We start from the raw sequence: 62,142 nt of genomic DNA on the forward strand, positions 1-62,142 counted from the left end.
CCCTCTAGGATAACATTTTTCTAATTATCAAGTGACTTTATTAAGTCCTTACTGAAAAAGTCACTAATTCCACATAAAACTTTCTGTTTATATAGTTTTCTAGAAACTTATTCTCTTGGAAACATCCTGGAGAACCTGAGTAGGGACTGGATCCGTGATTTTATTGGCATAGAAAACTTTCAGGTAAGGAATCTCCTTTACCAACACAATTCAGCAACTTCTCTGCAACCCATAGTCTTAGAGAGCTTCCTGGGCCACTGAAAGCTTAATTTATTTACCCAGGGACATATAGCCAATAAGCAGAAATTGAATCAAAGTCTTCCTGACACCAAGGACAGCTTTCTATCCACTATACCACATTACTTCTCATCATTGAGAAAGTACATTATAACAATAGTCTAAAGTTCCCATTGTAGTACAAACCAAAAAAAAAAAAAAAAGAAATATGTAGGAAAAAGCCTATACTTCTCAGCACACCTAGGCCTAGAACATTACTAATTTTTTTTTTAAAAATTCTCAAGTCATTAATTTTTTTTTTTAGTGTATCTAGGTACAGCAAGATTTTGTCATGGAGAGTGCCACAGTTAGTGATGAGAAAGCATGGTAACTATTGCTAGGTTCCATCACTACAAGGGAAAATAACTGATCTGGGTAGACCTATGATGACTGTGAGCAGACTAAGAAATGCTTGGAAGCATCTAAGCTAAAAGCTTTGTGGAAATGTGGAACTTGAGAATAGGAAAAGACACTGATGAGTTGCCTCAATGGCAAAATGTCTATATTGAAGGACAAAACTCTTCTCACTTTACTGGAGCATGATTCCTGGAAAATAGTTTCCCCAAATAGTTTCACTTTAGAGAGAAAAGGAGGAGAAAAAAAATCAATGAAAAATATGCATGTTAGTTCCCTATTATTTTGCTATATGTTTCAATTTCAGTTAAATGTATTGGGGCAGCTAGGTGGCGCAGTGGATAGATCAGGGGCCCTGGAGTCAGGAGGACCTGAGTTCAAATCCGGCCTCAGACACTTGACACTTACTAGCTGTGTGACCTTGGGCAAGTCACTTAACCCTCATTGCCCAACCCCGCCCCCCCCCCCAAAAAAGATAGACTTTGGAGGCAGCTAGGTGTTGCAGTGGATAAAGCACCAGCCTTGGATTCAGGAGACCCTGAGTTCAAATCTGACCTCAGACACTTGACACTTACTAGTTGTGTGACCCTGGGCAAGTCATTTAACCCTCATTGCCCTGGAAAAAAAAAAGCCTTCAGTTAAATGTATTATTATTCCAATGCATGTTCTTTTCCTGGTCTATTAGCATGGAGAAAAGTTCACTTAGTTAATTTTAGAATTTTCCAAGAGAACTGGGTAGGTACAGTGTAAGTCATGATATGTCAACTGAGGTAAATTATATAAATGAAAATATCTCCAAAAACTGAATCCTAAGCCAGGTGAATTTCAGAGTGAGCAAAAAACAGTTTATATTTTACCAAAGGAAAAATCAATAGAGGAAAAAGAGCAAATGTATTATCAATTAATCATATTTTTTCTCTTGTTTAACATTAAGCTTAGATGCCAATTCATGCATGAAACTTACTCTGATACTTCCAACTAGAAGTTATTTCTCCCTACCCTATCTCTGAACCCACTTTATCTAATCTCTCTTATGCACTTATTACAGCCTGATTTATGATAACCCACTAAAGAAAGCAGGCTGCCAAAAAGCTTAGGTATTTGGAAATCAACTCATTTCTCTCAATGCATAGGTGAAGAAGGCATCTGTCTCTTTCAACTCCAGCTTGCAAAGCCAAAAATCTTTCAGAAAAGAATGCCCAAATTTGATACTTATCTGGCATAGATATGATTCAAATTAAGACAATTTATGAAGAACAAGCCAAGAAGCTGCTAGAATTAATGGAAAACATTGTGTATATGTGTTATATCCTCACTGCATTATAAGCTAATCAAAAGGTAAGAACTCTATCTTCTTGTATCTTTTATCTCTAGCATCTAACACAAGTGATTCCCATGCTGATGAATTGAATTGAATATGTCAGGTGTTATAAAGGATAAAATCCTCAAGAAGTTTATAGTTCAGTTAGGGAGACAAGGCATACAAATATAATAATATAATTGATAATGCCAGGCAATAAATTATGGCACAAAAATGATTGGTATAGATAATAACCTTGACAATTCAAAGGAAGGAGAAATCATTGTAAATGTGGTTGGTCTGGAAAGGTTTCATGGATAAGATGAGACTTAAGCTGGGCTTTGGAGGACAAATACGTAGGCAGGGAGGGGGAACCTTGAGAAGTCTTGTATAGGGGAGTAAAGGGAAATGTGGTTAGAAAATTAGATTGTGGGGGCAGCTAGGTGGCGCAGTGGATAAAGCACTGGCCCTGGATTCAGGAGGATCTGAGTTCAAAGCCAGCCTCAGAAACTTGACACTTACTAGCTGTGTGACCCTGGGCAAGTCATTTAATCCTCATTGCCCTGCAAAAAAAAAAAAAAAAGAAGAAGAAGAAAATTAGGTTGTGAACTGCTAGATTGTAGGAGATGATGAATATCATATTGAGGCGTTTTTATTGTTCCCACTTACAGTTGGCCTGGCTGTCTCACTGGGAAGGCTCTTCCGTGAACTCAACGTACCATCTTCTGTATCCTTGCTTTGCACAAGTATGGAATGCTCCATCTCATTGTTAATAGGCCTGGGATACTTCCAAAGTTTTCTGGGGGAAATCAGGGAATCGCCTCCTTGAGAAGCTAAACCAAAGACCAGACACACTTAAAGAGATAATCGGGACAGCTAGATGGCGCAGTGGATAGAGCACCAGCCCTGGAGTCAGGAGTACCTGAGTTCAAATCCGGCCTCAGACACTTAACACTTACTAGCTGTGTGACCCTGGGCAAGTCACTTAACCCCAATTGCCTCACTTAAAAAAAAAAAAAAAGAGAGAATCGACACCCTGAGTTAACTCCAGGACCAACACCTTTCATTCCAGTATCCACCACCCCTGGGGAGATAATCCCATTAGCCTTAGCTTCCTTAAAGGCTACCACTACCTCCTCTGCATTTAAAAAAATTTTTTTTTGTTCCTCCTCTGCATTCATACTTCATCCTTCTAGATTCAAGTGTTCTTTTCCTCAAATTATTTTATATTTATTTACCCAAGGACATGGTGTTTCCCCTAAATAGAAAATCCATCATAAAGCTTTATTTTATTTTTTTACATTTTATCTTTCTATCCCCAGTGCCAAGAACAGATGTTTAATGAATGCTTGTTAAATTAAGTGAATTGAACATTGTGAAAGCAGTAGTAGATTGATACTGCTGATGTCGGGTTTTTATGTCAGCATATTATCAAATCTGTCCAGTTAGCTTATAGAAGGCTCACACTGTAACCCCAATTGGAATGTTCCCTGCAGTTACCCAATTGCAATTATCCAATATGAACAGTGATAAAATGGTGCAATGAGGATGTTTAGTCAAGACTAGAACAAGATGTAATGAATAATGAGCTCTGATCACTAGAAGTGTTCAGAGACAGTATAATCTTTTCAGGAATGTTGTAGAAGGCATTCCTGCAACAAGTTGGAATTGGAAGTAGATGATCTCTTAAGAGATTGAAAAACTGAAACAGTCTTTGATGTTCAATTGAATTCAATAAATATCAAGTGCCTACCATGTACTAGGTGCTGGAAATATAAAGGCAAAACAATCCCTAACCTGCATTTTCCTGGGGGGGGGGGGGGTGTTACAGTATATATACAGATAAGTGTAAAAGAATATTCTGTACTGTAATATTGCTATCTGTAAGGGGCTAAAATTCTAGCTAGACTGTCTAAAAATCTAATGAGTGGTTGCCATAAATTATAAGCTTTAGCAGGAGTTTAGACTTTTAAGCATTTATTAAGGTGTATTAGGATCTATCAGTGAGAAAAAGGCCAAGATTCCTTCATCCATCTATCTCAGGGAGCCAGCATCTCAGCTCCACTCAAACCAGGGTCCTGGGAGAAAGAGAGCCCTCTCGCCCCTTCCTCCTCACAGAAGCCTCCTCTCCAACAGGAAGAAGGGCCATCCATCCACACATAGCCCCAAGCTAATTGGTTGGCAGCCCTGACTGACAGAACTAACAGGCAGCTCTACAGTTGCAAGCCTGCCAGCTTCCAGACGATAACTCGGCATGGCTTATCCTCACGTGGCTTCTCCTCATAGTGGAGCTTCCCTACAGTATCTCTTCAGCAGGGGTGTCATTCCAATTCTTACAGTACTCTGCTTTTTAGGCATAAGCCTACCAGAAACATTTTTAAATTAAATTAGGTTAAATTAATTCTAAACATTTTTGCTTGGTAAGATAGAGAGGACCAAAGATAGTGTGATTTTCAGTCATATGGTAATTCTTTCTAAGAGATTTTGGAGTTACAAGTTATAATATTTTCAAACAATAGTCAAAAGTCCACAGTTAAAACTAAGAAAAGGTTCAGCCTTTAGATAATAGACTCAGATTAAAAGGTCAGCACACCCTGTTAAATCATTTCCCTAAAAACATTCAACCCTCTTTGGCCACACCTGTAAGGATATTCCTTTATACCAGGTCAAAGGAAAACTCAAAAGATACTTCCATTAAATGAATTTATCAAAGACTGCCTTCTCTTTCAATTACCATTAACCTAATTACTTCAAGGAGAAGTCCTCACTGGAATGATCAGGAGAGTGGCGCCTAGGGTGACTTAGAGATTGGTTAGTCTTTTGAAAAGAATGAGGCAAATATATCACATCACAGAGGACATTGTTTCAGAATTGGTAAAGACTGATAAAGTTTTTTAACCACAGTAGTCCAAAGGCTTTAGACTAAAATTTTGAGCAAAAAATTCTTTCTTATTATTTCTAAAAGAGGTACTGGGCGGGGAGATTTGGGTAGAGTGCCTTTCCTTGCTCCCACATAGGAACTGTACAAGGGAAATTTGATGAGGGAAAGATAACAATCAACAGCATAGATTAGGGAAGATTTTGTGGAAGAAATGGCACCTGATCTGGATTTTGAAAGAAGACAAAGATTCTAAGAAGTAGCATTATGATGAAAGAACATTCTAGGCATAAGGTTGAATTCATGGAACCAAGATACAGTGTCTGTCAAATTTGGGTGGTAAAGTTTGGCCATTCTTGAGAGAGGATAGTATAAAATAAGGTTAGCAAGGTTAGATTGGAGTCTGATCGTGAAGGACCTTAAATACTAGGCTAAAGAATTTATATTTTATCCTATACATAATAAGAAGAACCTGAGGGGGAAGCTAGGTGGCACAGTGGATAAAGCACCGGCCCTGGATTCAGGAGGACCTGAGTTCAAACCTGAACCTTTGACACTTACTAGCTGTGTGACCCTGGGCAAGTCACTTAACCCTCATTGCCCTGCCAAAAAAGAAGAAGAAGAAGAACCTGAAGGTTTGTGAGAAGAGGGTGTCATGGGGAGGCCTGTGCCTTAGAAAAATTCTCTTGACAGCTATGGCCAGTATAGATTAGAGAAGGGAGTGAGAAGAAATAGGAAGGCAAATAAGGAGGCTAGTATCATAATTACCATAATAGCATAACAAATAGGCAAAAGAGCCTTGAGAGTAGTGACATCCCTCATACCATCAGTCTTGCTTCTAGCAAGACTGAGCCCAGACCTCAAAAACATCATCTGAAAAGCAACTCCTGTGGAGAAAAGACTAGCTATCCCCACCAGTTGTCAACCAACTGTCACAGGAAGGACAGGCAAACCAGCCAGACTGAAGCAGCAAGTCACCCTGAAGGGGTGACAGGAGGCAGCAAATGCCAGTCAAATTAAACCACAACCACCACCTTGGCCCCATCTCTCCTTAAACCCGGATGGAGATAATCCAGGTTTCTGAGCCCAAGAGCCATGGGAATAACAGTACCTTCAAAATACCAGACCTGTTTCCAGTACAGCCCTCAGAATCATCATCAGGGGAAGCAAGTTGTAAGGAGAGGATCATCTTCCCCATCTGCTAAACACAGAGCAGACAAGCCAGTCTAGCTGAAGCTACAAGGCACCCTGATGTACTATAATGGTGACCAGCCACGAGTGGAGACTAGAAAGAAAAAGATAAAGATGAAAGACATATTGGAGATATAGTCAAGTTTTGGCAACTTGTTGCACATGGTAAGGGAAAGAGAAAGAAGAGTAAAAAATGACTACTTCTAGGTTACAAAGCCTGGTCAAATAGAAATGTTTGAAGGGGGGCAATATTAGGAGAGGATTTTATTTTGAATACATTGAGTTTAAGATGTCTCTGGGACAACCAGAAGAAATGATCACCAATCAGTTAATAATGTAGTACTAGAGTTCAGGAACAAGATTAAGGCTGGATGTATTGATTTGTGAGATATCTGAGTAAAGATGATGATTGAACTCATGGGAAAAGATTAGATAACTAACGGAATGTTAAAAAAAATATCCAATTTGGGTGCCACCTAACAGAACTCTGGGGCACACATATTCTAAAGGATCATAGAATCATAGATTTAAAGTTGGAAGGAACCTTAAAGGTCAGCTAGCCAAACTTTTCATTTTATAGATGAGGAAATTAAGGCACAGAAAGGTTGTGACTTGTGCAAAGTCGCACTGATAGTAAGTGGCAGAACTGCCACAGTACAGTATTCTTCCCACTGTACCACACAAAATAGAAAAAGATTAAAACAGGAAGGAAGTAATACAACTACAAGACTCTCTTTTCAAAAAGAAAAACAAAAAAGTGGATGAATAACTGGTTGAGCTATACCAATATAATAAAAAAATTATACTCCCCAAATTAGTTTATAGATTTAATGCTATACCAATAAAACTACCAAGATATTACTTTGTAGAACTAGAAAGAATAACAAAATTATTTTGAAAGTACAAAAGAGTCAAGAATCTCAAGGGAAGTAATTTTTTTAAATGAGAAACTAAGGGGGTCACATAATACCAAATGTCAAAACTATAAAGCAATAATTTTTAAAAACTATTTGGTACTAATTAAAGAAAAGTTAATCAGTAAAACAGATTAGGTAAACAAGACAGAGAGAAAATTAGTGTTCAAAAAACACCAAAATCACCAACTAACAGGGTAAGTAAGTATTCCCATTTGACAAAAACTTATAATAACTGGAAAGCAGCATGGCAGAAATTAGGTTTATACTTTAATTAATTGCAAGTAGATACATGCCCTAAGTAAAAGGTCATGTCACAAATAGGAGGAGTAGGAAAGAGATATGTTTCACAACCATAGATAAGGGAAGAATTCTTAACTAAACAAGTAAAAGCAATAATCATAAAAGACAAAGTGGACAATTTCAATTACACAAAGTAAAAAACCTTTTGCTTAAGCAAAATCAATACAGTTAGAATTAGAAGGAAATAGGTAATTGGGGAAAATTTTTGCAATGAATTTCCCTCATGAAAGTCTGATATCTAATAAATAGATAATTGATACAGGGGCAGGTAGGTGGCACAGTGGATAAAGCACTGGTCCTGGATTCAGGAGGACCTGAGTTCAAATCCATCCTCAGACACTTGATACTTACTAGCTGGGTGACCCTGGGCAAGTAACTTAACCCCCATTGCCCCAAAAAAGAAAGAAAGAAAGATAATTGATACAAATAAATAAAAACAAGAGCCATCTCCCAACAGATCAAATGGTCAAAGAATATGAAAAGATAATTTTCCAAAGAAAGGCAAAGTATGAGCAAGTATAAAAAAGCTGCAAATCACTAATAATAGAAATGCAACTAAATAACTCAGTTTCCACCATACCCAATAGATTGGCAAAGATGAAAAATTCATGTCCAAATAGACTGATAGGAAAATCCCAATTTCAAAAAAAAATTACAAAACACATAAAATATTTGAAAATCAATCTATCAAAGCACACAAAATATTTGTGTAGATTCAATTACAAACTGTTCCTTAAAGAAATAAAGAACAACTAATTGGATATTCACTGCTAATGCTTTAATCATGGCAATATGATAAAAATAACAATATGACAGTAGTTAATTTACAGCTTTAATGCTATACCAATTAAACTATTGTAAGGAATTAATTGTGATTTGGGGTTTCCATGACCACATCTTTGCTTCATTATGGTCAGACTGAAAAGATATAATCTTGAAAAGCCTAAGAGAAGATGACTGTGTACTTGAAGGGATTATAGAAAAGAACATTTATTGAGTCAAAGTATCAAACTAAGTATCTAAGCCTCCCTTAGTAGTTCCCCTACGCCCACATGGGCCTGGCCAAATTATAATGGGGACAGCCCAGGGGGTATGTTGAACCAACTGGAAACTCAGCATGGCTAAGAACTCCCCTTCCTGTGGGAGAGGCAGGTAGGAGGAAGAGAGAACTCTGGGAGGGAGGAGATGAAAAAGAAGAGGAGCTGGGTGGTGGTTGACCTTTGGACCCAACCAGGAGAGACTGCACAGCTGACTATCATTGTAACTATGGATTCCAGGTGGTGGTGAGTTTGTGTTGTGGAAGCAAGGTCAGCTCTTTGGGATAGCTGAACTGGAATCAAGGTTGGGGTTTGAGTCAGTCTTTGCTAGAGCCAGGGAGATTATTCAAAGTACCTGGGGTCTTTTACGCCATAGATTTAGATTCTAATCATCTGGAAAGCAGATCATATTTTCGCTTCCCCCCTACTTAACCCTTGTGACCTAAAACCATCTTTTTTGTTGAGAGGCATTAAAAAGGCCTGGAATTCACCACATACTTAAGTTTCCTCATGAACACAAAAGAGTACTTAGCAAACCTCTTGATTTGTTGTTGTTATTTTTTACTTTTGTTTCTTTTGTTTTCTTTTTAACTCAATTTTGTGAACTGATTGAATTAAGTGAGAGTGACTCAAAGACTCACCTGGAGATTAATCTAAACTGATTGAATTAAGTGAGAATGATTGACTTTGCTGATTAGCCTACTTCAAGTTAATTAGATTGTAACCACACCTGACTGGTACTTAAGGAGGTATTGTTCTCAGAAGCTAAGGACTTTGAACTCAATTTGAGACCACCTTCAAGTCCAGTGAACCAATGGATTTGGATGATGCCTACCAATCAGCTTGAAGCACTGTGTAAGGACCGCCTCTGCTCCAGACCTATAAAAAGCTTCCACACTCAGTTTGAGAGCAGTTCGTGGTTGAAGTTGGCTTATGGCTGAGGACTTGAGGAAGAACCAGACCAGACCAGACCAGACCAGACCAGACCAGACCAGACCAGACCAGACCAGACCAGGCTCTGAACTCCATGTGTTCTCTTTTTACTAATGCTTTAATAAATGCTTCATTCCCAAAGACTGGTGCTAAAGCTTCTAATTTAAGGTGACCACTCATTTAGATTTTAAACATTACACTATCAAACACAGATACTTTATGTGACTCAATAACATAATAAAATTCACTAAGAGAAACAAATGATCTAGAATATTAGGGGGAATAATGAAAAATGGAGGAATGATGAAGTAATGACACTTCTAGACCTCAAACTACATTAGTCATCTGAAGGAATTAATAGATTGACATGGCTCTATTAGTAACTATTATTTATTGATAGATAATTTAGAGTATACATATATCTTTCTAGGAAAAAATAATCATGTAATTCGTAAGAACTTTATCATTTGTAGGGAAGTTAGAAGGAGTGTACATAGAAAGAGGGCATGAGTGTGAGTTGATTATGTTGGGATGATCTCGAAAAAAAAAAGTGAAGATGTGACAAAGAGGGATTGCTGGGAGAAGGAAAAAGGAGAGGAAGAATGGGATAATTATCTTACATAAAAGAAGCCAGCAAGGAAGAGCTTTTAGAGTGAAGGGGGAAATGTGGGGGGCAATATTTTAACCTCACTTTCATCTGAATAGGTTCAAAGAGAGAATATATATATTCACACTCAGTTGACTATTAAAATCTATCTTACCCAACAGTGAATCAGGAGGGGAAAGGACATAAAAGAAAGGGAAGTAGTAATAAAAAGGAATGTGGATTAAGAGAGACAATGGTCAGAAGCAAAACAGACTATTGAGGAGGGACAGGGTAAAAAGAGAGAAGAAAAAACAAAAGAAAATAGGATAGAGAGACACAATTTGTAATCTTAACTGTTAATATCAATGGGATTAACTCATCCATAATGGAAGTGGATAGCTGAATGGATTAGAAACCAGAATCTAACTATATGTTGTTTATAAGAAATGCACTTGAAACAGAGAGAGACCAAGAGAGTTAAAATAAGGCCCTGGAACAGAATCTATTATGCTTTGGCTAAGGTAAAAAAAAAAAAAGTAGCTCTCAAAGCAAAGGCAAAAATAGACCTAATTAAAAGCAATCATCAGAGAAACTATATTTTGCTAAAAGACACCCTAGAAAACTAATATTAATACTAAACATATATGCCTCAAATGGAAAAGCATCCAAATCCTTAAAGGAAATATTAAATGAGTTACAGGAGGAATAAATAGATAGTAAAACTATACTAGTGGAGGGCCTCAACTTTTCCCTCTCAGAACTAGATAATTCTAATCACAAAATAAATAAGAATGTAAGAAAATGAATAGAATCTTAGAAAAGTTAGAGATGATAGGTCTCTGGAGGAAATTGAATGGGAACAGAAAGGAATGTACCTTTTTCTTGGCTGTCCATGACACCTTCACAAAAATTGACTGTGAATTAGGACATAAAAAACTCACAAATGCAGAAAAGCAGAAATATAAAATGCATCTTCTCCAGACCATAATGCAATAAAAATAACATTGAATAAAGGGCCATGGAAGAGTAGATTAAAAATTAATTGGAAACTAAATAATCTAATCCTAAAGAATAAGTGGGTCAAAGAACAAATCATGGGGGCAGCTAGGTGGTATAGTTGGATAGAGCACCAACCCTGGAGTCAGGAGGACCTGAGTTCAAATCCGGTCCCAGACACTTGATACTTACTAGCTGTGTGACCCTGGGCAACTCACTTAACCTCAATTGCCTCACCAAAAAAAAAAAAAAAAAAGAACAAATCTTGGAAACAATCAATCATTTCATCAAATATAATGACCACAATGCAACAAAATACTGAAACATGTGGGATACAGATGAAGCAGTACTTAGGGGAAATTTTATATCTCTAAATGCTTACATCAATAAAATAGAGAAAAAGTAGATCAATAAATTGGGCATGCAGTTAAAAAAAACTAGAAAAAGAATGTATTTGAAGTCTTCAATTAACCAAAACAAAAACCCTGAAAATTAAAGGAGAGATTAATAAAATTTAAAGTAGAAAAACTATTGAACTAATAATTAAAACTAGGAGTTTGTTTTATTTAAAAAATAGATAAATCATTGGTTAATTTGGTCTAAAAAAGAAAGAAAACCAAATTACCAATATCAAAAATGAAAAGAATGAATGCCCCACCAATGAAGATGAAGTTAAAACAATTATTAGGAGCTATCTTGCTCAATTATATGCCACTGTAACTGAAATACATGAATAATTATAAAAATATAAATTGCCAAGATTAACAGAAGAAATAGGATATTTAAATAGCCCTATCTTAGAAAAAGAAATTTAAAAAGCCACAAATGAACTCCCTAGGAAAAAAATCCCAAGGACCAGATGGACTAACAAGTCAATTCTACCAAAATTTAAAGAGCAATTAATTCCAATACTACACAAACTCTTTTAAAGAATAGATAAAACTGAGTCCTACCAAATTCCTTCTATGACACAAATATGGTTTTGGTGGTTTTTTTGGGGGGGGAGTGGTTTGGCAGGGCAATGAAGGTTAAGTGACTTGCCCAGGGTCACACAGCTAGTAATTGTCAAGTGTCTGAGGCTGGATTTGAACTCAGGTCCTCCTGAATCCAGGGCCAATGCTTTATCCACTACACCACCTAGCTGCCCCACAAATATGGTTTTGATACCTTAATCAGGAAGAGCAACAGCAGAGAAAGAAAACTATAAACAAAATTTTCTATTGAATATTGATGCAAATTTTTTCAATAAATTACTATCAGAAGGGGGCAGCTAGGTGGGTAAAGTGGGTAAAGCACCGGCCCTGGATTCAGGAGTACCTGAGTTCAAATCCAGCCTCAGACACTTGACACTTACTAGCTGTGTGACCCTGAGCAAGTCACTTAACCCCCATTGCCCCCACAAAAACAAAACACAACAAAAAACCAAAAATTACTATCAGAGATTACAATAAGATACCATAATGATCATACACTATAACCAGGACAAATTTAAACCAGGAATTCAGGACTAGTTCAATATTAGAAAAATTATTGGGATAATTGACAAATAATAATAAAATAAATAATAATAATAAAATAACAAAACCAACACAAATCATATGATTGTCACAATAGATGAAGAAAAACCATTTGATAAAATACAACACCCATTCCCATTAAAAGCATTAGAGAGCATAGGAATAAATGGAGCTTTTCTTAAAATGATAAGTAATGTCTATGTAAAACAAAAAAACAAGCATTATCTGTGAAGAAAGGTAAAGCAAGGATATCCATTATCAGCATTATTATTAAATATTTTACTAGAAATGCAAATTATAGCAAAATGACAAGAAAAAATTGAAGGGATAGGCATAGGCAATGAGGAAATAAAGCTATTACCCTTTGTAGATGATGTGATGGTATACTTGAAGAACCATAGGGAACCAATTAAAAAATTAGTCGAAACAATGAACAACTTTAGCAAAATTCCAGGATATAAAATAAACCTGCATAAATCACCAGCATTTCTATATGTTATCAACAAAACATAGTAGGAAGAGGTAGAAAGAAAAGGTCCATTTAAAATTACTGCAGACAATATAAAATACTTTGGAGTTTAATTGCCAAGACAAATCCAGAAACTATATTAACATAATTATAAAATACTTTTCACGCAAATACAGATCTAAATAACTAAATAAATATTAATTGTTTATGGTAATGTGATAAAAATGACAATTCAACCTAAATTAATTTACTCATTTAGTGCCATACCAATTAAATTTCCAAAGAATTATTTTATAGAGCTGGAAAAAATAATAACAAAATTCAACTGGAAGAACAAAAGATCAAGAATATTAAGGGAATCAATGAAAAAATGTGAAGGCAGTGTAGCAGTACCAGAATTCAAACTAAATTACAAAGCAGTAATCATCATAACAATATTTAATTGTATAAGAAATAGAATGGCGGATCACTGGAATAGATTAAGCACACAGTTGCTGTTCAGTCATTTAGTTGTATTCGATTCTTCATGACCCTGTATGGGATTTTCTTGGCCAGCTGGGTGGCCCAGGGGATTGAGTGCTGTGCCTGAAGTCAGGAAGACCTGAGTTCAAATCCAACCTCAGATACTTACTAGCTGTGTGACCCTGGGCAAGTCACTTAACCCTTTTTGCCTCAGTTTCCTCATCTATAAAAGTTCTGGAGAAGGAAATGGCAAACTACTCCATTATCTTTGCCAAGAAAACCCCAAAAGGATCCACAAAGAGTTGGACATGACTGAAAAATTACTAAGCAAGTACACAGTGCTTAGTAGTCAATTACCTTAGTAATATAGTATTTGATAAACCCAAAGGTTCAAGCTTTGGGGGCAAGAACTCATTTGACAAAATTTGTTGAGAAAGTTGGACAGTAGTTTGGCAGAAACTAAGCATAGTCCAAGATCTCACACTGTATACCAAGATAAGGTCAAAATGGGTACATGATTTATACATAAAGGGTGATATCATGAGCAAATTAGAGAATCATGGAAATTTTTACCTTTCAAATCTATGTATAAGGGAAGATTCTATGACCAAACAAGAGATAGGGAGAATCACTACAAGCATAATTTCTATTACATGAATTTTAAAAAGGTTTTGCACAAACAAAACCAAGTTAGCCAAAATTAGAAGGAAAGCAGGAAATTGGAACAACCTTTTAACAGCAATTTTTTCTGATAAAGGCCTCATTTCTCAAGTATATAGAGAACTGAGTCAAAATTTAAAAAAATAAGAGCCACTCCACAATTGATAAGTGGTCAAAGTATATGAACAGATAGTTTTCAGAAGAAATCAAAGCTATCTATAGTCATATGAAAAAATGCTCTAAATCATTATTAATTAGAAAAATGCAAATTAAAACAACTTTGAGCTACCATCTCACACCTATCAGATTGACTAATATGACAGAAAAAGAAAAATTTTAAAATACTGGGTGGAATGTGGAAAAAATTGGGACACTAATGCACTATTTGGTGGAGCTGTAAAATGGTCCAACCACTCTGGAGAATAATTTGCAACTATGCCCAAACAGCAATAAAACTGGCTATATTAGTGGGTCAAAAGACCCAGTAATACCAGTACTAGGTCTGTATTTCAAAGAGATCAAAGGAAAAGGAACTATATGTACCCCCAAAAAACCCAAAAAACCTTATAGCAGCTCTTTTTGTGGTGGCAAAAAAAAATGGAAATTGAGGGGATGCCCATTAATTAGGGAATGGCTGAACAAGTTGTGGTATATGATTGTGATGGAATACTATTATGCTATATGAAATGATGAGGGAAATGGTTTCAGATAAACTTGGAAAGACCTATATGAATTGATGCAGATGCAGAGTGAGCAGAACCAGGAGACCATTGTGCACTGTTACAGCAAAATTTTAACAATAATCAACTGTCAAAGACTTAGTTACTCTCAAGACAATTCCAAAGGACTCACAATGAAAAATGCTATCTACCTTCAGAAGAAGAGTTGATGAATCCTGAGTGCAAATTGAAAATAATTCTTTCACTTTATTTTTCTTGCTTTTGTTTGCAACAGGGTTAATATGGACATATGTTCTGCATGATTCCACATGTAGAATATCATATTGCTTGCCTTCCTGCATAGGGGAGGGGTTGCAGGAAAGGAGAGAATCTGGAGCTCAAAAATTTAAAAATGAAGAATATTTAAAATAAAAGAAAAATGAATTGTTTTAAAATATAAATTGTTTGAAGTAAGAGATGTGAGAAGGCATATGTTATTTGAGGTGAGAAGGCACAGGGTCCATCCCGGGGTTTCTTAAATCAAATCATAGATGATTAACTGAGTCGAAAAGTATGGTCTGAATGATGTTTCACCAATTAGTGCATTAGGATAGGTGATGCTTTTTATAAATAGAGGTAGATTTAATATCATTTCACTAAGTTTCTCTTGGGGGTGTAGGGCAGCATAAGAACACTGCAAAAAGATTCATGTCCATCAATTTTGAAGAAGAAACTGTTTCATACATCATATATTGTTGGATACATGGACTTGCCATTCCCTTCAGTCCAGTGTTTTCTACCATACAAAACCCTCATATAGGTGTGCACATGAGCAGAGAAGATATAGCCTTGAGCTAGTTTTATCATGTGCTTGAGACAAGTTGTTCAAGTTCTCATTATCTAAAAAAGAGGTAAAACACTCCCTCTAGTGTTTTCAACTGAGAAGGGAAAAAACTGCCACAATTTTTTTGTATAACAGTCTGCTATCTAAAATATAAAAGAATATCAGTAGGCAATTCTCAGTGGAAGAAATTTGTTTTCATTAATCATGTAAAAATGTTCTAAACCACTAAAAATAAGATAAGTAGAAATTGAAATAATTCTGGTATTGCACATCATTCATAAGATTAGCAAAGATGACTTCTTCCCCCAAAAAGGAAAATTTATTAATCAATGAGTATTTATTAAGTGTCAAGCATTGTGCTAGGTGCAAGGTATAAAGAATGAAACAATACATATTCTTGAGGAATTTACATTCTAATGGGGAAGACAAGTACATATATACATACATACAAAAATATAAAATGAACAAATAAAAATATGTACAAAACAGTCAAATATAAGACAGTTTAGGAGGGACAGCACTAATAGTTTGGGGAATTGAGAAAGGCTTCAAGTGGAAGATTGTGCTCAAGCTGAGTCTTAAAAGAAAAGACAGACCCTACAAGACAGGTAAGGGGAAAGTGTATTCCAGGTCTAAAATCCACTCCCAAAAAGGCTAGGTGGGGAAGGAACAGGAACAGTCTTGTGCTGTGAGTACTTATGTGAAGGGAGATATGACTCCTGTCTAGCTGAGAGAATATTGACCTTAACTCTTCATACCCCAGAAAGTGGTTGAGAGGGAGAGAAAAACAGATGTGTGACCTTTTGAATAGTCTACTGAAGCCTAGAGCTGCAATTACATATGGGAAGCTGGCTTTTTATCATGTTCCTCATCCTCTAGCACTGTGGACTGCTGAGAGAGAATTGCCCTATTGTGAGATAGTTCTCTGTCCTAGTTTGAACTGAAATCTTATCTTGCTGTTGGCCAAAGAATTCCTTGACTATTGTACAACAATGAAATGGAAATACTAATATCCACAAAAGAATCAAAACAATGTTGCAAAATTATAGAAACCCAGGTTGGCTCCAAAGAAGAGCTATGTAAAAACACCTCCCTTCACTTGACTGCTTATATTCTCCAAATGCAGAGTCACCACCTTTTACCCCACCCAGATTCTCATATCAGTTGTTCATCACTCAAAAGCTGCCATGGAAGAAACACAAAAAGAGATGTATCTATCCCTTTATATTCAAACTCATTTCCAGCTCAGTTATCAGTCCTTCTGGTTCCAATGAGAAAACACCTCATCATTATGCAGCACCAGCCCCTCAATTACTGCTAGCCAGAAGGATGCTTACCAATCCTACACGTGCTGGATTGGTGACAGGTAAAGAGTATGCTATATTCTATAAAACCCAGCAGGACGGGCAATTCCATGACTGCTTTAAGACCTAGGCTTGTCTCCCAATATATATGAATGGATTATGAACCCACTTGTCAAGGAAAAATTGGATACATTTAGTATTACTATACCTGGACAAGAATGGTTATTAGACTTATAAGAAGACATTGAAAAAAGTATTCAAACTGTAAAATCTTACTGAATTTTGCCTACTGGTACATAAAGAATTTTCTGGTTTATCAAAGTGATACAAATTTTACTATCATTTTGCTATCATTTGTAACATCTTATTTGTGTGAAATGGTGTTTTCTGCTGCAAACTCTTATAAAGGAGTAACATAAGTCTTAAAAGGTTGGCTGGATTAAGGCTCTGAAGCTTATGTTAGAGTAGTTTGTGTTTCTTGTTGCTGTTCAGTCATTTCAGTCATGTCTGACTCTTAATGACCCCATTTGGGGTTTTCTTGGCAAAAATACTGGAGTGGTTTGCCATTTCCTTCTCCAGGTCATTTTACTGAGGCAAACAGGGTCAAGTTATTCGCTCAGGATCCCACAACTAGTAAATATCTGAGATCAGATTTGAACTTAGATCTTCCTGACTCCAGGTCCAATATTCTATACACATGCCCATTTGAGGTGGTATTTGGGGGCCGCTAGAGTTTATCGAGCAGGGAAGTGACAGGTATGAAGTGATGAGGGGCCTATACCATGATAGTAGCTTTGTGAGTGGAGGGAAGGGACTGTATGAGAAATGTTATGAACACAGAGTAACGATTGGAATGATGCCACCTGCTGGAGACTTATTGTAGAAAAGCTCCGCCATGAAAGGAAGGTCTTTGAGGGCAAGACCATGTGTCTTTTCTTTGGTGTCAGGAAATGACATTTGCTGGTGGGAGGAGGAAGGGGGAGCTGGGCGCTCTGCCTCTCTCTTTTTTTCCTGAGGACGCTGGTGGAGAAGGGAGCGAGAAATGTGCTCTCCCTTTAATAGATGAATGTAGGCCTTTCTCTCTCTCTTTACCAAATTAATAAATGCTTAAAAGTCTAACTCTTGCTAAGGCTTATAATTTATTGGTGACCACTCATTAGATATTTTAGACAGACTAGCTAGAATTTTAGCCTTAACAACAGAAACAACAAGACAACAATAGATTGAATATATGATTAGCACAAAAGGGAAGTTGAGGATGATACTGAGGCTATAAACTTCTATGATTGGGAAAATGGTGGTGCATTAAGTAATAGGGAAATTTGTGTGGCATTGGGGGAGCTAATTTAATATTTTAATGTTCCCAAATTACATGTAAAAACAATTTTTAACATTTGTTATTTAAAATTTTTGAGTTCCAAATTCTCTCTCATCCTCCCTTGCCAACACCACCCTCAACTGAGAATTAAGGAGCTTGATATACTTTATACATGTACAGTCATGCAAAACATATTTCCCTGTAAGTCATGTTGTGAACAGACACCCCCCAAAAAAAACACACACAAGAAAAATAAAGAAAGTTTTTTTAAAAAGTATGCTTTGATCTGCATTCAGACTCTATCAGTTATTTCTTTGGGGATGGATAGCACTTTTCATCAAAAGTCCTTTAGGATTGTCTTGGAAGTCATATTTCTATTCAGCTCTGGTCTTTTTATCAGAAATGTTTAAGGGGCAGCTAAGTGGCACAGTAGATAGCGCACTGACCCTGGAGTCAGGAGGACCTGAGTTCAAATCTGGCCTCAGACACTTGACACTTACTAGCTGTGTGACCCTGGGCAAGTCACTTGACCCCAATTGCCTCTACAAAAAAACAACACGGAAATGTTTGAAAGTCCTCTATTTCACTTAATATCTATTTCCCCCTATTTTTCTACCCAGTTTTGATGGGTAGGTGATTCTTGGTTATCCTAGCTCTTTTGTCCTCTAGAATATCATATTCCAAGTCCTCTGATCCTTTAATGTAGAAACATGACTGTGGCTCCCTATGTGAATTGTTTCTTTTTGGGTGCTTACACTATTTTCTCCTTGACCTGAGAGTTCTGGAATTTGGATATACTATTCCTGGGAGTTCTCATTTGAGGATCTCTTTGTGGTGATTAAAAGTATATGAGGTTGCCCTATTTCTGTCCAAAGTTTTAGGGAAAATTAGCTGGGGTTTCTAATATATATATATGCATATATATATATATATAGTTACTTAGAAATTAGAGGCTACTGCACCAGTTTGGGGCATTAAGCATTTATTAAAGCATATTAAATATTAGTAAAGAGAGAGAGCACATGGCTCAGAAAGTTCAGAAACCCTACATACCTGGGATAGAAGAGAGAGAGAGAGAGAGCAAGGTGCCATAGCCTCCTCTGAGTCTCAGGCCAAGAGAGCACATGACTCTGTAAGCTTCCTGCAGGCCAGAGGAGAGCCCACCCTTCCACATTGCTCAAAACTAATTGGCTAGCATCATTCAAATCTATTGGTTTACTGGAGTCGAGGGTGGTTCGGTGCCGTGAGCACTGATATCAGAGTATGGAGCCCTCTGAGGGGAAAAACCCTTCAGGTAGGTGTGATTTTAATGCCTATTCACAGTCCAAGGTCCAACCACATTTCCTTTGAAATTCTCCTGACTCTGGGTTGGCCTTAAGAAAGGTCTGGCCAGGCTCTCTGGGTCTCATAGAATCCCATTATTTTCTCAAATCTTTCAGGACATAATTAGTAGGTTCTTTTAATTTCTATTTTACCCTCTGGTTCTAGAATATCAGGGCAATTTTCCTCGATGATTTCTTGAAAGATGATATCTAAGCCCTTTTCTTGATCGTGGTTTTCAGGTAGTCCCAATAATTCTTAAATTATCTTTCTTGTATCTATTTTCCAGGTGAGTTGTTTTCCCAATGAGATACTTTACATTTTCTTCTATTTTTTCATTGTTTTGATTTCATTTTATTGTTCCTTGATGTCTCATAAAGTCATTAGTTTCCATTTGCCCAATTCTAACTTTTGAGGTTTTTTCTTCAGTTAATTTTTGTATATATTTTTCCATTTGGCCAATTATGCTTTTCAAGGAGTTCTTCTCTTCATTGGATTTTTGTGCCTGTTTTATCATTTGGCCTATTTTGTTTTCTTAAGGTTTTTTTTCAGTATTTTTTGTGCTTCCTTTACCAAACTGTTGACTCTTTTTTCATGATTTTCTTGAATCACTTTCATTTTCATTCCCAATTTTTCCTCTATCTCTCTTACTTGTTTTTTTAAATCCTTTTTGAGCTCTTCCATGACTTGAGGCTAATTCATATTTTTCTCTGAGGTTTTGCATATAGCAGTTTTGACTTTATTGTCTTCTTCTGAGTTTGTGTTTTGATCTTTCCTGTCACCTGTGATGTTTAAGATCTATATTGTGTAATCACCTTAAATTAGAAGCTTCAGCACCAATCTTTGGGCATTAAACATTTATTAAAGCATACAGGTATTAACATGGAATTCAGAAAGTTAAGAATAGATCTATCTAGCCTAGAGTTCCAGCCTGGTTGGGTTCTTCCTCTAGTCCTCCTCCATGAGCAGTTAATCACTCTCACTTGATTCAATCAGTCTAGATTAATCTCCAGGTGGGTCTTTGAGTATCTGCTATATCTCATTATTTCATCACACACCTTAATAACTTTCTATAGTCAGGATCTTTTTCTACTGTTTGCTCATTTTTTTCCTACCTATTTCTTGACGTTTGACTCTATACTTAAGTGGGGCTCTGCTTCCAAAGTGGAAGGGGCACTGTTCCAAGCTTCAGGGTTTTTTTGTGCAGCTGTTTTCAAAGATAATTCTGGAGACATGTAAGTTTTCAGTTCCTCCACTGTGATATGATATAAAGAGAGGTGTGGTCATTGCTCTCCTGGCCTGTGCTCTGTTTTGTGAGTGACCACAAGCACTCTTTTTTACCTTGAAACTGTGACCAGGGCCCCAGATCCCTTCAGGCTGCAAGCTCTGGTGTTCTAGTGATCCTCTTTGCCCTGGGACTAAGACCCAGGACTGCAACCCAGATGCAAGTATGGACAATGCAATAGAGTTCTACCCTTAGTAAAGGGACCCCTGTAATCTCTTTTTTTTTTAGTGAGGCAATTGGGGTTAAGTGACTTGCCCAGGGTCACACAGCTAGTAAGTGTTAAGTGTCTGAGGCCGGATTTGAACTCAGGTACTCCTGACTCCAGGGCTGGTGCTCTATCCACTGCGCCACCTAGCTGCCCCTCCCCTGTAATCTCCTAACCAATTGTCTGAATCCCTTATTACCTGTGGGATGGGCGATCCAGAAACCACCACTGCCACCACTGATTTAGTTGACCCCAAGGCCTACTGGTCCACTCACTCTCATCCAGGTGCAGCAGACCTTTTCTACTGATGTTTCAGCAGGAAAATTGTTTCATCCCATCCTTTTGTGGGTTCTGCTACTCCAGAATGTTTTGAGGCATTATTTAAAGTTGTTTAAAGGTGTTTGGGGGAGAATTGAGGCAAGTCCCTGCTTTTTCTCCACCATCTTGGCTCTGCCCTCTAGTAATAGGGAAATTTGAAAGTGCACAGTGTTTTGGACATGTTGAGTTCATATTTTCATGCATAAAACATCTACCAAGCTAAATGGTTAAAGTGAAAAATGTGTTTATGACTCCTTGTTGATTATTTTTGTTTAATTGAATTAAATCTTTAAGTTTCATTATGGGGCAGCTAGGTGGTACAGTGGCTAAATTGCTGGCCCTGGATTCAGGAGGACCTGAGTTCAAATCTGACCTCAGGCACTTGACACTTACTAGCTGTGTGACCCTGGACAAGTCACTTAACCCCCATTTCCCCACAAGAAAAAAAAAACCCGAAACCATAGTTTACCTAAAAAGTTTCATTATACTATAAGAAATTTTAAGTGTGCACTTGAACTGACTTTGTGTTCTGGGTTGAAGTGGAGAATTTTGGGGGAAAAACTCTATAGCAGAAATGGGAAAATAGGAAGAAATAAAAAACACAAGCCCTAGTCTTTGTAGGAAAAAGCAGCAACAAGTTAAATGACATCCAACAAAAACATGGACAAATTGGTTAAAGGAGGCTTCTATTTATCAGGTCCCATTGGAGTAGAGAGAATAAACTAGGGGCAGCTAGGTGGCACAGTGGATAGAGCACTGGCCCTGGATTCAGGAGGACCTGAGTTCAAATCTGACCTCAGACACTTAACACTTACTAGCTGTGTGACCCTAGGCAAGTCACTTAACCCCAATTGCCTCACCAAAAAAAAAAGAAAAAGAAAAGACATTTGACACTTGACTGCATTTTACCATATCCCAAGGCATTCTGGAGGCACCTGACATTTTCTTAAAACTGATTAAGAGGGGGCAACTAGGTGGCGCATTGGATAGAGCACCAGCCCTGGAGTCAGGAGGACCTGAGTTCAAATCTAGCCTCAGACACTTGACACTTACTAGCTGTGTGACCTTAGGCAAGTCACTTAATCCCAATTGCCTCAGCAAAAAAAAAAAAAAAACAACTGATTAAGAGAGAGATGTAGGAAACATGCACTATCTGCAAGTTTTGGAACATATTCTTTTTTTTTTTTTTTTTAGTGAGGCAATTGAGGTTAAGTGACTTGCCCAGGGTCACACAGCTAGTAAGTGTTAAGTGTCTGAGGTCGGATTTGAACTCAGATACTCCTGATTCCAGGGCCGGTGCTCCATCCACTGCGCCATCTAGCTGCCCCCTTGGAGCATATTCTGATGACATTATTGTCTTTAGGAAGAACACAAAGAAAGTATTGATGAAAGTTCTGGATCAACTAGAAGGAAATGGTCTGAAATTTTCAATTGACAATTTCAGTCTCCAAGGACTCCAGCACCTACCTGAAATAGACACAGGATATCTTTGCCTTCCATCTGAGGCCTTTCAACTCTACTACTCTTTTAACAGCTTCCTAATATTCTCCTAACCTCTACTCCCTCACCTTTCCAGCCTATCCTCCACCCTAGTACCAAAGTGATATCCCCAAAATATGGGTGTGATCATGTAGCCCCCTACTCTGTAAGTTCCAGTGGCTCCTCTTTTGACCTCTAAACTAAAAGATTCCAAATGATACCCACAGTGAATGACCTTTCCTAGTGGAAGCTGGATATCTTAGGTAAGCTGAGAGAAAGAGATAGAGTACCTTATCTAACCCAAGGAAAAATTCCCTGCAATCTCTACCAGCACAAGCAAGAAACTGCTTCTTCCCAAAGTTTTGCTTTGTTTTGTTTTCCCCTCCAAAATCCTTTAAAGAGAACTTAGAACTTCTTGCTGGAAGCCAGAAGAAAATTCTTAAGCTTAAAGAGAATCTTACATTTTGATTATTAATTTTTAGGGTCCTAAGAAAATAGAGAGAGAACCCAAGTAGACTGAGAACAATTGAATCCTAGGTTTGAAAATAGTCATTATCGTTAAACCAGAGCCAGGTATAACTTAAAATCAAGGTGCCTCAGGAGAAAACTCTGTCTTCTAAGGTAGAGGGGAGTAGGGCAAGGGAAGGTCATACTTCCTATAAAAACTAGTTGTGGAGGGACAGCTAGATGGCACAGTGGATAGGGCACTGGCCCTGGAGTCAGGAGTACCTGAGTTCAAATCCGGCCTCAGAAACTTAACACTTACTAGCTGTGTGACCCTGGGCAAGTCACTTAACCACAATTGCCTCACTAAAAAAAACAAAACAAAACTAGTTGTGGGCAGCTAGGTGGCACAGTGGATAGAGCACCGGCCCTGGAGTCAGGAGGACCTGAGTTCAAATCTGACCTCAGACACTTAACACTAGCTGTGTGACCTTAGGCAAGTCACTTAACCCCAATTGCCTCATCAAAAAAACCCCCAAAAAACTAGTTGGGACTTCCAGGGTAGAGCCAAGATGGCGGAGAAAAGGCAGTGAACTCTCAAACTCATGACACAATCGCTCCAAAAAACATCCAAATAATGCCATAGGAAAATGCCTGGAGCAGCAAAACTCACAGAAGAATGTGCTGAAATCATCTTCTAACCAAGAATGGCTTGGAAGGTCAGAAGGAGGGAGCTGCTGTGCTGAGACAGGAGTGGAGCCCAACCCCACAGTCACCCTGACACAGATCCAGTGCCAGGAAGGCCTCACCAGAGAAGGAGACCCCCAGAGCCTCTGAATCAGCTGAAGCGCAAATATTGTCTGGAACTAAGCTCACAGTCTGGTGAGAGGGCTGAGCCCTGGGCAGGAGGGAGACTATAGGGGTCTATGCTGGTGCTGAGGCAGAACTTGGATTTTTCACCCCTGCTGGGAACCAGGAAGTAGGCTTGAGAAGCAGTGGCCCAGGTGGGAGAGGGGCACAGGCTCGTTGGAGCTGACAACCACAACACACAAATCTGGTTGATTAGCAAGTTGGTCTGGAGTCGTCTACAAACCAGGGAACAGGCCAGGTCAGTGAAGATTCTCCTTAAATCATACCACCTGGGACTTCTGAAGCTTGGGATGCTGCAGCCTGGAAAGAGTGCCCCACTTTAAGGAGCTAAAAGTCAAGTAAAAGAAAGGCAAGATGAGCAGATAGAGAAAAGTGAGGACCATAGAAAGTTTCTTCAGTAACAAGGAAGACCAAGGTGCACCCTCAGAGGAAGATGTCAACATCAGGACCCCTATCTCTAAAGCTCCCAAGAAAAATATGAATTGGTCTCAGGCCATAGAGGTGCTCAAAAAGGACTTTGAAGATAAAGTTAAAAAGGTAGAGGAAAAAATGGAAAGAGAAATGAGGGTGATGCAGGAAAGACATGAGAAAAAAGTCAACAGCTTGAAAAGCCAAATGGAAAAGCTCTCTGAAGAAAATAATTGCCTAAGAATGAGGATTGAACAAATGGAAGCCAGTGACTTTATGAGAAACCAAGACACAATAAAGCAAATCCAAATGAATAATAAAATAGAGGGCAATGTGACATATCTTCTGGGAAAAACTGCTGACCTGGAAAATAGGTCCAGGAGAGATCATTTAAAAATTATTGGGCTAAGCTACGTGGTGCAGTGGATAGAGCACTGACCCTGGAGTCAGGAGTACCTGAGTTCAAATCCGGCCTCAGACACTTGACACTTACTAGCTGTGTGACCCTGGGCAAGTCACTTAACCCCAATTGCCTCACCAAAAAAAAAAATTATTGGTCTACCTGAAAACCATGATCAAGGAAAGAACTTAGACATCATCTTCCAAAATATTCTCAGGGAAAATTGCCCTGAAATTCCAGAAGCAGAAGCTAAAATAGAAATTGAAAGAATCCACCGATCACCTCCTGAAAGAGATCCCAAAAGGAAAACTCCTAGGAATATTATAGCCAAATTCCAGAGCTCTCAGGTCAAGGAGAAAATATTGTACTGTGGAGCCCCAGTCAGGATAACACAAGATCTAGCAGCTTCTACATTAAAGGACTGGAGGGCATGGAATATAATATTCCAGAGGGCAAAGGAATTGGTATTACAACCAAGAATCATGTATCCATCAAAATTTAGCATAATCTTTCAGAGGAAAAAATGGGATTTTAATGAAAAAGAGGACTTCCAGGTTGATGAAAAGACCTGAACTGAATGGCAAATTTGACTTTCAAATACAAGACCTTAGAGAACCATAAAAAATTGGAGTTGGGGGACATACCTGGGGTCATACAGTGGGTGACTGTCTTGTGTCTGAGGCCGGGTTTTGGCTGGGATCCCCCCAGGTCCAGGGGTGATGCTTTGTCACTGTGTCACCTAGCTGCCCCATGATGACATCCTTAGGGTTAAATTGAGGGGTGAGGGGAATGCACTGGGGGTGGGGGAAGGGCAGAGGTTAAATCCTACATGAAAGAAACAGGAAAAGGCTTATGGAGTGGGGGAAGAGATGGGGAGGAGCAGGGCAATAAATGAATTTTATACTCATCAGAAAAGGCTCAAAGACCTCAATCTCATCAGAATTGACTCAACTAGGGAATCATGTACACACTCGATTGGGTAGAGTAATCTCTCTAACCCTGCAGGAAAATAGTAGGGGAAGGGGATAAAGAGAGAGGGGCAAAAGAAGACTGGGGGAGGGGACAGACTGAAGCAAATCCCTTTTGAAGAGGGATAGGATGAAATAAGATAGATAATAGAATAAATATCATGGGGAAGGGAATAGGATGAAAGAGAAACAGTTAACAATAGTAATCCTGAAAAAGAGAAAAGGGGGAAAAAATTGTACAAAAAAATATTTATAGCAACTTTTTGTGGAGGCTAAGAATTGAGAATCAAGGGAATGTCCATCAATTGAAAAATGATGGAAGAAGCTGTGCTATATGATTGTGGTGGAATGGTCTTGTGCTACAGGAAATGATAAACAGGATGACCCCAGAAAAACCTGGAAAGACTCATAAACATCGACATATAGTGAAGTGAGCAGAGCTGGGAGGACATTGTACATAGTGATAGCAGTATTGTTCAATGAGAAATTGTGAATGACTTAACTACTCTCAGCAACGCAATGATCCAAACAATCCCAAGGAACTAATGAGGAAGCTTACTATCCACCCCCATAGAAAGAACTGATAAGGGGCGGCTAGGTGGCGAAGTGGATAAAGCACCAGCCCTGGATTCAGGAGTACCTGCGTTCAAATCCGGCCTCAGACACTTGACACTTACAAGCTGTGTGACCCTGGGCAAGTCACTTAACCCCAATTGCCTCACTAAAAAAAAAAAGAAAGAAAGAAAGAACCGGTAAAAAGAGCATATATGATCTGGTTGCTGTCTTGTGGAGGGGGGAGGAAAGGGAGGGAGGGAGGGAGAAAAATTTGGAACTCTAAATCTTATGAAAATGAATGTTGAAAACTACCCTTATATGTAAAGAAAAATAAAATAAATGTTTGTTGCATAAAAAAATATTGTATGATGATCAACTGTGAAGACTTAGCTATTCTCAGCAATACAATGATCCAAGATCCAAAAGACTTATGACAGAAAATGCTATCCACCTATAGAGAAAAAACTGATGGAGTATAGATACAGATTGGAGCATACTTTTTTTTTACTTTATTACTCTTGGCTGAGGTGGGGGGTTGGTCTGTTTTCTTTTGCAAGATCACTAATATGGACATATTTTGATGACTGCACATGCAAAATCTATATCAAACTGCTTGTCTTCTCAAGAGGGGGAGGGGAAGGAGGGAGAGAATTTAAAACTCATATTTTTAAAAAGCAAATTTTTATTTTATTTTTTTAGTGAGGCAATTGGCGTTAAGTGACTTGCCCAGGGTCACACAGCTAGTAAGTGTTAAGTGTCTGAGGCCGGATTTGAACTCAGGTACTCCTGACTCCAGGGCTGGTGCTCTATCCACTGCGCCACCTAGCTGCCCCTCAATAGTATATTTTTTAAAGTATAGACTGTGACCAGGTTAGATTTATATCAATAACTCAGTGCTGGTTCAGTGTAATAGGACCTTCCTCATGCCCAGATCACCTAAGATGGAGACACTGATATGGGCAACTGAAGGGACCTACTTTGGGGGAAGAAAACAATCTACATTCCCCTATCCTATATGTGGAAACAGCTTCTTTCCACTGGTTGCATTGCAAAACAAGTTTGTCTTTAAAACTTCCAGATTGGGACAGTCAGTCCTTCTCTTTCAGGTGGTATCTAGGGGTGAAGGTACTGTTCATCTGAAGCATATCACCATGAATTAAGCTGGGTGTAGGGGAAGTATTCCCTTCCCCTTTCCCTTTAGACCCTGTGGCCCCAAAACCTAAGTTTGGGCTTTTTTCATTTTACACATGAGGAAACTGAGGCAAACAGGGTTAAGTGATTTGCCCAGGATCACACAGCTAATAAGTGTCTGATGCCATATTTGAAATCATGAAGGTGAGTCTTCCTGATTCTAAGCCCAATGCTCTATCCACTGTGCTACCTTCTAGTACCTCTGGTATGAAGACTTGCGGAGCAATTTTCAGGGCTGGTCATCCACCCTTGGTGTCTACCTTCACCCAACTCTCACCTGTGGCTCCAAGAAGCTATAGCATGCACAATGTTTATATGTCAATGAACCTTCTTGGCAGACATGTTAAACCAGGCTGAGGGTAACCAACAAACCTCAAACCTGTTGGTGAATTAGGGTGGTGTCTATCCCAAGCATATGAAGACTTCAGCGGTAGAAAGGGCAGATGAGAATATTTTGTTCCAATGGCCATGAAGGCTGCTGGAGCAGGTGGCACTGCAGAGTGCTTAGAGCTTGAGCAGGCATTGAAGGTCATCTACTGAATTCTGGGCCATCACCAGTTGTCTTGACTTTTGTCCTGACACTGGATTTCAGTGACTCAGGAAGAGAGTGAGGTTGACATATTTTCACAACTCTGCCTCACTTAAATCCAATTTATGTGTAAGTCAATACATTACCTGTGATGTCACTGGTTCTCTTTGAAAATGAATGATAAACAGCAACAACCACCTCTGAAGTAATTTTTTTTTCCTTTTTTTCTTTCTTTTTTTTTTTTTAGTGAGGCAATTGGGGTTAAGTGACTTGCCCAGGGTCACACAGCTAGTAAGTGCTAAGTGTCTGAGGCCAGATTTGAACTCAGGTATTCCTGACTCCAGGGCCGGTGCTCTATCCACTGCGCTACCTAGCTGCCCAATTTTTTTTTTTTTGTAAAAGCTGATGTTTAATGGAAGTGAGATGCTAAGCACTCTCTAAAATTGAGGGAACATAAACTGTGATGGATGGATGGATGGATGGATGGATGGATGGATGGATGGATGGATGGATGGATGGATGGATGGATGGATATATAGAGTAAGCATATACTAGAGAGATCTACTAGGCCTGTTAGGTACCCCCTCTTTCTGAGGAGAGCAGAGAGGCCTCCTGCCCCAACTTTTTGCTTCCCCTCCAGGGAGGAATGAAAGTTCTTGGAGAAGGATAGGGGAAGAAGCGCTTGGAAATATGTATTCTGCCTCCTTTTGAGTCATACAACAACCTCATGTAGAGGATTAAGAAGAGAGTGAAAGGAAAGGAAGTAGACACACTAATTGTAGATAGTCCCTTCTCAAGGAGTTTAGTCACAAAAGGGAGGAGAGATATAGGATGTTAGCTAGCAGGGATGGACAGATCAAGTAAGGGTTCTTTAAGGATGGAGGAGACATGGGCATTTTTGTAAGCAGTAGTGAAGCATCCAGTTGGCAAGGAGAAATTGAAAATAAATGAGAGGGGGGCAGCTAGGTGGAGCAGTGGATAGAGCACTGGCCCTGGAGTCAGGAGTACCTGAGTTCAAATCCAGCCTCAGACACATGACACTTACTAGCTGTGTGATCCTGGGCAAGTCACTTAACCCCAATTGCCTTACAAAAAAAAGAGAAAAGAAAAAAGAAAATAAAGGAGAGGGTGGGGAGGATAGAGGAGGCAATCTGCTGGAGAAGATGGGATGGAATGGGAGAAAGGACGCATGTAGAGGGGTTTGCCTCGGTAAGGAAAAGGGCCACCTCTTAATGTGAGACAGGAGTGAAGGTGAACATAGTGGCAGAAGGCAGCTGGTGGATGTGAGATGACAAGATGAGGGACCTTTCATGGAATGACGCTTTTTTTCCCCTTCAGTAAAATATAAAGCAAAGTTCTCAGCTGACACAGTGGGAGTAATGTTGTTCAGAAGTCTAGAAAATGTATCAGACTGATTTCTGATTAAGAAAGCCAAGAAAAAGACATAGTGAATCATATTTCTAGCTTAGGGTGGCTTGTCAGGAGCATGCAGCACCAAGAATCACTCTAAGTTACTCTAGCACCCAAGGATTGAAAGAGGGCTGAGACAAGGCATAGGGGTAGGAAGCACTGGGGAAGATAGAAATGCCAAGGGATCTCTAAACAAGTGCTGGGGATGGGAATAAGTACTATCTGTCATCTTTGTTACCCAGACAACCCACTTCTGGGTCACAGATCCAGGGCTGAGAGGAGTGGTCTTCAGCTTTGGCCCTAGCTGTGGTACTGAACAAGGAACTAGGTCTGGAAGTAAATGGTTAGCTGTGTGGCTCCGATCTCAGGAACAGAGTGGTGTCTCAGTTTTAGCTTTTGGTCCGGTATGTAACCCACAGTGGAATAATCAGGGCAGGAATGGCAGATCAAAGGAGATCCATTGGTTCAGTCATTCTGAAGCTTCAGTGCCTCTCATCAGGTCAATAGAGGATGAGTCCAGAAGCAGTCTTCTAAAAACAACAACCAAGAACAAGTTGACTGACCCAAAACTGGCTCAGGAACTTGCAGAGCTCAGAGAAGGAAGGGAATGAACAGACCTCACCAGGGATCACACCATTCTGGGAGCACTGAAAGGGGAAGCTGCAAGCTCCTATCCTGAGTTGTAAAAGCAGCCAAAGAGCACAAAAGGCCAGAAGCCCAAGTCAGATATAACTCCTTGAAAATTAGAATTGGCCAAATGAAAGCTAATAACACTATGAGACATTAAGAAATAAAAAGCCAAAAGACTGAAAACAAAACCAGAACAAAATATGAAATATCTCAGGAAAATCAACTAACCTGGAAAACAGATCAAGGAGAGATAATTTAATAATCACTGACTGGACTCTCTGAAAGCTATGAACAACAACAAGAAAGAGGAGCCTAAACGTAGTTATTTCAATAAATCACAAAAGAAAACTGCCCAGATATCTTTAGAACCAGAGGGTAAAGTAGAAATTGAAAGATCCACTGGTCGCTTCCTAAAAGAAACCCCAAAATGTTTTTATCTTTCCTCAGGGAATCTGACTATTTGAGTGCTTTAGGTGAGGTTTTGTTTGGTTTTTTTTTTAGTGAGGCAGTTGGGGTTAAGTGACTTGCCCAAGGTCACATAGCTAGTAAGTGTTAAGTGTCTGATGCCAGATTTGAACTCAGATACTCCTGATTCCAGGGCCAGTGCTCTATCCACTGTGCCACCTAGCTGCCCCAGGTGAGTTTTTTATAAGCATTTTCTGACATGGTTAAAAAAATAAAGACAATTCCCATACCTAGTATTACATATTGTATATTTAGTTGCCCATTCAGTAGCTGGGGACACATCCTCATTTAAGGAGACTTAAACATATGCTATACTATTTTCTATATGCTTATAATTTACTATATATGCTATAATATTTTCCTAGAGAATTTCATGTGAGGGCAATGAGCTCATAGTTGTCTGGTGGTTTTACTTTACAATCGGAAGGGGTTTTCAAAAGATGCTAGACTTGTTGGGGTGAGGGGAGGGAGGGAAGAAGCAAAGAAATGCACATGTTCATTAGAAAGAAAAGAAATAGGGGCGGCTAGATGGCGCAGTGGATGGAGCACAGGCCCTGGAGTCAGGAGTACCTGAGTTCAAATCCGGCCTCAGACACTTAACACTTACTAGCTGTGTGACCCTGGGCAAGTCACTTAACCCCAATTGCCTCATTAAAAAAAAAAAAGAGAAGAAAAGAAAAGGAAAGAAAAGAAAAGAAATAGGTTAATAACCTCTGGAATTTAAATGAAAATTAACACTGGGAAGCCAGGCCTATAAACACAGCTTGTTCTAAGATTTCTCTACTGCCTCATAGTAGGGCAGTTCTTGAGCCAAGTGTCTGTCCATCCCCATGGGTTTCTTTGGGGGTACAGCCACCACCCCACCTCGCAAAGGGGAAGACTTGGGGTTCTGAAAGCTGGGGAGTAGGACTTAGAATAACGCGAAACTTTAAACTATATACCTTTTACCTAAAAAGGGAAAAACAGGTCTGCCTATCCAATTAAATTATTTTGGTTATGTTTTCAAAACACCCCTCTCGATAATCACTAAGTTTCTGGGGAAACATGCTTAATAAGGGATGTTCCAGTGATGTGGAAAAACTTTAAAGTAAGAGAGGCAAAGGGGGAAAGAATCAAAAACGTTAAAATGTGAAAAACTTGTGTGGAGCAGATGGCAAAGAAGAAAACAAACTATGTCAAAAACAAAAGGGAAGGAAGCAGGGGAAACCTGCACTTTTGAACCCATCAAGGGTGGGCCAAAGTAGGAACTAAGTACTCTAAAGAGGACGTAGCAAAGGAGAGGAGATGGCGGGAAGGGCGCCGTCGAGGAGGAGCCCGGCTGGCCCCGCCCGGCCCGCCCGGCCTGCCCGGCCGCGAAGCCGCGCCTAGCCCAAGCGTGATTGGGCGGAGGGTCCAGCTCCTCTTGTGGAGAGGATGGGCCGTGACTGACGCCGTCGCGTTCGGGTGACGTGTGAGCAAGCGTCCGGCTGTGGCGGCGGCGACGGCGGCGGCGGCGGGTGGGAAATGGCGGAGTATTTGGCCTCCATTTTCGGCACAGAAAAAGACAAGTGAGTTTGAGTCACCCGGTCCTTGTTCTCGGGAGGGCGTAGTAGGGTCTTGAGAAAGGCGGCGTTGCGGAAGAACGGAGGGGACCGCCGGAATTGCCAGAGCCCCGGCTGCGGTCGATGGGGAAGCGGCGGCGGCGGCTGTAGGCCCGGACCGTGGCGTGGGGGGAGGGGAGCCGGCGGCGGCGGCGGCGGGAAGGAGCGGGCGCCCGGCCTCGTGGAGCCAGTTCATTCATAAAGAGAACTTCGCATCCGCGAGCCCTTCGCCGCTTTCTGCCCCCTCCATCCCGCCCCGCCTGAGCGGCGTGCTCTAGCACTTTTCCCGGGGAGCCACGCGCCGCCTTCTCGTGGAGCTTTACTCTAAGTGGATGAATGGAGCTCTCGGAGCGGGCGGAGGGACGTAGGAGGCGCTGGCGGGGCTGTTTGGGGACGGAGATGAGGAGGAGGGGAAGAATAACTCCAGTTTCAACATCCCACATGGCGGACTTAAGGACACGAGGGGCCGTGGCGCCGCCTCGGGGAGCCTCAGACAGAAGTGGCCGGGCCAGGGAGCGGGATCGAGGAGGGCGGGAGGGGGGAAGGAAAGGAAGGGAAGCGAAGCGAAGCATGTGCGCCCTCGGGGCCGATTCTGGTGGCGCGGGCTCCACGGGGCCGGCCCTTTATGTGGCCGCTCGCTCCCGGACACTGCGAGGCTGGTTCAAATGCTTTGGTGGCCGCTCTTCCCCGACCACGGCGGGAGGGAGCGGGACGGAATTGAAGTTTGCTTCTAGAGAGAGGGCAGTTTGTCCTAGATACTTTACACAAAGCCCTTCCATGTAATATTAAACATTGTTCTGCCTCTCATTGCCACATACTCCATGTCTATCTCTTGCCTTTTCCTTTGCAAAGGTCGCTTCTCCTCTTCCTCTTCTCTCCCCTCCCCTTGGCTGGGAATTATCTCACATCTGCTTCTTGGAACTCGTAGCCCTTTTCCCTGACTCAGTTCAAGTGTCACCTCTGGAAAACAAAAGATGTTTCGGTTCACTTAAAGCATTTACTAAGAGCTTGCTGTATGCCGGGTACTGTAGACACCAAGAGAAAAATTAAACAACTCTGCCCTTGAATAGCTTATGTTCTACTAAAGGGAAATAACCTTTGCAGAAATGAGTAAATGCAAAGTATTGGGGGTCAGGTAGACTAAGAGAACCGGGGTGTTTAATAAATTCTTGTTGAATTGAAGGAACATTGGTGCACATAACTTTTAGTACTTTGTTAGATTTCAAAAATAGATTTAGATTTCTAAAACGTAAAACTATTGACACAATTAGCCAAAAGAAGGTTATGGGCATGAACCCTTAAAATAACTCATGAAATGAATATGTACAACACGTGAATATATTTCAACTGAAACTGATTTGGAGCTCCCCTGAATTGGAAAAATGGGGTGCCTGCGATACTTATTTTCTTATTTCAAATAGGAAGGTGCTCTAGGGTCTTGTGGCCACTTCTAAAACAATAGCTTAAGTGTAGGGAAAAACTAAAGAAAATAGTTTTGCTTTTTTACCTTGGCCTGCTTGATTTTAGTGCATTGGACTTAGAGCCAGAACTGTAGGGGTCATGTAGTCCACTGAAGTCAAACTCAAATAGAAATCCCTGCAGGCTCCATATTGCCTTAGAAAAACACAAATTAACATCATGTTGTATTTTTTATTTCTTTGTTAAACATTTCCCTGTTACATTTTAATCTCAATGGGTAGTGCTCTGAGTTTTGTGGCCTGGAAGGGTTTGGCACCTAAAATCTTGTCTAACCCCTTTGATTTTGGAAATGAGGAAATTGAGGTCCAGAGAAATTAAGTGACTTGCCCAAAAGTCACACAGACAGTAAGTGACTGAGTTAGGATTTCGACCCAGATCCCATGACACCAAATCTTTCATTCTTTGCATTGCAAACTAATTTTCCAAAATTTGATATTAGGAACTTCCTATGCTATTTAAATAACCCCAGGGGCAACTAGGTGGCACAGTGGATAAAGCACAGGCCCTGTATTCAGGAGGAGACCCGGAGTTCAAAGCCAGCCTCAGACACTTAACACTTACTAGCTGTGTGACCCTGGGCAAGTCACTTAACCCCGATTGCCTCTCAAAAAATAACTTCAGCAACTACTTGCTCAAAACCATGTAAACAGGCATTTTTTACACAATATTTTATATTTGTTGTGGATTAATCTATGCATTCACTATTACTCACATTTCCACAGACTTTTAAAAAGTTTGCCTTTTCTATGATTGGAACAAATCAGAAATATGTCTAAATTTTTTTTTTATGTTTCATACAGTCTTTGGGCGTAGAGGGTTTTGTAACCCTTTGAGAGTAGGAATTCTTTCTTTGTATCCCCTATGCTAAGCAATAGTAGGTTATTTAATAAATGATTGTTGGTTGATTGTATCCTTGTAGCAAAGATCTCTGACCACTATTTTTATTTAATCTTGTATATTGTAAGTCTCTATCCCATGGCCATTGTTCTATAGTTTCCTTGTAGTTTACCATTGAAAAAGTTAAAAGAAATTATTTTTTCCTTAAGTCTAGGTCTGCTGTGGCCAAGACACTTAGCCTCCCTTTTTTGGAAGTTCATTGATCCCAATTATCTTTTGCCTTCTTTTTTGGTGTTTAACCACAATTAATCTTTCAACAGCATTGTGAAATTCAGGCATTTGTTGAGTGTTTTCTTACTTTCCCTTTTAGGAGAGAACTAGGGGAACTTTGACTTCTAAAAAGTTTTTTTTTTTAACCTAAGCTAGAAAATAGATAAAACACTGCACGAATCAGTATTTGTTATAAATTTGAATTTCTGGAACCTGCATTTATTGGCACTTATAACATCTTTTTTATGCTAGGTTTTACATTCGTTTTGTTACATAATTTTTGGAATGTAATTTTGTATTTCAGACAACTAAAATTCATTTCACTGTACAGTATTGATCAGAGAGGGTCTTCCCTCTTCTGTGGATAACATAAAATAAGAAGGTGGTTGTCATTGTTTTTAATGATCTTTTTTTTTTTTGCGCGGGGCAATGGGAGTTAAGTGACTTGCCCAGGGTCACACAGCTAGTAAGTATCAAGTGTCTGAGGCCAGATTTGAACTCAGGTGCTTTAGAGTAACAAGTCCCTTGTCCTTTCCTTTTTTTTTTTTTTGTCCTTTCTTTTTTAAAAAACAATTCTCAAAATTTTTTAAAAAGAAAAAACCATTCTCTCAGCTCATTAATAAGGACAAGGTTTTATGTTCCTTAACAAAGAAATACATTTAATCCCTTGCTTAAAACTTTGTCTGTAATTAGAATTTAGTCTTTCTTTGAATACTTTGTAACTAGGTTGTCAAACTGCCACTTTTGGGACCTGGCCGGAGTGATTCTTCTGGGATGCAAAACAAATATAAATTGTATAATCTGGTTCCCATCACAAAGCTTTCTTCTTTTCTATATGTGATTGTGTTTCTAAATTAAATTTTTTTTCTTGGTGATTGCTCATAAGCAGACTGCAATTTAACAAGAAAATAATGATAGGAAGTCTTAGAAAAGGGGAAGAGTTGAATACAAGGAGGGAAAACAGAAGTTGGCAAGCATCAGGTGCTAGATTTCCTCATTTCATTAAAATATTTTCTTCAAGACTATTTTGTATTTTCTCTTGATTCATTGAGGGAAGGAACTGTTTGTAGGTGGCATCACACATGATGGACAGACCACCATGATTTGGAGGGGGGGTGTGTTTTTTTTTTTTTTTTAAAGAAAATCTGTAGTAGACACATGACTCACAAGTTTTTTAACCTCTCAGTGCCACTGGCCACTCCTAAAACTGAGTTGTCTAGCCACATTGGTGGAGGAAACTTCCTCTTCCCTATACTAATGAAATAAAAGGTTAGGTTAAAAAAAAAAAAGACACAAGATAGTTTGTGAGGAAACTGTGCACAATACATGTCTTTCGTTTCAATAAATTTTGAACCCTCATTATCATTGCTAACAAAAAATTATTATTCATTCCGACACTTCTGCCACACAGAAACAGGACAGATGTTATTGAGCCTTCTCTTGTAACAAAGAAAAATTAGGCAGAACCAACCAAGTACCATAAGCTGTATTCTGTCTATATACTCCCATGCCTCTCCAACAAAAAAAAAGGCATCAGGTACATATCTTGATCTTTAAATTTTCCCAAAGAGATATCAAAAACTAAAGTGGGCTTCCCCAGAAGTCCGGGTTTTCAGAGGTGAGACCACAGAACTTGGGTGAAAGAACATGAAAATGTTTTGTCGAGTTAACAGAGGAGGGCAGGAGGAAATTCAGTGTTTTGAGGTAATTTTACTTAGGCTAGATGGAGGCAGTATGGTGTGGTGGATAGTGCTGAAGCTTTATAACTATATGATCAGGGGTAAAGTAACTTAATCTTTCTGAGTCTCAGAAAACTGAGACCCTTATACTAGGTTTTAGTAGAGATACAACATTAGGGAGTGGAAGGAATTCTTTTCCAAGGAAATAGCAGGTCCTTAACATGAGTATGTCAGGTTAATAGGAAAATTAATCCAATAAAGAGAATGAATTAACATTGGAAAATGAAAATGGAGAAAAGAAACCTAAATAGAATTCACATCCTTAGGCCTGATGAGGTATCTGCAGAAAGGAGGATTTATATTGCCATTGTTTAGGAAGGAGACAGAGTAACCAGAAAGGTGAGAGACCTACAGTACTCTGCCCTTGTCAGACCACATCTGTAGAATATAGTCATTTGCAGAAAGCTTAGGCCAGGAAGAATGCTGACAAGCTGAAAAGGTTTAATGAGATGCTGAGACTATTCCAAAGGATGCAATATATGGTGATAAAGGAATGGGGGGATTTTTAACTTTTATGTGAGAAGAGTGAGGGAGAGGATATTGTTTTCAGGTGTTCAAAGGGCTGTCATAAGGAAGAAGGATTTGTCCTTGACCGCAGAAGGTAGAACTAGGAGTGATTTGCAGAAAAGCAGATCTAGCCTTGGTTGGGGTGGGGAGGAAGTGTGGACATGGGGATGATCGATCCTACTTAAGAGTTCTTCACAGGTAGAACCGCTACCTTCAAAAGATCCTCAACACTGATTGTCTTGGAAGTACCTGATAATTATGGAAGACATTACTATTATAAATTGGATTAAGTGACCTCTTAACTCTTCATATTGTGAGGAAAGGGTATCAGGTAATAAAGATTAAACTGTAGTGTTTATATTTCTGGCACTTGAATTAATCTGGTAGTCATCATTATGCTAATTACATGTTTACATGTATTTTATTTTTTCCTAGCAATATAATAAGGTCTTGTTTTTACTTACAGAGTCAACTGTTCATTTTATTTCAAAATTGGAGCTTGTCGTCATGGAGACAGATGTTCTCGATTACACAACAAACCAACCTTTAGCCAGGTTTGTGTCTTTTCTTAGATTTTTTTTTTGTCTCAAATTTTCATCTCGGTTTTTAAATATTGCTAATAATACTAAAAAATTCATTTTTTTTCTCTTTATGTGTGCATATATTTTCTTTTTACTTGTACTGGTCCTTTTTGCAGGATACCCTGTTAAAAACCTTAACTGTAGTGGAGGCTGGTCAGGGTTAATTGGTGTATTTACATTTCAAGGAAAATCAGTCATGTCCCTTAGATTCTTTGTATGGTAAACCCTGCTGGTATATTCCTTATATCCATAGGAAGGATTTCAGAACTTCATTGTTCTTAAGACTAATTGACTCAAAAATGTGGACCTGGCATGCAAAAAACTGATCTGATTTGTAGTATTTTTTTACACTCTCTTTCTCCACCCCCCCTTCCTGGTTTGTTAGCTGTAATTCACATTAACTGCTAGTTTCCCCTGCCAGCTGATTTACTACAGTAGGATTAGAAGAGGTAGGGAAAGCCCATGCCAACTAAAACTTATTTGGGGTTACTTGGTTGAGTTAGCTAGGAATAGGAACCTTAAACCAAAAAACTTGTTAGTTTTATATATCTGGTTTATAAAAGAGATTTCTATTTTGAATGGTTTCATTCGTCCTCTACTCTATGAGCTTCCTACTCCATTTCTTTAGCTAGAAGCTAAAGGGTAGGAAAGAAACGTTGTGACATTTACTGTCTTTGAAATGGAGGTTTTTTTAAATCCCTGAAATTAGGTTATAAACTCTGGGTTTAGGTGTAAATTACTTATGCCTTGCTCTTTAGGTACCTGTTATAGAGGTGACCTATTATTAATTCTTTGGTACAGTATTCTCAGTGGTTAAAGTTCTGGTATATTTTCTTTCAACTAATGAAAAAAGGAAAAAAAGTCTAGAAACTACAAGCAGAATGATGTGTTTCGGAGCATTGGAGGGAAAGTATCATAATTTTTATTTAAAAGAATTGGGAGAAATAAAGTTGTAGGTCATTTCCATCTCATGTTCACTATTCACAATTTGAAAAGAGGAAAACATAATTTTCTGTAGGCTCTAACATCAGAAAACTACAATGTACTGCTGAGTTAGATTTCTGCCCTCCAGGAAACACTAATAATTATGAATTTATACCATAAACCTCAAAAGTAAGGTTTTTCCACAACAGAAAGAAAAAATGTTAACCCTTTAGAATAGTTTTTCAACTATATCTTGGTTTTCATTTTGATAGTTGAAAGGGGAGACCCACTTGAAAAGGAATTTTCATTTCTACAGTGGTTAAGTAAATCTTGTAATATTCCACTAAGACATAGGTTGGGAGAGTTCATCAATCTATTTAGGTTTTTTTTTTTTCTTCACTGAATCTGTAAATGAAATAAATTCGAGGGGTGGGAAAAATATAAACATTGCTCTTTAGCTAAATGCGAGTAGAAATTTTTTTTTTCTTCCAGAAATAGTTCATTAGTTGTGACTTTAAATTCTGCCATGTTGGAATCAAAGTAAAGGTGATTTCATAAACTTTTTTTCCCTTAGTTTCTCTTTGGGTGTGTATGTGTATTACACATCTAATTTTGATTTTGATTTTGTTTTCTAAAGTTAATCTTAGGCACTGGAGCTCCATTGTTTTCTTTAAATGTAAAAATTAATGTCTAGTGCTAGCTGCAAACCCATGGGCTCAGGATTTTTATTTTGTGTTAGCATTCTCTGCTCAGGAATTCTGTAAACATAAGCAATAAATATATTACCCAAGTAAATGTAGAGCTCTCTGTCCTACCTCCAAAGTCTTGAGAGGAATATGTCCCAGGATGCCCTAAGTGGGTATGAACTAGAAAAAATTTAGATATTCAGAGACAGAGAAGAGTGTTGTTGATAATCATTCACAAGAATTTTTTATCTTTGTGCCTTCTGCTTAGTGTTGGGTTTTTTGTCTGAAGACTCAACACTAAAATGTACTGTGTTTTCATTTGAGCTGGGGCTTGGAGAAGTTTTGTGGCCATTAGGAATTCCCTGTAAACATACGTGGGAATTTAACTAATTGGTTTTATAAACTAGATATAAATCTCCTATATATATGTCATAGCAACGTTATCAAGATTGAAGATGAGTTTTTTAATCTCCCCCCCCAACATTAATTAGATTTGTGGTTTTTAGCATATACAGTACATTTTTGAGCTGCTTACAGTGATAATGGACATTGAAATTTTATGTACTATATTAGCTTACTAACTTAAACATGGTTTGTTTTTTCAGACAACTTGGTTTTAAGAAGAACGGTACAAATGTAAGGTTTCAAGTCTGCCTGATCAAGTGTAAAGCAGAAGGGCTAAAAGGATATTTTCCTTAAAAGAAGGAGCGGAAAACATACAAACATTTAAAATTATTGTATTATGTAAACAGAGACTTCACCAAGAAATATTTTTATAAGATTGTATAAGGTATCTGGTTGACATTTGAGAAACTTGCTTTGTGTAACAGTGGAAGAACTTGAACCTACTGCATACTCTCAAGTTATGTACTGGTTAAAATTTTGCATGGGGGATTTGATTATCTTGAGAAATTTCAGGACATTTTAGTGTCTTAGTCTGAAGTACAAAAATGTTAGACTTAGAGCATTTATTATACTTTGTCATTTTAACTTGGGGCTGTTCATTAAACTAATCAATTATAGTTTCTTCTTGGTTGCTAGCTGACTTAAAGTAAGTCACTGCAAAAAAAACTCTGTTTTCATAATATGATGGTTTTGGTGTACTCTTCAGAAGACACACACAAAATGTCTGACTTGCAAAAAAAATTTTGTTTAGCCATTTGCAAACAAGTTGTCTCTTTGCAATTGTCTAATATATGCACAGCAGCCAGTAGAATTCCCCTTTTTATTTTTTTTTCCCCGCAGACCATCTTGATTCAAAACATCTATCGTAACCCCCAAAACAGTGCACAGACGGCTGACGGCTCACACTGTAAGTCCCACAGTTGGAGAAATTTTTTTAAAGAATGGTGTTAAAGAGCCCACTCCTAATTGAGACAATAATGTTGGCTTCTGAGCTGCTGACATAAAGCTGTTGCAAACAGGACAAGGTGATGGAACTCCTTGCGCACAGCAAGAACTTGATAACTGTATTTGTTCATGAGACAAATCATGTGACTTTTGAAAGCTCACTGATTGGACCTTTCTTTTGATTTGACATTTGTTAAATGACAAGGTCCATACATATGAAACCTTTTTTTTTTAATCAGCCAATCATTACACTGATTGGATCCCTGACATTTATCAAGTTCTTTCTATAGGTATGAAATCATAAAAATATTTAGGATACGGTAAGGTAAGTTGCCCAAGTATGGGTCTTGTTTCATTAAAAAACAAAGAAAGAAAAAGTTAAGGAAATAAGAGATTTCATGTCATGTAATTATTGTGTTTACACAATGTAGCTCTTTTGTCCTGGCTATTCTAAGTTTTAATTATTTTGTTAAATGAAGTTTTAAATTGCAAGTTCTCTACTTTTATAATTTAATTCAATTTGTAAAAGAAGAGTGTTTTAATAAAACAAAACACAATAATAGCATATTATGAGATCTCTTATGTAGTGTTAGGGTGGTTCAGGAAAACTTCCCCTCTGGAGAAAATAACTTGCTCTTTTTCAGCACTGAGACTCGGCAAAAGTGATCATCAAAGGAAACCGGTTAAGTGTTAAAATTTTATTTTCCATAATATAAAGTTGTTGCGTTTTGTATTTCAGACCATTGCCCTCTTGAACATTTACCGTAACCCTCAAAACTCTTCCCAGTCTGCTGACGGTTTGCGCTGTAAGTTCATACAAGTTCCTTCACTGGTTCCCTGGGCTTGATTGTCAGAGCTCAGTGTCAACTTAATCTGATCTACCATTTTAGTTTAATAAAGGACCACATTTTATTAAATGTGTCAAGAGACTTGTCCTATTCAACCCTTCCTCCCACCCAATTCTTCCAAAAGGGGCTAAAACTATATATTTTTTTTAAGTAGTTTTGGTCTGCTCCCAGTTTCCTCCTTTACTTGACCGTCATCCTAGGGGAAAATATGCCAAAGTAAGCGTTATGCTCTTTTTCTCATAAGAGCAAGGATATTTCACATTTTACTTTAAAATGCTTTTTAAAAGATATATTGGTGAAATTTGGTTATTTATGTGTGCGTGTGTGTTTTCCCCAAATTGCATTCAAAATTTTGTCCCTAATTAAAAAGTCGAGCTATTTCAGAAGTCACATTTTAGTTCTAACAAACCTTGCTCTATGTATTTTCCATAGGGTCACAGAGACCCTGAGCTTTCCTTATTGCAGGATATAGACACTAGCTAGAGCACTGGGGGGAAGAGGAGGTGTTGGGGAGCAAATCTGTATTTGCCAAATGCCAGTAGGTCCTTGGTGGAAAAGTTTGAAGATCATCATTATATGACGTTGAATGTAAATTTAAAGTTTGTCTTCTTTGTGGAATTCAGAATTTGGTTTACTATAGTTTGAAAACAGATGGGCACTTGCATGGAAAAGAACTGCAATTTTCCATTTAGCAAATATTTCTATTTTTCAAATGGCAAGTATATGAATACTATTCTATTAAGCGATAGTTGTTTAAGAACAAGGTACGAGCCAGTAATGGAGAATCTAGTACCTTCAGAAGAGTTTTTTATTTCATTATTTTGCATAATTTAATATCTGTTTGGTTGGGTTTCTTAACCCTGTGAAATTTAATTATTGGTGGGGAAATTGGAATTTAAAACTGGCAACCTTTTAAATCAAGAGATGGCCAATGAACAGTCCAGAACCTAAATACTGAGAAATTGCCCCTTGTAGACACAAATATAACTTCAAATACCTTTTAAAAATCAGCCTGTACCAGCAGCTTGTGGTCTGGTCTTCTGTTCATTTTTAATCCTGCCAGTTAAGGCACTACATGCATTATTGTAATTGTGATATTGATATAGTGGTACAGGACTTCTCAAATGACTACATAAAGTTTACTTTGTTACCTTTGGTTTAGAATAATTTGTTTTCTGAGGATTTTTTTGTTTTGTTTTAACTTTTTAAAAAGGACAGTTTCAGGGGGAAATATTTAAATATAGGTATACTAAATATTTGCTTCTTTTCCTTTCAAGAAAAGTAGGTTATTGAATAATTGTGATGGCTGCTTTTTACTCATTAATCAGGGTTGCGTGTATTCCTATTTCATTGGAAATATATTTAAATTAATTTAGATATGTAATGTTGACTATGGACTCTTAAAATAATAGATATTCATGGTACTCCACTGCTTTATGCACGTTGCATAAAAAGAATTGATAATATGTATATTAAAAAGCTGGTGCCTTCTCCGAATAAGTAAATAGTTTGGTTTGCATTTTAAGTATAAAGTCAGTTTAAACTGATGAACTTTTATAGGACTCTTTCACTGATACTTCCCAAATGCCTAAGTTCAGTTAATTGAAATTTAAAATTATTTACCTGCCCCTTTTATGCAGTGAAGAGCTGTTTCAGTGAAATATAAAATTCAGTCAGAATGATTGAATCCAAGCTTAAGAAGCATACAGTTTTAAAAGGAAAAATGAATAATTGTTTTATGCTTTGCTGTTAAAATCTGTTTTACATTAAAGGATATAGATGGTTGAGTAGTATTTTTATTTAATCTGTTATCTGTGAATGGTTAAAATATTTCATGTTTATTTTTATATGGTTTAATGATTAAATCCTGACAAATAAGCAGTATTTATGAGATCAGGATAAAATGCATTTTTCCCCATAGAGTTATTAGCCTGTTGTCAGATATTTTCCATTTTACACTTTCAAAAATTGCATACAACTAGAACACACTGACATGGATAAAATAAAAATCAGTGACAATCTCCAAATCTATAGCCAGAAGTTTAAATCTCTCCCTACCTAATTTTGACTTTATGAGAACTACTAAATAATTTAGCTTATACTTTACATTCTCTTTCACTCTGGGGGAAGGTACTATAAAACTACCAAAGAAAGTGGAATTAAGAATAAAGTCTAAAAATAATTTTTAAACATCCTATTTAGTGAAGAAATAATGACTTCATTTGTAAATATCTTTACAAATGATAAGCTATCAAGAATTATAGAGTTTGCTTTTTAATCCTTAGTAAGTTGTGTTTTTTGAAAACTATCCATAGACATCACAATTTAAAAAAAAAAAAACTGGAATCTAGAAGGCTACCATGCAGATTAGAAGTAAAACTAAATTAAATCACAATGGCTCTTGAAAATTATTTTGTTTTTACATTGAAATTTTTTCACATTTATTGGGAACATTTGCAAAATAGCTAATGAGAAAGGTAGTGTGTTCCTGGCGTTTTTATTTGGAGTACTTTAAGGATAAAGATTTATGGCCTTCGTAGAATAGGCCAGAAGTAACACAAAACGAACTTGCCCATCCTTGCCCCATCTTGTTTCCAAACTATAAGGGCTGGGCTTTTAGACAACACAGGTTGCAGGCTGGCCTAGCATTATTGCTTGTCTTCTGTATTCTCCCATATAGCCACCTTAATTTAGCACACTCTAATGTCTTAATTTCTCTTGAGTAGATGCTTTGGGCAGTATCTGAATTGTTAAAATTTAGTAAGGGGGAGTGGAAATAAAAAATTTCAATTTGCTTAGGTAGTATGAATCTACCTAAAATGATAGGTATAATTTCATTCCCTGTTTATAAGTTACAGAGAAAAACATACTTCGTGAAAATTATTTTGGAATATATACTAAGAATGCTTTCTATAACAAAGCATTGTAATTTCCATTTATTTGAGTGGCACGCAAATGCCATCAATGTACAAAATCTATTACAAATTATTTTTGTCATTATGTACTTTGGTTTTAATCACATCACAAGGGATCTTAGAGCATTTTTCTCTATGCTGTAAACTTAAAGGTCAATAAACATACCACTTTCCCTTTGATCTTTATTGTAATTTTAATAAAGGAATTTTCTATAAGGTTACTTAACTTTTATTCCACCTGATTATGAGAAAAAAGGAAATCTAACAAATTTTTCTAATTTTATAATAGATATTTCCTTAACAATTCTGAAATTGTGGCACTTTGATGCTGATTAAACTTGATTTAACTTTTAGTAAACTATTAAGAATGTCATGGGAGATTTAAAAATCTCACCTTTAAAAAGAGCTATTAGTTTTATTATGCTATATCTTTAACAACTGCATCACCTTGTGTTCTTTCTCTACATATTTTACTGTTTAGCTGTTTGAATTTAAACTCAAGAGGTCTCTCATTTCAATATTCTAACCAAAAAGATTTCTCTCATTTGCAGGTGCAGTGAGTGATGTCGAAATGCAAGAACACTATGATGAATTCTTTGAGGTGAGTGATATTCATTGTTACAAGTTAGAAACAGTTATCTTACATTTTTGATGCAGTGTCTTGTTAAAGTAGAGAACATTTGAGTGATTGGACGGTGATGACTCTAATGGCTATTGGATTTTAAAGCATATTCTCTAATTTTTTCCTTATCTAAAATACAATCGAATTATAATAAGCACCTTTTATGTTGGGTGGAGTGGGGAGGACATGTTAATGTTATTATCTAAGAAAGACTTTTATATTTTCACTTAGTTAAAAGCTGTTAAACTTTGTCTGATTTACTGAAAAATAACTTGTTCCTTGTTATTTTCTAATGTAGTTGGTATGTGAAGGTGCTCTAACATCATCTTTCTCTTTACCTAGGAGGTTTTTACAGAAATGGAAGAAAAGTATGGTGAAGTTGAGGAGATGAATGTTTGTGATAATCTTGGGGATCATCTTGTAGGAAATGTATATGTAAAGGTAAGAGTAAAATTATAAATGTAATTTGAGCACTGGCAGTGTTAATGAATACAGAGCTGGAATTGTTTTCTATGAGCCATTTTGTTATTGTGAGTGATTACTATTTTTTTATTGCCAACTTTTGAAGCTTGTGACCATTTAATGTTTTCTATCAAAATATTGTCTAGAAATTTCTTTTCTGTTTTTTGGGGGAGGGAGAGCCAAGTGAGTGCTAATTCATAGTAGGACTCTATAACTTAAAAATTGGTATTGAGACTGGGTAATATTGAGGCTTAAGTAATAATGTAACTAGAAATAGATCATCTGTCCTAGTCCATCTTATTAGTTTTAATATCTACCTATTTGTTGTAAATGTGTATAACTACAATAAGATGTGAAAGCATTTTTCTTTTATTCATTTCTCAGTTTCGCCGTGAAGAAGATGCAGAAAAGGCTGTCATTGACTTAAACAATCGCTGGTTTAATGGACAGCCAATTCATGCAGAGCTTTCACCTGTGACTGACTTCAGAGAAGCTTGCTGTCGCCAATATGAGATGGGGTAATGATGAGAATTGGGAGTGGTGTCCATTTGGAACAAAGTTCTCATTTGCCAGACAGCTTTCAACATAACAATTTAGTAAGCATGATGAACATTATAGTAAGTAATAAAAATGAGGAGATTACATGACAATTTTTATCTAATTATATTCCACAGAGAATGTACTCGAGGAGGCTTCTGTAACTTTATGCATCTGAAACCCATCTCTAGAGAACTACGGCGGGAGTTGTATGGGCGTCGTCGTAAGAAGTAAGGCTTTTATTCAGTAACATGAAGAATAAATATAATTAAAGAAAAATATGCATTATTGCCAAATATTTTTTCTAAAGAACTTTCCAGAATTTGGCAGTTTGTATTTTTTTCCCGAAAAAAAATCATAATTAAAGTAATCTATTGGTTTTTTTTTTAATGGAACCTGGGAGAAATTGATTATAGAACTGAGTCTGATTTTATTTATTTTTTTTATATGTATATATGCAAAATTGGGGAAGGGTGAGGCAATGAGGGTTAAGTGACTTGCCCAGGGTCACATAGCTAGTAAGTGTGAAGTGTCTGGGGCCTGATTTGAACTCAGGTCCTCCTGGATCCAGGGCCAGGGCTCTATCTACTTCGTCGTGTAGCTGCCCCGATTATAAATTAATAACCCATTGTGCTACAGCCATTTTGGTCTTGGTATTCTGTTGTTCCAGGCCCTGGATTTAGTTAACCAGGTAAGGTAAATTAAGGCAATTGGGTTTCAAATTCTCTCTACTTTAAAATTAACATTTAGCCCTATTTTACCCTTTGAGAAATGGACCCAACTTAGAAAAATAAATATTAATTAATTAATTAAAAGCAGTGGTCACTATAATTTGGTAGAATGGGCCCCTGGAATGTGACTATGGATGGATGGTATGTTTTATTCAAAAATGATATAAAGGGGACGGGACTATTCATTATAAATTAGGAAGATATTCTTGTGTAAGACATTCAAGAACCAGAAGAAGGAAGAGAAAGATATATTGGTTGAAAAGAAGTGGAAAAAGAATAAAATCAGTGATTTTGTGGGGGAGTTCTAGCATTTGGCAAGAATTAGGAAGGGCCTCGTGGATGTGGTGGCACTTAAATGAAAGAAAACTTGAGATTATAATGAGAAGATAATGCATTCCAGACATGGAGGATAGCCTATCCAGAGTCATTGAAAAGAGCATGCTGTGCTAGCAGTCTGTGTTCAGTCAATATCAGCTCTTTCTCTGGAGGTGGATGGCATTCTTCATCATTAGTCCTTTGGGATTGTCTTGGATCATTGTATTGCTGAAAAGAGTTAAGTCATTCACAGTTCTTCATCAGACAATATTGTTGTCACTGCACAATGTTGTCCTGGTTCTGATCATTTCACTATACATCAGTTCATATAAGTCTTTCCAGTCCTTTCTGAAATCATCCTATTTGTCATTTCTTAGAGCACAATAATATTCCATCACCACAAAAAGAGCTGCTATAAATATTTTTGTACAAATAGGTCTTTTTCTTTTTTGGAAAGTCTTTGGGATATAAACCTAGTAGTGGTATTACTGGATCAAAGGGTATATGCACAGTTTTATACCCCTTTCGGCATCCAAATTGCTCTCCAGAATGGTTGGATCAGTTCATAACTACCAGCAGTGGATTAGTGTCCTAGTTTTCCTACGTCCTCTCCAACTTCCAACATTTTCCTTTTTTGTTAAATTTACTACTCTGATAGGTATGAGGTTCACCAACTAATACTGACAGCATGACCAAAAATGTTAAATTTTACTATTGGTTTGAAGTTGACTCATCTAATAAGTTAGGTGATTATTATTCATAGCAATTGCATTGTTCAGTGGCATCAAGCAGCTTGGAAAACAATATTTCTATAATAAGTTAACTCAAAAGAAATCTTTGAATAATTTGATTAGTTTCCAGAATTTTGATTTGTCATTATTTGTTTGCTTTGCTATTTTGGGAAGAGAAAAACACCAGGACCTTGGTAACCAGACTTCATATAAAATACTAAATTAATTTACATAATACTTTCCTGATAATTATACCATTTTATTTTATTCTCAGTTCTCTTTAAATTAGCTGTTCAGAAACCATTATACACTTTGTGTGATTGTAATTTAATTTAGTGAGCCAGTTCATTTTACCTTTTTTCTGTTCACAGGCATAGGTCCCGATCAAGATCTCGTGAACGTCGTTCTCGATCGAGAGATCGTGGTCGTGGTGGTGGAGGTGGCGGTGGCGGTGGCGGCGGTGGTGGTGGCGGCGGCGGCGGTGGAGGAAGGGAACGTGATAGAAGGCGGTCAAGAGATCGTGAAAGATCTGGTCGATTCTGAGCCATGCCATTTTTACTGTATGTCTGCTAGAAAGTCTTGTAGTTGATTGACCAAACAAAGTTCATAATGAGAATTTTTTCTAAAAAATAACAAAACAAAAAAAAAGATGGGCTTCTGAATAAAATTTGTAGTGATACAGTATTCTTGGCGTAACTGTTTCTTGTGGGAAGTCTTATTAATTTCATTTCTTTACCTCGTCAAATGCATGACTTGGCAGTGCTTGAGGTGAAGGTAATACAGATTCCCTACCCTTCAAATGTTTGGGGATAGATAAAACCTGATTTGTGAACTTTATATAAATAGAAAACTTATTTGAAGAAACCATAAACTGAACAAGTAACTAACTAAAACAGGCTTGATGCATAAAAAATTAACTTTTATAATATTTCCTTTCCTGCTATGCGAGTGTCAGGTTAATTTAGACAGACCTGGAAACTTACTTTTTATTTACTCTGTAGAAATACTTAGCTAGAAACTTGATTTGTGACCAGAAATCTCTGCACTGTAAACTAGCATATTTACAGTAAAGCCAATTTTTTAGTATAAAATATTGTCTTAGTGTATCTTTAATGGAAATTGATAGTGGTGTCTGTATATAATTATAGGTTTTTAAAATGGTATTTCATGCATAATGCCCCAAAATTAGAGTAGTGCCTAGATCAGTATTAAGATTACTCCAATGTTGATAGTGTCTCATAAGTCCATTAGGCCATTCTACCACAATTGGCATCCATGAGGCAAGTTCAATCTTTTAAATCAGACTAATATACCCAATAAGGGCATCTCCATCAAAAATTACCTACCTAAAATCAGATTTATTCACATGTAATTTCTCTACTTTGTTAAGTGATAATGGTTGATGGTTGTGCATTTAATTGTTACTTAACTTCCATCAGTTAATATGCTATTTAAATGCTGGCAGCTGAAAATGTTTGTTTTCCCCCTTTTCAGTGTGTAGCAGAAATAAGATTTAAGAATTAAGATTTTAAAAAACTTTTTTACAAAAAGCTTCAAAGCTGAAATTGACAATTGTTGAAGGTAAACCCAATACACACGTTTAAGTGATTGACCAGAGGAGCATTAGAGTTCCAACAGAGGTGTTATCCAAGCCTATTTTATAATTGTAGGCAAACCCTTTTTGTACATGTATTTAAAAATCAGCTTTTCACTGTATATGCAGTTTCCCCCTGTTCAATTTAATTTTCAAAAAATGCACGTTGCTCTTTCGGAGAGAGTACCCTGCTTTTCAAAAGCTAGAAATTGAATAAATCTTTAAAAAGAACATTTTCTGCCTATATTTTTCATGAAAGTAACATTTATGAAGTATACTTGATTTTTTAAATTCCATTGCTTTTAACCCAGATATGATGTATAGAAATTTTGATATTGGATCTTTTTACTACAGGAATCATGCCAGTCATAGGGAGAGGGGGGACTTAGGAAAATTAATTTTTAGTTGATAAACCAGTTAACTTAGTTTTGATCATTGTATCTTCCCTCCAAAATAAACATGAAATTAATAATATGGTGCATCCTAGATTTCCGTGAAACCTTGTAATAATCATTTAGACAAGGTTGGGGAAGTTTTACTTTGTATTTCTTGATTTTATTTTTTCCTGTGAACCTAGCTTGTAATTAAAGTCTTAAAGCTTCTTTAAGCAACTTCAACTGAAATTAATGAAGATTCAGTTTACACAGTGAAACTGAGGAAACCTACTCACTTCATACCTCCCCCTCTGTGCCCCTAATACAGGACTGGAATAAGGAAGAAGAGGAAAGTTTTGTTCCAAAGATGACATCACACTGTGTTGCTACTTCTGTTTGAGTGTACTATGATCTCAACTGGTGAATAACAGCTAATAAACTTTAAGTAAACTCATGGAATCAGCCTACTGGAAGTAAAGTGATAACTTTACTAGGGTCCATGAAATTTTTCTTTTTGATTGGAATTTATCCCAAGTGGCTTCCTTTTTTTTGCTTTTTAGGTTAAAATCCAATTATTTCTGTAAAATGTTGCTTGTCCATGAATATTATATGATGTATGTTTAAGACTGTAAAACCAAATGGAGAAAAGTTGTTGAAAATAAAGATTTTTTAAATAAGGAATTGCACATTGCAGAACTTAAGCATTTTGCTTTAAAACATTTTTTAAAAAGAAAGTCTTCTTAATGGCATTCTTTTGATCAATCAAATCTAAGTAGGAAACATTTTCTTCTGCTTCAACATTTTTCCTTTGGAATATTTTTCCCACGTATTAAGAAATGTAAATTTTCATGTTTACTTTGGTTTTCTTCTGTTAAAATAGCCCCTTCTAAGTTTTCAGTGCTTTTCTGCTGATGTATTTTGGCTATTTTTGTAATTAAGTTAGCTTAGTAAAAAATCAATTCAATTCTATGGCCTTAGTTACCTTAGTAAGAAGAATATACCTCCTTGGGCTGAATTATCAGGGAATAATACTTGATACTTAAATATAGAACCTTTCCTTATTAAAAGCATCCCACTTTAAACAGTTTTCAGTTTGTGCAAATTCTTAGGACAGTTCTGAAATGTCATTTAGCTTCTGGCCTAAGCCAAGTTAGCAATCCATGGCACCTAAATGACACATCACTTCATGAAACACAAATCAATTGGGATCAAATATGTTGGGGTAGGGTGTGCCAGGGCTTAAAAGAGCTACAGCAATCTGAATTTATCTATTAAGAATAATACAATTGAAATTATATAAGATGCTACTGCCCAAACTTTACCACTTTATCCTGGATTAGTATTTTTACTGTTAAATGTTTCACTACTAGGAATTTTAGCTATTAGGAAGAGGAAGGAAGCAAGGAACAGATACACGGAATTTCTAAGAGTACTGCTATCTACTTCTCTATTGTTGTTGGCCACTGATAGCTAATCTCTTGCTGAAAAACCAGAATCCATTTTTTCCAATCTATTAGACTGTTTTGAGGAGGGGGGGTGATTTGCAACTTTGCAGTGAGATTAGGTCAGCACCTGCTCTGCATTTTACAGTCTGTTTCCCTGGGCACTGAGGATTTTAGAAATTTGCCTAGTCATGAAGCCAGCATGTTAGCAGTGGGGTTTAAACCTACATCATCCAAATAAATAACTTTGTTCTTTGAAGGACACAGCTTTTTTATACTCAAGAAAGAAATGAGATCAAATGTCTTTCATCCCGGCACCAAATGGAAGTCCCCGTACGTGAAAAAAACTACTACAAACTTTCAACACGGACCAGATTGTACTTAATAGGCTCAATAGAGAGGACACAATTCTAACTATTCTACCTACTCTGCTATTGTAATATAACCTCAAAGGCACTGATAGACTTGTTTTAGTATACCTGGCATAATGCTCTGTACTTAGGCATTAAGTAAGTGTTTATTAAATCCTACCCTGCTGTGGTAGGATCAGTGAATTCCATCACTGGAATCCAGCTGTACCAAAGTAATAAATAGTTGCTTCAGTCAGCATTCTATCAGTTCCAAAAGTGTTCCAGCTTAATCATCAATAGTGCACATCTATAACAGTGATAGGCAAAACAATGGCCCTGAATTCCTTATGAATCATAATGATGTGGTAAAAAGTTTTAACAGTCGATTAGATAATGGAGAGACACCAGTTTTTTTTTTTAGGACCACCCTTTTGGGGAGGAGACCAACAGCATGAGCTACACACACCAGTCCGCCTGCGACTCACGCCAGATTGCCTGCTGAGCACTCGACTTCCGGGGTGCGAGCTTAAAAGGCAAGGAGAGAACAGAAGTGGGGACTTTTTTCCTGCTCTACTGGTCTCCTGGCTGCGCTGCACAGACAGACGCGGACTGGAGTTTGACTCGGCCCGGCTCTCAGTTAACAGCACCCCACTTGACTCGGTCTCCCCCGCCAAAGGTGGCCTTCCGCTTTTGGTGAGTTTTATACGGAATATAGACTAAGCTTAGACTTAAGACGATTTGTATTGTGTTTCTACTTTCCTATCCTAATCAACATCACCTTGTGACTACCATACAATAAAGGTCTATCTAGAAAACCAGAAGCTTCTTCCATTTACTAGTCTGGGAGATAAATTAAGGGAAAGGTTAAGTAGGGTAGATTTATGATCTAATATCCAATTTTAATTTCACAATGATGCTATATTTTCATAATTTTTTTTTTTTGCAGGGCAATGAGGGTTAAGTGACTTGCCCAGGGTTACACAGCTAATTAAGTATCAAGTGTATGAGGCAGGATTTGAACTCGGGTCCTCCTGAATCCAGGGCCAGTGCTTTATCTGCTTTGCCACCTAACTGCCCCTGCCCCCCATTGTCATAATTCTTAAATGATCATGCACATTGTGCAGAGTCCTGTTAGCCACAATGTTTAGCCAGGACATTGCCTTCATTTTAAATAAAGGTTACTCTATACAAAAGCAGTGTGACAATGGATAAAGAACTAGCCTCAAAGGCAGGGAAGACCTGAGTTCAAATGTGAGTACTTGAGTGACTATATTACCCTGGACAAGTTTTGGTCAGTGTGAAGGATAAAGTAAAGCAAGTTGCCTCACCTTACATCAATGAAAATTCCTATATACCCAGGTACTTAATGTAAAAGCCTGTCGGAATCCTGGAGCAAATTTTTTTCTCTCCTACCAAGATGCTTAGTATTTAAGTACTAAATGTATTTGTATTTCAATAGTTTGATTATTAGCATAAGTATGCTACAACATCGATCAATTTTGAGCAAAAAGGACCTGGAGTTTTACTTGAGGCAGCAATGAAAGGAGCTTGAGCTACATTAACAACTCTTTAGGATTCCCCATTCCAAATCACTAGGGCAGCTAGGTGGCGCAGTGAATAAAGCACTGGCCATGGAGTCAGAAGGACATGAGTTCAAATATGGCCTCAGACACTTCACACTAGCTATGTGAGCCTGGGCAAGTCACAACCCCAACTGCCTTAAAGGGAAACATCTCCAGTCAGCCTGATCTATATCTTGCCACTGGACCCAGGTGGCTCTGGAGAAGAGAGTAAGGCTAATTAATGACTTGGCAGAGCCCTTCCTCACTGCAAGTCATGGTCCTCTTCAAGAATGAAGGACAAACAGGGCAGCTAGGTGGCGCAGTGGATAAAGCACCAGCCCTGAATTCAGGAGGACCTGAGTTCAAATGTGACCTCAGACACTTGACACTGGTTGTGTAACCCTGGGCAAGTCACTTAACCTTCATTGCCCTACAAGAAAAAAAGAATGAAGGATAAACATTTCAAATCACAAGCTTGCTTGTCCGCCTCGGCCCCTCCAAACCCAGTCTCTAGAGTTTCCACCTACCTGGAAGAGGTACCAACATTGTTTCCCTGAACTACAATTGGCATGGAATGCAGGGTTGGTTCAATGTTAGAATTAGAAAAACTAAATCTCACAAAACAGTAATAATAAAGTAACATGATTGTATCAATAGATGAAGAAAGCTTTTGACCAATACAAATAACTTAAAAAAAATTTTAAAACAGGAAAAAAGTTGTTTCCTTAATATAGTAACTATTTCTAAAAAAGAGCTAACATTATCTGTAGTAGATAAATATGACACTTTTCCAAAAAGATTGGAGTAAGCAAAGAGGTTGATTATGAAAATTATATAACTACAATAAGAAGAAAAAATATGAGCCCATGAAAACTGATTTGACTGGTACAACCCCAAGCTACATCCCCCAACTCCCAGAATACATGTATGACCCAGAGACCAAGAATTACTCCCCTTCAGCTTCCTTGCTTGGAGCATTAAGACCTAATGTATACATCTGGCCCCTAACACCTCTTGACAGAAATATAGAGATGAAAAAAGGGGGGGGGGCAGCCAGGTGGCACAGTGGATAAAGCACAGGCCCTGGATTCAGAAGGACCTGAGTTCAAATCTGACATCAGATACTTGACACTAGCTGTGTGACCCTGGGAAAGTCACTTAACCCCAATTGCCTTACAAAAAGAAAGAAAGAAAGAAATATAGAGATGCAGCGGACTCTGGTGATAATTTTGGAGTTAGCTCAGTTCCCTTTCTATTCAAATATGGGTATAGTTCAACTTCAGTCTTGTGAGACATCTTTATTTGATTGTGGGAATTGGGAGAAACCCTTATTGCATTGTTTGAACTGATAATCACAATTTACTGAGAACAGACTGATCCCCACCTCCAGGAACCTGTAGGTCCCTAGGTACAATATTGTGGGGAAATGGAGCCAAAAGAAGCCAACCTCGGCATTTGCCAACAGCCGTTCTTTTGGTCTTTCCCAAGTCAGTGCAGTACCTGGACTTCATACATGACTCCCCTTATATGAGAGTTCAATGCCTGCTCTTGTATGTATTCCTCTCATGGGTAAAGGCAATTAATGTATTATATGATAAATTCCCTTAATCGAAATACTTTATATAATTTGATCAAATAATCAGTTGGAAAAACAAAACACAATCTTAAAAGAATGAAAATTTTAAAAAAGAACTAAATCTTTGAAAGTCTTTTCTCAGATGATTCTTGGGATGTCCTCTGGGTGTAGTCGTGGAATGGAAGTCTTCAGGTGTTTCAAGTGTGTAGATGCTGGTAATCAGCTAGGAAAAGTTTCCTATAAAATTGAGTTTAACACAACTTTAAATAGCTTTGCCAGTAATCAAATCAAACAATGAAAGTTCTTAAGAACATGAATTGAGAAGACAAGAATTTTCTTAAATCTTCATTTCATCACTTTTTGGGTTGTTTTGTGTTTTTTTTTTCCAGGGCAGTGGGGGTTAAGTGACTTGCCCAAGGTCACACAGCTAGTAAGTGTCAAGTGTCTGAGGCGGGATTTGAACTCAGGAACTCCTGAATCCAGAGCCCGTGCTTTATCCACTGCGCCACCTAGCCGCCCCTCATCACTTTTTGTATCATCTGCCTAATTATCCTCATGCCATTATGAGAAATCTTAAAATCTAATATAATGGGTAACAGATGTCAAGGCCAAATCCTATACTATTTATCATGACCTCTGAGATAATTATAGGGATTACCATAAAAGAATAGAGAATTGGGATAAATTGCCTGGGGCTGACCAATCCTTGTCAATTCCGGATTCTGGATTGTCATTGTGGATCACCCCCACAAACAAACTATCCCCTCTTTAAGATTCCACACTTAACTCCCAGGACTTTAGGTTGTTCAGTAAAAGGGTCCATTTACATTAAGTAGTTTCTATTTAGAGTTAAGTAGCTTCTATACTTAACCCAAGGGCAGTCTCATAGTTTCATTTGTTCTGTTACCCTGTGTAAACCCTGTCCTCAGTCCCCATCTTTGGCTATTCCTGGCATTCTTGCTTTATGAGTTATAACTCCTTTGCCCCAATTAAAGACCTTATTTCTCCTATATTGATTGTTTCATTAATTTTCAAGTTAACAGAACTTAGCCCTGCTAATCACAAGGGGAGAAGGATAACAGATCCCAGTGGGGATAGTCTCAGTGTGCGCTCTCTTGGGGGCAGAATGAGAAGGGAAGAATCCACCCTCTAGTCAAAGACCCTTCAGGCCCTTCAGGGTTCCAATTTATTAGAGTTTTAGTCAATGAACCAGCATAATACCAGTGAAAGACTGCCCTTTTATCTATAGTGTTATGGGAATGTGGTGAGACCCCAGGAAACCTAAAGATCCCAGCCCCCTAAGACCAAGGGAAAAGCAGTTCTCTCTCCCACCTCAGGTAAGGTCTGCTAAAGGATTATGGTTGGATGCTGCATATTCTACTGATACCCTGCTATCAAAGATCCTCTCTTAGTTATCTGGCCCCAGTCTTTGCATTTCCCCTTACCTTTCTTTGTTCTGTAAAGATACAAAGGGGGCAGCTAGGTGGCACTGTGGATAAAGCACCGGCCTTGGATTCTGGAGGACCTGAGTTCAAATGTGACCTCAAACACTTGACACTTAATAGCTGTTGTAACCCTGGGCAAGTCACCCCATTGCCCTACCAAAAAAAAAAAAAGATACAAAAGACCAGTCTTCTCTTAGTCCAGTGGGATAGTCACCAGGGTGATTTGTTCCTCAGTCACATGTTCCTCTCTGTTATGGGCCCAGAGCACCCCAGAAGTTCTCTGGGGTACATCAAGGAACCTGCTTGAGAAGCAAAACCAAAGGACAGACACACCTACAGATCACCTACAGATTGGACTGAGCTACCTTGGGGACCCCCACCCTTCATTCTAGTTTCCCTCAACCCTGGGGAAATGAATTTGGGTGTGGCTGCTTCCTTTGTGTCCTGAGGAGATGGCTTGAGAGATCCTTAGCCACCCCTCACCCAACTCCTCCAGCCACCACCAGTGGGGGATGGTCCTCCCTCACAAAAGGAACTTTCCACAGTGAGATGGTCACCCCCATCAATCCTCTATAAAAGTACCTGCCAGTCTCCTGCTTGAGGAGATTGATATCTCAGAGCCACTCTGCCATGCCTTTCTCCCCATGAGAAGTCCAAGGACTTCTTTCATGGTTTCCCTTCCTTTCCCCTTCCTCTAAATAAACTTATTCTAATGGCTTTTGTGTGCAAGAGGGTGTAATTCTTTTGTCATGGGGCGCAGAGCACCCCAGAATTTCTCTGCGGCACACCGAGGAATCTTCTCCTTGAGAAACTAAACCAGAGGACAGATAACGCCTAGATTCCTACCCTTCATTCTGGTCTCCCTTATCCTGGGGAGATAAGTTTGGGTGTGGCTTCGGCCTTTGTGTTCTGAAGAGGGATCTGTAGCCACCCCTCACCCAATTCCTTTAGTTACCACCAGTGGGGGATGGTCCACCTTCATTAAAGGAACTTTCCACAGGCAGATAGTCCACCCCCATCAGGCCTCTATAAAAGTACCTTCCAGTCTCCTGTTCGGGGAGATTTGGTACCTCTGAGCTATGTGCTTTATGCCAAATCTCCCCATGAAAAGTCTAAGGATTTCTTTCATGGTTTCCCTCCCCCCACCCTTCCCTTCCCTTGCTCCTAAATAAACTACCACCTTATTCTAACTACGTTTTGTGTGCAAGAGGGTGTAATTCTTTAAAGAGGAATTCCCAAAAATCCAACCCCAACCCGTACCCCATTTTCCCACCATATCACTTTAAAGAGAAATTCCTAAGGATCCCTACTCCAAATCTCCTACTCCAATCCCTAACCCCCTACCCTATTTTCCCCATGACATTTTTGGTGCCCCACGTTGGGCACCAAAATGATATGGGGAGAAAGCACATGGGTCCTTAGGTTTCCTCTATAAAGAATTACACTCTTGCACAAGTCCTATTTAGGAATAAAAGAACAGGTTTATTGGAGTACAAGAGAAACTGGCTGGGAGGAAGGTTTTAGAGAAAGAAAATGCTTTCCTCCCCAACTAGCTTGGGGAGCGCCCTTTTATAGGGCTAAGATGGCGTGGGTAAGAATTTCCCTTTTTGGGTGATGGGTTGGGGGTCATCTGGTGGTGGGCTGGGGTAATTTGATGATCAGCCTTGAGCAATCTGGTTATGGCCATTAACTCCATCCTGGTGGGTCTGAACAGTCTGCTGGTAAGTGGTTCCTGGGTCTTCTCCGGGTGTAGTCACACCCAACAGGATTACCTCATCCAGGTGGTTAGGAGGGCTGGAATGCAGGGTGGTGGTCCTGGAGAATGCTCAGTTTGATCTGGTGTTGCTTATCTCTTTTGGGTGTGTCTGTCTTTTGGTTGAGCCTACTTGATTTCAAGGGAAAACTCCTGGGGTTTCAAGGAAAAAGTTCCTTGACCTCCCCAGACAACTTCTGGGGTAACCGGAACCCATAATCCTCCCATAACACTCTCCTAATAAATCTTTTTATTTTACAAGATTCGTGATGAGCCTCCAATTCTTTGGGTGAGCTAGCCCCACCCAATCCAGGTAGAAAGTACGCCTCCAAACAATAGGACTAGTGAAATGAGGGTATTTTCTAAATTGCCTAATAAAGAATGAAGAATAAGGTGCAGAGTTTTAGGGAACTTAATCTAATGGCACTGTTAGGAGGAAATAGGTGGGGGGGGATAGGGGTCCTTAGGAATTCCTCTTTAAAGAATTACACCCTCTTGCACACAAATACAATTAGAATAAAATAATAGTTTATTTAGGGTGCTAGGGAAAGGAAACCAAGAGAGAAATCCTTGGACTTCTCAAGGGGAGAAGGCATAGCACAGAGGCATGGAGTCTGACTGTGGAAAGTTCCCCTATTGGGGTAGGACCATTCCCTACTGGTGGTGGCTGGGGGAAGTTGGGTGAGGGGCAGCTGTGGATCTCTCAAGCCATCTCTCTGCTCCTCTCACCACAAAGGCAGCAGCCACACCCAATCCCATCTCCCCAAAGGATGGGGGAAAACTGGCTAGGTGTGTCTGTCCTTTGGTTTAGTTTCTCAAAGAGAAGGTTCTTTTCATTTATACCACAAAACTTCTGAGGTACCCAGGGCCATAACAGGCACCATCTATTATCAAGGAGCTTGGAGAAAGGAAGGTCTCTCCTCTGGGTCATAAATGTATCTTAGGGCTTGGAGATGGAGGTGGAGGTGGACTGGGGCCAGACCAGTCAAACTGATTTTCATTGTTTCACAACCCACCCCTCCCCATCCTAGCACCCCATTGTCCAGAACAAAAGCTTGATGTGGGATAGAATTTAGGGTCCAATTGATCATGAGTTGTCTTGAAAAAATTACAAGACTCAGTGATTCAGTTTCCCAGGTTTTATTGCGATACTGTGAGTGACCACAGGGAGAGAATCAGAAAAGTGGAAAGGTATGTCTCAAATAAGGAAAGAAAAGACAGTTATATTTATAGTATGGATAAATTGATTATCAGTCTCATTATAATAATCATGTTAGGGAGGTACAGCAGAGGGCTTATCCTAATTTGGAGTTCCTGGGGACTTGAACCAACCCCTGATGCACCCTGAGGCACCCCGAGGCAGGTACCTTTTTCCATGGAGGTGTGTTTTGGGGGTTTACACATCATAAGGTGAATCTGGGGACAAATTTGGCCTTTTCTGCGCATGTCACCTTTTTATTCCCATGTCTAATTTCAAAATATTTTCATTTATCAGTTAGAATTTCTATACCCTGTCTGTGTATCATTGTTATAGTTAAGGTCTCTACGACTTGCCTCTTTATGTTCTTGTAATGGGTGCTGAATAATTGTGGGTAATAAGAGCCTAGGCCCAGACTTGTATTAATGAAGACTCAAGTCTTGTTATCCATTAACTGGGGTCTGAATCCCTTTTAGATCTAAATTAGAACTTGGGTTTTAGGTTTTTCTGTTAACCCCTTTTTTGCCTCCTACATCTCTTGTCCAGAGCATAAGTAAGGTAGATGGTAAAGGGATTAGTGAGCCAGCACTGGGTGAGTGACAACACAGGTGTGTCATGATCAGAATTATGACAGCTTATCATGCATAGGGCCAAGATTTGGAAGACACTGCAAAAACAGTTATTTTATTTTTTCCAGTTACATGTAAGGGTAGTTTTCAACCTTCATTTTCATAAGATTTAGAGTTCCAAATTTTTCTCCCTCCCTCCCTTTCCTCCCCCCTCCACAAGTTCGCAACCAGGTTATATATGTACAATCCACAAGTATTCTTTTTATCAGTTCTTTCTATGGGGGTGGACAGTAAGCTTCCTCATTAGTTCCTTGGGATTATCTTGGATCATTGCATTGCTGAGAGTAGTTGTCATTCATAATTGCTCACTGAACAATATACTGTTGTCACTATGCATAATGTCCTCCCAGCTCTGCTCACTTCACTATACACTGATGTTCATTAGTCTTTCCAGGTTTTTCTGGGATCATCCTGTTTGTCATTTCCTATAGCACAAGACCATCCCACCACAATCATATAGCACAACTTCTTCCATCAGTCCTCATTTGATGGACATTCTCTTGATTCTCAATTCTTAGCCTCCACAAAAAGTTGCTATAAATATTTTTTGTACAATTTTCCCCCTTTTTCCTTTTTCATGATTACTATTAATAACTGTTTCCCTTCCATCCTATTCCCTTACCCATGGTATTTATTCTATTATCCATCTTCTTTCATCTTATCACTCGTCAAAAGGGATTTGCTTCGGTCTGTCCCCTCCCCCACTCTGCCCTTCCTTCTTTTGCCCCTCTCTCTTTATCCCCTTCCCCTACTATTTTCCTGCAGGGTTAGAGAGATTACTCTACCCAATTGAGTGCGTACATTATTCCCTCCTTGAGCCAATTCTGATAAGATTGAGGTCTTTGAGCCTTTTCTGATGAGTGTAAAATTCATTTACTGCCCTGCTCCTCCCCATCTCTTCCCCCACACCATAAGCCTTTTCCTGTTTCTTTCATGTAGGATTTTACCTCTGCCCTTCCCCCTCCCCCAGTGCATTCCCCTCACCCCTCAATTTAACCCTAAGAATGTCATCATGGGGCAGCTAGGTGACACAGTGGACAAAGCATCACCCCTGGCCCCAGGGAGATCCCAGCCAAAACCCGGCCTCTGACACAAGACAGTCACCCACTGTATGACCCCAGGTATGTCCCCCAACTCCAATTTTTTATGGTTCTCTAGGGTCTTGTATTTGAAAGTCAAATTTGCCCTTCAGTTCAGGTCTTCATCACAAATACCTGAAAGTCTTCTTTTTCATTAAAATCCCCTTTTTTTCCTCTGAAAGATTATACACAATTTCAAAGGATACATGATTCTTGGTTGTAATACCAATTCCTTTGCCCTCTGGAATATCATATTCCATGCCCTCAAGTCCTTTAATGTAGAAGCTGCTAGATCTTGTGCTATCCTGACTGGAGCTTGACAGTACTTGAATTCTTTCTTTTTGGCAGCTTGCAATATTTTCTCCTTGACCTGAGAGCTCTGGAATTTGGCTATAATCTTCCTAGGAGTTTTCTTTTTGGGATCTCTTTCTGGAGGTGATCAGTGAATTCTTTCAATTTCTATTTTAGCTTCTGCTTCTAGAATTTCAGGGCAATTTTCCCTGAGAATATCTTGGAAGATGATGTCTAAGCTCTTTCCTTGATCATGGTTTTCAGGTAGACCAATAATTTTCAAATTATCTCTCCTGGACCTATTTTCCAGGTTGGCAGTTTTTCCCAGAAGATATTTCACATTGCCCTCCATTTTTTTATTCATTTGGATTTGCTTTATTGTGTCTTGGTTTCTCATAAAGTCACTGGCTTCCATTTGTTCAATCCTCATTCTTAGGCAATTATTTTCTTCAGAGAGCTTTTCCATTTGGCTTTTCAAGCTGTTGACTTTTTTCTCATGTCTTTCCTGCATCACCCTCATTTCTCTTTCCATTTTTTCCTCTACCTTTTTAACTTCATCTTCAAAGTCCTTTTTGAGCACCTCTATGGCCTGAGACCAATTCATATTTTTCTTGGAAGCTTTAGATATAGGGGCCCTGATGTTGACATCTTCCTCTGAGGGTGCACCTTGGTCTTCCTTGTTAGTGAAGAATCTTTCTATGGTCCTGTTAAGGGCTAAAATTCTAGCTAAACTGTCTAAAATATCTAATGAGTGGTCGCCAATCAATTACAAGCTTTAGCAAGAGTTAGACTTTTAAGCATTTATTAAGGAGAATAAGAATTTGGTAAAGAAAGAGAGAAAGGCCTAGATTCCTATCTATTAAAGGGAGAGCACATTTCTAGCTCCCTTCTCCGCCAGCGTCCTCAGGAAAAAGCCCCAGAGTCAGCGCCAGTCTCTTCCTTCCTCCTCCCACTAGTCCGCGTCACTTCCTCCCGCCAAAGAAAAGACTCCTGGTCTTGCCCTCAAAGACCTTCGCTTCATGGGCAGAACTCTTCTACAGTAAGTATCCAGCAGGTGGCGTCATTCCAATCGTTACAGTCCCCCCTGTTGTTCCTCAAGAAACAAAATGTTTCCTTGACGGAACAGTAAAAACAATATAATAACTATTGCTAACTAATAATATGTGAACAACAATATAGAAAAGGAAGAGAGGAAAGTTTTGTCCAGAGGGGTGATTTTTTGTCCTCATGAACCGACGCTTTGACATTAGTCTTGCA

At 38.5% G+C, this 62,142-nt stretch overlaps 1 protein-coding gene across 4 annotated transcripts; it reads left to right on the forward strand.

The window, feature by feature from the left end:
* The first annotated feature begins 31,912 nt into the window (after nucleotides 1–31,912).
* Nucleotides 31,913–50,388, forward strand: U2AF1 (U2 small nuclear RNA auxiliary factor 1). Of its 4 annotated transcripts, XM_043995536.1 has the most exons (9): nucleotides 31,943–32,025; nucleotides 37,357–37,444; nucleotides 41,171–41,237; nucleotides 44,746–44,795; nucleotides 45,159–45,257; nucleotides 45,663–45,796; nucleotides 45,953–46,045; nucleotides 47,964–48,152; nucleotides 49,889–50,258. In XM_043995536.1, exons 1-8 carry the CDS (start codon nucleotides 31,982–31,984, stop codon nucleotides 48,133–48,135), a joined length of 747 nt encoding a protein of 248 aa, XP_043851471.1. In that variant the 5' UTR covers nucleotides 31,943–31,981; the 3' UTR covers nucleotides 48,136–48,152; nucleotides 49,889–50,258. The 4 variants fall into 4 exon arrangements, with proteins under 4 accessions (XP_043851470.1, XP_043851471.1, XP_043851469.1 ...); XM_043995535.1 differs by having other exon boundaries at nucleotides 31,913–32,025; nucleotides 47,964–50,373; XM_043995534.1 differs by lacking the exon at nucleotides 41,171–41,237 and adding an exon at nucleotides 40,327–40,393 and having other exon boundaries at nucleotides 47,964–50,388.
* The last annotated feature ends 11,754 nt before the right edge of the window (nucleotides 50,389–62,142 follow it).

The sequence above is a fragment of the Dromiciops gliroides genome, chromosome 3 (assembly GCF_019393635.1).
Source record: "Dromiciops gliroides isolate mDroGli1 chromosome 3, mDroGli1.pri, whole genome shotgun sequence".
Classification (NCBI taxonomy): Eukaryota; Metazoa; Chordata; class Mammalia; order Microbiotheria; family Microbiotheriidae; genus Dromiciops; species Dromiciops gliroides.

What these genes read in the sequence shown, in the direction of transcription:
- U2AF1 (XM_043995535.1), top strand. Translation starts at nt 31,982, where the DNA reads ATGGCGGAGTATTTGGCCTCCATTTTCGGCACAGAAAAAGACAA. An exon ending in TTCGGCACAGAAAAAGACAA is followed by an intron (nt 32,026 to 37,356) that starts GTGAGTTTGAGT and finishes TTTTACTTACAG; the next exon opens with AGTCAACTGTTCATTTTATT. An exon ending in TATGGGCGTCGTCGTAAGAA is followed by an intron (nt 46,046 to 47,963) that starts GTAAGGCTTTTA and finishes TTCTGTTCACAG; the next exon opens with GCATAGGTCCCGATCAAGAT.